General features: G+C 37.5%; 2 protein-coding genes across 2 annotated transcripts; both read left to right on the forward strand.

Moving 5' to 3' along the window:
* The first annotated feature begins 37,883 nt into the window (after positions 1-37,883).
* On the forward strand, positions 37,884-43,380 carry LOC113348366 (BRCA1-associated protein-like). Its single transcript, XM_026592090.1, has 11 exons — positions 37,884-38,251; positions 38,349-38,457; positions 38,630-38,744; positions 38,842-38,939; positions 40,022-40,128; positions 40,241-40,499; positions 41,272-41,325; positions 41,757-41,900; positions 41,976-42,040; positions 42,902-42,956; positions 43,050-43,380. The coding sequence occupies exons 1-11, from the start codon at positions 37,884-37,886 to the stop codon at positions 43,206-43,208; spliced, it is 1,533 nt and encodes a 510-aa protein (XP_026447875.1). The 3' UTR covers positions 43,209-43,380.
* Positions 43,381-45,964: 2,584 nt separating this feature from the next.
* On the forward strand, positions 45,965-55,508 carry LOC113348367 (TBC1 domain family member 15-like). The gene is made up of 15 exons (XM_026592091.1): positions 45,965-46,169; positions 46,402-46,563; positions 46,664-46,742; positions 46,832-46,939; positions 47,325-47,409; positions 48,044-48,098; positions 48,890-49,270; positions 50,362-50,421; positions 51,271-51,369; positions 51,494-51,604; positions 52,120-52,191; positions 52,306-52,422; positions 52,531-52,680; positions 53,884-53,984; positions 55,011-55,508. Exons 1-15 carry the CDS (start codon positions 46,098-46,100, stop codon positions 55,342-55,344), a joined length of 1,986 nt encoding a protein of 661 aa, XP_026447876.1. The 5' UTR covers positions 45,965-46,097; the 3' UTR covers positions 55,345-55,508.
* The last annotated feature ends 16,581 nt before the right edge of the window (positions 55,509-72,089 follow it).

Raw genomic sequence — 72,089 nt, forward strand, 5'->3', positions numbered from 1 at the left:
TTGAGGCGATAGAGGAAGCTATTTTTCCAACAAAAAGCGGTACAATCTATTTTATTTAACTTATTGCAATTATTATTATGATTATTTTCCTTGAACTACTATTGAATATGATTTTTATTTGAGTGATTGTGATCTATTTTGATGAAGGACACTTGCTATTCGGACCCCCGGTTTGGATAAGGGGCACCCCCAGGACACCTCTTAAGGCAGCTGCTAAAGGAACCCCTACTCTGGATAGGGCCCCCCCTTTTTCTTCATCGTGCAAACACAATTTTGGCGGGAAACTATATTATTACCTGCGTGAATATGGGAGCATCAGTTGGACGTGAAATAACGAGATTCGATGGTTGATTTTTGTTGGGATGGACTTCCTAGAGCATAACAGGGTCGGTATATGTGATTGGATCGAATGAATTGGGTTAGATCGATCGGGAGAAGGAAACAGAGGTGTTGTGGTCACGGGTTGTTGTCGGAATATTTTTTTCGACAATTCAGGGAGATTAAAGGCTAGAAAAGCTTCCCCAACATTCGTAGTTATCTAATAAAGAGTTTGGAAGTATTGGGAGAGGTCAAATACGCGTGAATAGAGTTTGGCAGAAAGAAAACTCTGAAACTTGCTGTGGAGATAAAACAAGATTTTGGGGGAGATTTAATCGAGTTGTGGCCTATAAAAGGAGAGGGGATAAGTCATATAGGGGGTACGAATACTTTCAGAGAAGTTTAGAACACCACAGAGATCCAGAGATCGAGTTGCAGGAAAATACCTTATTCTGCTACTGCTCCTGAAGAAGAAGAACACGAAGAACATTGACGCACAAGCTACTGTCGCAGCAAACTATCGTTGTTTCACAGCAGTACCTATGTGTCGTTCATCACAGATGTTGCATTAGGTCTTTAGCTACTATTTCTCCCTGTAACAGTGATTCTGCAACACCAGCAAACTGTTGCGAATCGTCTGTATTATCACTTTTCATCTTTTTAATCATCTTTTGAGCCATAAACAATTATTTTGAGATCATGATTAATATGAGGATCTAAACCCCATTGTTGAGGCGATAGAGGAAGCTATTTTTCCAACAAAAAGCGGTACAATCTATTTTATTTAACTTATTGCAATTATTATTATGATTATTTTCCTTGAACTATTATTGAATATGATTTTTATTTGAGTGATTGTGATCTATTTTGATGGAGTATGCTTAGTTTATAGACTCTTGATGCTTCATACTTGGTATTTACAATTATTACTTTTGAAAATCTATTAGTTTCAATATTTTAGAATCAAATTAAATGAGAAAATTGCATAAATATAAATATTTGGACCAAATCACTTTGAACTTGGAAAATAGTGGAATCTTAGCCTCAGTGTTCTTTTAATATTGATACCAACTTTGTCGGTGTTTGTTACAATTATTAGCGAGTTTTCTATTTAATTTTGAATTTAAGTCTAAAGGTATCCTTCACAAGTTCGAGAATCGAATCACTTTTTACCACTATCTACAAATCACATCAGGAAGTCCTTCAATGAAAACCATGGAGATGTCTTGCCAAGCTGCCTCAGGAATTGGAAGTGGTTGTAGAAGACCATCAGGAAAGGAAGAGCTTCCTTTGTCGCATTGACAAACTTCACATGTAGCAACAAACTGAAGAATATCTTTTTTCATTTTGGGCCAAAAAAAAATGAGTTTTAGCTCTTTGGTAGGTGCCTAACATACCTGTGTGCCCCCCAACTGCAGAAGAGTATAAGGATTGCAAAATGGAGTGTCTAACATTGTTGCTAGAGCTAATGTACAGTCTGCCTTTGAACCTTAAAATGCCTTGTATATAGGAAAATGGTGACTGTGTTGGAACAAAAAGCTGCTGGGAATTGTGTTGTTGCAAAACAGCATTAGTCTCATAACTGGAGATGATATCTGTAGCCCATTGTAGAGTACTGAGAGACAGAGCTGCAGAATAAGTGGGAAGTCTTGACAAGGCATCATTAGAAGTGTTATCTATACCTTTCTTGTATCTAATAATGTAGTCAAAGCCCATCAACTTCACCAGCCATTTTTGTTGAACAATAGTTGAAATTATTTGGTCCATTAAATACTTTAGGCTCTGGATGTCAGTGTTAATGATTAATTGGCCATGAGATAGGTAGTATCTCCATTTCTGAATAGCCATAACAATGGCTAAAAATTCCTTTTCATATGTGGATAGGGACAAGGCTTTAGGACCCATAGCTTTACTGAAAAAAGAGATTGGTATACCCTCTTGCATCGAGACATCCCCCACTCCTCCATCACAAGCATCAGTTTCTAAGGTGAACTGTTTGGAGAAGTCAGGTAAAGCCAGAACTGGAGCCTTAGTCATTGCCTCTTTAAGATCACTGAAATCTTGATGTGCCTCTTCACTCCAATGGAAAGCATCCTTTCTAAGCATATCTGTAAGAGGTTTGGAAATAGTTCCATACCCTTTGATAAACCTTCTGTAATAGCCTGTCAAGCCTAGAAATCCCCTTAATTGTTTCAATGTTACATGTAGTGGCCATGTCTTCATAGCAGCTATCTTTTCAGGATCAGCAGCTACTCCTTGAGCAGTAATGGTATATCCCAAATAATCCAATTGTGGTTGAGCAAAAACACACTTGGATAGTTTAGCAGATATGGAATGCTGCCTCAAAACTGTAAAGACTTGCTGAATATGTAAGAGATGTTCCTCTAAGGAAGAGTTGTAAATTAAAATGACATCAAAAAAGACTAAGAAAAATGTTCTTAAGTAAGGCTGAAAAATATCATTCATGAGTGACTGAAAGGTGGCAGGGCATTAGTGAGGCCAAATGGCATCACTCTAAATTCATAATGTCCATGATGAGTCTTGAAACCATTTTTATGAATATCAGGACCATAGACTCTGATTTGATAATAACCAGATCGCAAATCAATTTTAGAAAAAATGATAGCTCCCTTCAATTCATCAAGTAATTCATCAATTAGAGGAATAGTAAATTTGTCTTTCACGGTGAGGTCATTGAGTTTTCTATAATCGACACAGAATCTCCATGTGCCATCTTTTTTCTTGACCAGAAGTATAGGGGAAGCAAAGGGGCTATTGCTTTTCTGAATAAGGTCAGCATCAAGCATCTCCTGTACCATGTTCTCAACCACAGATTTGTGTATATAAGGGCATCTGTATGGTCTTTCAGAGGTAGGTTGAGAATTTGGTTAAAGAGGGATTTAATGGTTTAAGCTTCTTGATGGTGGTAATGTAGAAGGCTCAGCAAATACATCAGATAATGACTCTAAAACCTTAGTAACTTGAGGAGGTACGGGTGGAGGGGGTGTTGTGGAGATGGTAACAAATTTACCTAGTAAGGTAGGAACATTGCTCTTAATAAATTTCCTCAAGGAAGATGCATTAATAAGTCTTACAGAAGGGTTTGCAGAACTTTCCTGAAGTGTGATGTGCTTGCCTTCATGCAAAGATGAGATCCTAAGTTGGGAGAAGTTGAATGTAATGTCCCCTAACTGGTGAAGCCAATCAGCTCCTAAAACCATATCATATCCTTCCAATGGTAAGACTCTCAGATCAAAAGAAAATTGGTGACCTTGCATAGTCCATTGAGGGCCCTGAGACATGCCTTGGCTAATAGTACTGTCTCCATTTGCCACAGTAACAACCATTTGGCCTGTAGGAGAAATATGAATGCATAATTTCTTAGTAAGGTGAGAATCCAAGAAGCTGTGTGTACTCCCTGTGTCAATGAGAATCGTAATAGGTTGATTATTTAAGCTGCCAGAAATCTGAATAGTGTCATGCACAACATGACATGTTAAGGCATGAAGTGAAATTTCTATGGGAGAGTCACTAGAGCAAGGAGGGGTAACTGGAGATTCTTCAGCTGAGAATTGTTCATCAGTGATCAACATGAATAGTTGTTGAGATTTACATCGGTAACCTTGTCGATGAAATTCATCGCAATTATAACAAAGACCTTTGTCTTTTCTTTGTTGCATTTGAGCATGAGTGAGGCGTTTGATAGGTGGTAAAGAACTGTCAGGTGAAGTTTTAGTTGGGGTGGTTGGATGAGACATAATAGGTTGTGAAGAAGAGGGGCTATCTTTGGAGGTAGAAGAAGATGGTGAATAAAAAGATTTAAAGGTGTATGGTGTAAATGGTTTAGAATAAGATCTGAGGGTTTTAGGCTGATGATGCAAAGCTGCTTGTTGCATTCTGGCTAGGCAAAAGGCTTTAGAAGTAGTATCAGGGTTAAACATTTGCACAACAGTTCTGATTTTTTCTTTTAATCCACTGATAAAACTTAAAGTGTAAAAATCTCAGGTAATGTAGGATTATTGGCAACCATGCAACTCTTGTAATGTTCCCATTGGTCATAGTAATCTTCAACAGTAGTAGTTTGGGAAAGTTTATTAAAGATACCAACATAGTTATCATGTGCAACATCTTTAAATCTAGCACATAAATATTTAATAAAAACACCCCAAGGAATTAGTCCTTTACCTTGTTGATAGTTTAAAAACCATGGATCTACCTGTGAATCGAAGTGAATTGCAGCCATGTCTACAGGTTCATCATCAGGAAAATTGTGAAGATGAAAGTATCTTTTACATTTAAGATACCAACCCCTAGGATTAGTGCCATTAAATCTTGGAAAATCAACTTTAGGTGTACGAGTGAACTTACCCCAATCTTTATTACCCAATTGATGAACTATAGGTTGAAATCCATTCAAGGGTTTATCATCATCATTGGATTCTAGATTTGGTGGTCGATTGATGCCAAGGAACTAAATAATATCATGTAGATCTGTCTGCATCTCTGAAAATTCAAAATCCAAACGATGAACACAAGAAGTAAGAGTACCAACACATTCCGATTGTTGGTTAACTGTAAGAGCGAGTTGAGAAACAGTGGTGGTTAGATGGTTCAAGATGTTGTTGACCCCAGATACTATGATTTTCTCCGCTATTAGAACAGGTCCAGGAAGGGAAATCTAATACCAATTATAGGGTACTGATTTACAACTACAAGGAATTGGATGGATAAAATAGCATCAAGCTGCTTTCTCTCTGCAAGCAGAGCCTAACTTTCAATTTTGAAAGAAAAACAAAATTTTCATTGATGAAGATAAGATTACAGGGATTGGACCTTTAGTACCCAATAGCTAACAACGACTATCAACGGTTCTTATTACATCCATTAAATAAACACGGAACTCGAGAATCAGCTAGACTCTAGTTTGGACAAATTAAATACTGAACTGACTTGCCAGATTGGAGGTTCATTTAGGACTCGGTGGTTATTCATGTTATGGGTAGATGACACATGTGACCTCATTTAATTTCATTTAACGGTTACAAAAAGACTAATCTAACGAATGCCACTTCCTATTCATTGCCATTTCTTCTTCTCCCTTGAACCTGCTCCAGCCATTACAAAATTTTACCAGTAATAAATCTTGAATAAAATGGAAATAAATATATTGGTTGAGATACTTAGAACATGATGGTTTACCTGCATCAATAAACGAAGATAGTACACCAAAGGAAACCTCATTCTTGCAACAATGGAACCACAGGTAACAGTGGCATAAAACTTCCAATCCAAACAAATGATAAATAATAACATGTTAGTCAATGGACCAATTCTGAGGCCACAAAAAACATTTTGAACGAAGCTATCTCGAAGATTGCTAAAGGTCATAAGGAAAAAATCCCATTGCTCAGGTTGTCCATACATTTGAAAGTGTTGAAGAGAAACAATTCATGTACATTTCAGATGGGTTACATATGCAGATAGAAATACTTGCTCAATCTCTAATTCATCTCATTTTGTCTAGGTGTTTGAAAAAGAGGGAAAATACAGTAGCAAACATATCCATCTATCATCAAGCTCACGTCCACTAGGTGTTTGAAAAAGAGACCAAAGAAACCTCACATGTTCGGAATACCAGACCGATTGACTCATTTGAGAAACGAAGACACTATATACTCATTCCTAATTAATCATGAATAATGGGAACTCACAGGAAAATGAATTACCTGAGGTAAATTCATTACCAGATGGATTTGTTGAATGTTCTAATCAATATGAAGAATCACCACCATCAACACAATCACCTCTTGATTATAATGAAGTGATGATATACTTGATACTTCGGGTACACAGACCATAGAAAGATAATGAGAGCTCAATATCAAATAATATTTTTGTAGAGAATACAAAATATGGAATACGAGCCTTTTGAACGGAGTTTGATTGGTTTACATATGATTCGAGCAATGGGTATCAATGCGAGTTTCCAAAACTCCATGAAACGTAATTTTGTATTTGATGATTTTATATGTTCTTGGATCATGAGCACCTCCATTAATTTTGCTGAATTTATACGTAGTGCTTATAATAGCCGGGTTTTATGCTGAATCTTGAAGAGAAAAACAGTAAAGAAATGAAATTGGGTTAGCTAAAATTTACTCAGAAAGTTAAAATTAGGTGAGCCTGCTCATAAACCCAACTATTTTTAATATTCACCGGAGAAGAAGAAGAACAACATAAATTAGGTTAGCCAAAGATTGGTTTTGTGTTCAATATCAGCTCATCGTGGCCATGCAATATGACGACACATATTGGGACACGAGTTATATCTCTAACTGGATGTTAGGTGAAATCCGAGTCGTTGTTATCATTAAGGGTTATTTAACGTTTGGTACCCAGCAAATATCCAACACCTAACTTTGGTACCCAACATTTCAAATATTAAGGGATGGTACCTTGACCTATTATTGACTGTCTGGTCAAATAGTTGACTTATCCCAATAATATTACTATAACATAATATGGTTATTACATTATTAGACATATACAAATTATAACAATTACCAGATTTGTCCTAACGTCAAGTTAGAGTATGCGTGTCTCGGGATATCTCAAGGTTTTGGGTTCGGGGTCCTTGCTTTCACTATTCTGGGGGAGCTTGGTGGTGAAACTACATAGATTTTCTGAAGAGGTTGCGTAACTACTTAGCTAGTCATGATAATGCGAATATTAACGTGTGAGACTTTCTTTTCCATAGACTAGGTGTGGTCATTCAAAAAGGGGTTGTAGCACAACTTGTTGCTCGGCTCTGTTCTAACTCTCATGTATCTTTTTTTGTTGAATTGAATGATTAATAAAGAATTAAAATTAATGATAGAAAATAAAAACAAAAAATTAAGATAAAAACTGTTTATTATAATTAAAAGTAAATTACACAAAAGTTACCTCTGTATTACTTGATAGTGATCCTATAGAGTTTGGTTAAGTCAGAACCTATTATCAAGTAATCACATTTTGATTGTTGTATTGTCTCGATCTTGTATCCATAGACGATCACACAAAGTATGAACACCGATTTGTAGTATTATCTCGACTTTGTCTATAGACAATCACTTTCTGTAAGAGGACTTATAGGTGGATAATTTAAAATAAATTAAAATTAAAATTAAAAATAAAATGATGCTGGTAGTGGGTTAGGAAGTTTTATTTTTTATAGAGTAGGAGTCGCAATTCAAAAGGGTGTTGGTGCCCAGCTTATAGCTAGGTTGCCAACCCATTCATTGTACACATAATAATTTTTGTTTTCTATAAAAAGTGCCCTTTGAGGTATTTAAAAAAATAAAAATTTAATTAAGTGATAATTTAGTCATTTAGCCTTACTAGGACATCTCTTGACCCTAAACAATGGGTGACCTAATTAAATCATGGTCCTCAAAAAAAATCATGGTCCCCAAAAAGTCGTTCATTTTCTAGGCCAATCTTGCAATTAAACTCAGTTTTTTTAGAATTAAATCTATAGTCCAAACATTCATTAGCAATTAGGATGCTATAAAAAAAACTCCTACCTATAACGGAGGCATGAAGATGGTTATAGATAATCTTAAGGAGAACTTTAATCCTATCTACAAGGACTTTAAAAATTGCATTATATATGTTGTTGGTGAGGCTTGTTCGCTGCAGATCCTTTATGTGCTCTACAAATTGTTTTTTTGGCAGCAACACGATGAAAGTTGACTTAAGACGCCGGTCAATAGTATCACGAGTCTCGAAATCTAGCACCACTTTCATGATATCTTTTTTCATAAAATCTCAACATTTCAAGATTATTCTATAGCATGAAAACCATTCGGGACCGGGACTTTATCCTGTCCCAACAACTTGAGAGCAGAGAGAACTCCATCCCCCCTCAAAGATCTTATTATCCATCTAACATCATCAACAACAATAAATTTGAAAAGCATATCTTATATAGAAGTTGAATAGCCATTCACCAACTTGAATCTGGTATAAAAGTGATCGAATGTATTGCTTTTGATAATACTTTTATTTTTAAAAATCACTCCATTTATAGTCAAGGAGGGGAAAGTATTCATTTTACTTCTTCATCTAATTCTTCCAATACGATGAATAAACTTATTATTTATTTCACCTTCTTCATTCCACTACAATAACAACAGTCATGCATAAGGATACTACTTATGATTCCAACAGACATAGCAATAACAACCGTAACACAAAAACACAGTTTCAGATTCAGACCAATTCGTAGCGTTTCGGAAATCAGATACCTTTTTATCTTAGAAAGTTGCTTTAGATTAGATAGTTTTATTGTCTTACAAAACCTTGAGAAATGGTTGGATCACATGATGAACCTAACACATCTATTTCATGTAGTGCTGTTATTTTTTTTGGTTTTTTTCATAAGTAAGTAATTCGGCCATTTAAACTAGCTTGGTTACCTGGTTTTTAGTTTATTAGAATGTTAGAGTTGGATTCAATTGAAATGGTATAACTGAAGAACCTTTATAATCTTACGTAATAATTGTGAATCTTGATGTTTGTTTCAATTGCTTATGTAATGGCCTTCAAAGTTGTTGTCTTTTTAAAATAGTTGTCTTGTAATGATGCCAACCTTGACTCAATGCTATTAAAATAATTAGGATTTTCCAAAAAAAAAAAAAAAGGATTCCCGAAAGTGCCTCTACTCTAAATACAAATGAGACCTTTTAGTGCTTGTATATTTTTGGCTAAAACAAAGCCCAAGGGACCACTAAAGAATTATTAAAAAATATCCGCTATTGTTTCAAAAGATCCAATAACCACATAATATCCGCTACTGTTTCAAAAGATCCAATAACCACATACCCCGAAATCTCCAAGATGGATGACTCCAATCACTCAACTCACAAGAAAGTAAGATAAGATTATGATCATAGAAAGGTCTGCCTAAAGCCTCAACAATGATAGACGAATACCATCCCAATTAGAAGAAAAAACAGTTTAAAAAAAAAATAGACACGTTAATTTTGGTCCTATTATTTTGCCTAAAATATGTTTAATTCTCCAAGTTGTATTACGTGTAAGAGGACTTTGCAAGCTTTCATTACAACCAATTTTACGTTTCACTACAAGTAATATAAAACAAAATAAAAAAATACACATAAACAGTCAAACAAAGATTTATAATTATTTTGCAACAAAGAAAATCACTTCTGAACTTTCTTAAGGTATAACACCGCCTTCAAGTATTAATATTTTTAGGCTTGCGGTTCATGAATTAGAATTAGGATGTTATTTAGGATGCAACACCAATTTTCCAGCTATGTCAGTAGAAGAGTCTGGAATTTTTCTAAAAAGTAGAGAGACAAAACACAATGATAGATTATCTTTCAACACAAACAATGTGAGAGATCCTGGGAAAGTAATAATTGAGTGCACACAATGTCAGTATACAAAGTTAGGGCTAACAACATAAACATAATGGAACCTTATTGAATGAATCATCTCGTAGAATAATTGTGAAACAACTATGTATGCAAAGTCGCATGAAGCTAATGGTGTTCACACCCCGATTTTTTTCGCATTTTAAAGGAAAATTCATTAATTTCAGATATAGCATCAGGGCTATCATATATAGAAGGTAAAATCCAAGGACTCTTCCTCTAACACTAACAACTGCATGTAAGGGACATATAGATTGAGAAGTAGCTTCAATGTTAATTTCATTTGAATTTCAAAGAAGACCCAAATTCCATATTCAAATCAATGTTCTCTGCACGTGTTGCTCGACTTTCAGCAGTGACCTAGTTGTTCAATTACAAACCAAAATGGCAACTACTGTAAATATTGGATAACTAAATTGGGGCAAGGGAAAAACTGGGGATTAAAAGTTCTGGCTGCACTACCTAAGGAGTCTTCCCTGTCATTGAAAAGAAAGTAGTCGAGCGAATTCCCGCGAAGAAATCTCATGTTAAGCATCCGAGTTCACTCAGTGGATGCAAACCACCCTACTAACGGAGAAGAGAAAGAAGAAGGATGGACAACTACCACTACCAGCACCACCAACTCACATTTAGTCCATTTAACGAACCTTGATTTTGATATTCAACAACGTAAAGGGATTATTCATCTCTACCACAAAACAACATATCATCATCTACTCATTCGTCTCCATCTCTTTTATCAAACCCTAATAATAAGAATGAAACCAATTTTTATTAGGAATTCTAGTGAAACTTCTCATATTTTTTGTTCTCGTTGTTCCTAATCATCGATCCATCTATGATTTCATTCACTTTTGTGGATCTTATATCCACCATCTTTCAAAAATTCTCATCATCAGATGTAATAGTATACAACTGGTCATTAATTGTTACGAGGTACTCATATTTTTTAGTGAAGTTCATAAATTAGAGATGACCTAAAACCACATTCACCATAATATCCCTATATCTCTCCCCCTTCATTTTAGCATCACTGGGAAAAAAAACCTAGCAACAACATAACTTAAAATTAAAAGTATATTTTGGTCTATGGTAGCATAAAAGGCAAATGGACTTTTGTTGTTGTTGAAAGACTTAAATATAGAGAACCAGTTGTCAGTCGATTTTGAAAATATGGAAATCATATTTGCATCCAAGCATTTCAGGTAATGCCTGGAAATTGATACAAGGGTATATGCAAATAATGAAAAAAATATAGTTTAGATGTTATGTTTGTGGTAAGAATCAATATGTTATGCCTCACCTACACTTATCGAGGGTGTATGTCAGTAATCAAATTGCGTAAATAAATAACCTGGCTAAACAAATATTTTGTCTGGTCCCTAGGGTATGCTTTCATCAAGGTTATACTTTGTTTTTGCAACACATGAGACACATTTTTATTACTAAGTTAGTATTAATGCATACTTGTGTATTATTCTATTCTATTTAAAACCTCTTCTAGAAGAATATGTTAGCTATAAGTTCAGGTAACTAGACAAAGAAAGAACTAAAATCCCCCCATCCCAGTACTAACAAGCTTGGAAATTTAGTATCATCACCTTGCAAATTACCATTATAATTAATACAATGACATTAGTGTTTTTAGATAAAAGTAAAGACAATGTGCTTGAGGTGAGTTAACCTTAAGGTATTTTGGCTTCCCTATCATAGCTATCATACAATGATTAGAAGAAAATAACCAAATATATATTTATATACCAGAAAACAAGAAAAAACTAATAAAATTTTAAATAAAGTAGGAAAAGGAATCTATATAAACTTTTAAAAGGTAGGGAAAAAAGTTAGTTAAAATTAGTAAATAATTAAAATTAAAATATTACATACTAAACTATTTTGTATAACACAGTAATTAATATCATAAATATTGACCGATCCCTTCCTTCGATCATTTATGCGTGTTATTATATTTTGACAGATAAGAATGTTACCCGAAACAAATCCTCCTTGATAATCTTTTTTGTATTTGTCATATTGGTCTTGTACCACAGGAGAAGAATTTTTAGTCATAGTTGACGTCCAATCACTAGAATGAGTTGAATCATCTTGATTGAGAATCCTTCTTATTTCAAGGTCATCGATTTTAACCAATGGATTAGTATGCATGTGGTCACTAACTATTACTCAGGTTGTTAGATAAAGTTCATACATATGGGATGACTTAAAATTTCATTGGTTCTCTACAAAAAAAATCTACTTAAAAAGCCGTTTGAGAACCATCATAACAAGGAAAAAAAAGATCAAAAAAATCAATTTGATTTAGTTTTGAAATTAGAATCTTTATAAACACCCTAGTTATAGAATATGTAGTAAAGATTGAACTAAATTGTTAAATAGAAGTCAAAAGTTAACAAACAAACTTAAAGTAATCCTAATATTATGTTAGAGCATAGCTCGATTGAACCCACCAAGCATTGTTATGTCAAGTTTGGTTGTCATATTTTAGTATCAAAAATAATCTAGAGTCGCTTGATTAATTACTAGAGTCAACTTCGTTTAGGTTAGACTAGAAAGTCTATGAATGTTGAGACTAACAAGTATTACTCTAAAGACCTGAAGAATGTAAATAAGTAACGACTACAACGAAGACATCATTCTTCCACTTTGAAAACATAACATGTGAAGCTATATTTATAACACTCTAGTGATTAGACTTGGTCATAGCATTATGATCAAAGTATCAAGGAATTATATTGAATTACGAAGTATAAACGCTTATTTTTTGAACTTTGTGATCAACATAATCTATGTATTTAGTTACTTGATTATGTGTGGGATATATGGTTGATTTCATCCTAGAAAACTATGTATTATTACATTGGTTTAAGGAAGTAGATGTATGAACTTGTTTCATAATTTAAAGGGAAGTGTGTTGGTATGGTTTTCATTGAAGATTACTTGGATGACCAATGCAAGATGACAAGGTATAGCCGATCTTAACTAGTATTGGCATACAGGGTATAGCCGATCCTAACTAGTATTGGCATACATGGTATAACCGGTCATAGCATATATTGAGTGACATGGTATAACCGATCCTAACTAGTTTTGGGAAGCAAGGTATAACCGGTCATAACCTATATCTAGTGACATGGTACAACCGATCCTAACTTATTTTGGGAAGCAAGGTATAACCGATCATAATCTATATTGGGATTCATGGTATAACCAGTTATAACTTAGTTTGAGAGTCATGGTAGAACCGGTCCCAAGAGCAAAACCGAGTTTCCAAATCCACATATTAATTTCTTTATTTTGTGTGTGAATTAGGAATTAGGGTTTGCTAAGATAGGAAAATTCTGGATGTCGACATTATTTCAACATGTACATTAACGCTTATCATTTATTGTTAAAATATATTCCTTGGTGCTCAAGGTGATCCAAACCGAAATAATTGAAAAGCATTTAATTATGATTTTCGATTTTATATGTTTTAATTACCAGCATTAAAGCATATACTCTAGAAAATGATTATTAGTTAATGTGATCAACTAATAATAGAAATTTTCTATGAGAGATTTCATAAATATTGTTTGACATTAATTGGAAATAGGAGAACCGAAATTAGTACTTTATTGCATATCTTGAGAATCTTTCGGTTTTGGAATTTCCTTGTTGTCCAAACAACCTTGGTCTATAAATACTTGAGTTTGCATTTCTTACAAACTATCCTAAGATCTAGGAAAACTTCATTCTTGTTGTTTCTGGTGAAGTCGTCTATCCGGAGAGGAAAGTACCCTAATTAGGCGAAACCTCTTACGACCGCTCGTTTAAAGATTTATGTGGGATCAAGAAGCTCTACGAGTACCGTTGTTTGGAAACTAGATAATTGCATTGTTATTTTAGTTTTTGATTATTGATTTGATTGACTAAGGATTGTTGAAACTTTGATTGTACCTAGTTTGATTATTCTTGCGAACCTTCTCTTCTGAAATAAGGGTCACTCAAACTAGATCAAAGTATTAACGGGATCTTTATAACTATTGTTAAATCTAAAGATTTCTTGTGATAATCCATTGTTAACAGACTCCGCTATGTACGTGATTGATTACAAGAGGATTCAAGTTTTTTTGTGCAGGTACTTTAAAGATTAATCGAAGATTTGAAGACAAAGAAAAATTTTCTAATTAGTTTTTGTATCTTGTGAATTTTGTGCACATATCTTGATCGGCTGGGGTACGACTTAGATCTGGTTTATCTCTTGATAGACTTGATCATAAAGTTGTATAGATCTGCAACTATCATTTGGAGGTACTCTTCAGTATCCGAATCTGATAGTTGTGAATTTGAATCTAAGTTACTGATTCAGATTGATCTTACCCAACAAAGGAGTTTATTAGATTAAACGGAAGATCCTTTGTCAACAATTCAAAAAATCTTTTATTCTAAAGATAATTGGTTACGAAACAAATTTATTCCTTTACTGTTTGGAATACGAACAAAACGAGTTGGGTACATAAAGACTTTACTGGGTAAAACAACTTGAGATAATGATTTCTCTCTTGAGATTCACGTGCGTGACCATAAGGTCGAAAATGCAGGCATATTAAGGAAACTAAGTAACTAGGGGTAGTTTACTTGGTCTCAACTATACGAAGTTATCTTATGTTCTTTGTATAGCGGCTTACTTCTGAGAGTATTCAAAACTAGAGTAGGTCCCGAGGTTTTTCTGCATTTCCGGGTTCCTCGTAAACAAAATATTATGTGTGTTATTTACTTTATTCTGCATTATAATTGTCTTACTATAATAAAGTAAATTACACCTGTACGTTAATCTCAATCACTTGATATTGACCATATAGTAAATCGGTTTCGGACTACAACTATTATCAAGTGAATATCAAGTTGTCGTATTGTCTCGACTTTTTCTATAGATGATCACACTTGGTATCAGACTTATAGGTTGAAATTAAAAGATTGTATTGTTATTAGAGCATAGATCGGTTGAACCTATCAAGCATTGATATGTCAAGTTTGGTTGTCATATTTTAGTATCAAAACTCATCTAAAGTCGCTTGACTATTTACTAGAGTCAACTTCGTTTAGGTTAGACTAGAAAGTCTTGGAATATTGAGATATACAAGTATTACTCTGAAGACCCAAATAATGTGAAGAAGTAACAACTACAACGAAGATATCATCCTTCCACTTGAGGTTAGTAATACTGACTTGACTTGTTTCTATTCCCAACGTATCTTTCAAATCGTATTATATTGAAAACATAACATGCAAAGCTGTATATATATATGTATAATACTCTAGTGATTAGACTTGGTCACAACATTATGATCAAAGTGTCAAGGAAATGTATTACGAAGTATAACGCTTATCTTTTGAACTTCGTAAATACGACATCGACATAATCTATGTATTTAGTTACTTGATTATGTATAAGATATATGTGTTGATTTAATCCTAGGAAACTATGTTTTATAACATTTGTTTAAAGGAAGTACATATACGAATTTTTTTCGTAATCGGAAGGAAATCAATAAGTGTGTTGGTCCGTGTAACACATTGTGTTTTTAGCATGGCGCATGCTCAAAGATGCGTCATGGCATGAGATGGAGCTTCATCTCAAGTTTAATTGCATGTTAATAGGAACATTAGACTAGGCCGATACGTTTTCAAAATGGCGTATTATGTTGGGCATATTGGTCAAGGCCAATATGGCACCAAGAGGGTGTAAGTTGTAAGCTATATTGGCCAAAGGCCAATCTCACATGAAAGGATGCATTAGGAAAGTTGGGTAGATGGCATTGAGCAAAGCTAGTGCTAACATAGCACATTACCATGTCATTGGCCTAAGGCTAATATCTTACTGTGTTGCATCAAGCCAGAGCAGGCTGGCTTAGGAAATGTTCAGCCATCATAGCCAGACATTGGAACTGACCTGTGAGTCATTACTGAATGTACAACCATTATGGTCGTGTTTTGCAAGATGGCTGAGCATAATGAAGCTTCATTTGGGAAAGGCCTCTGCAATATTCGGCCTTGGGACTTGATGAATTATTTTTCCTCCCCTAATCTAAGTTGTAAAAATGTCTTTAAAACATATATAGGGAGGGGTAGTTGGTTGAAGGTGCATATGACCAAATAAGCTTCATAGCTTAGCCGAAAGAGTATAAATGATGCTTAAGCCTCATTTATAGCTGCGTAGCCTTGCCAATGGGCCATAGGATGCTTAGACATCACTATTCCATGTCGCGGACTAAATATGCATCACTTGGATGTATTTTGACGGAACGGCCTATACAGTTGCAAATGAGTTGGATTAAGTTGTTTGTCCCTTCGAGGATGAACTACGGTATGTGCTGTCGGTCCGGCACTTTGTCACTCTTATCACCTAATTAAGAGATGATTGCGGCACATTGGCTTCTCATACCATCTGGATCGGTATCTTGATGCAAGAGATGATTGTGGCCACACTTGATGAGGCTAGTTGCATTCCGTTCACTGGATATGCACAATTATGAGTTGGGCAAGTCCAAGAAAGTAAGCTACATCAATATGCAAGTTAGAGGATCTTGCATAAGCCTAAGAAGTGTATGACATGAGCCTGATTGATGCACCCTTGGCACGATCAAGACAAGTGCATGCTTTCAGCAATGCCTAAGCAGGTGAAGAGGGGGTATTAGGATTTAAATGGCCTATGCGTAAGTTCAAGGCATGCCTTATGCCTGGACAAGACTAGGAAGCCACTGATGCACATAAGGTGCATCGGCCATTGCCTTCAAGGATTTATACCCTTTGCAGAACAATGGTAAGTTGGTATCCTATGGAAGCTAAATTAGATTCATCATTCTCCACGGGCATGCTTGTAGGGGGAAAATGGACGTGAATTTTCCTAGTATTAAGGCCCGGTTAGTAGCATCGAAGTGGCGCATCGGGAAAGTTATGGCCTGCGCAGCGTTAGGCGTAATTACCGGTGCGTCACAATTCGGTTCTTCATTGTTGTTTGAGGGTGAAAACTGTTTCTGCTGATTTTGGTAATTTCGGGTGTGTGGGTGAGAAACGAATTTAAACTCTAAACAATGTACTGCAAGGGAGTACTTTAGATTCGAGAGATCAATCTATACAAATCCGGCCTAAACCAAGAAATAGACGTTCCATACTTGCTTCGGTCACAAAGTGAAGGAGAAGGGTTGGTTTTGGAGAGGGAAGCGAAGAAAGTGTTGAGACCATAATAGTTTATTCTAGAAGAGTAGTTGTTTCACGACTTGTATTAGAAAGTGGGAAGCTAACAGATGGAAAGCTAGCAAATGTTTTCTGAGTGTTGTATCCTCCTGACCTGAACTTGTTGTTAGGTGGAAAAAGGTAATGCCTATTTATACAAGTCGAAGTGAAACGTACTCTGGTCTCATTAAGAAATGGAAAACGGGTGAGTAAATGGGAGGAGGTGGTAACCGGTAACGCTTGGAATTGATGTTCCATAAAAGAAAGCATTTCACCATCACTCCCTGTATTTACTAACCGCCTCATCCTTATGACACTTTCTTGTAACGAGCATAGTGTACGTCGCACGCTGTAAACCGCCAAACCAATACCCAATGAGCATCCCCCAGTTTGTGACATGTGTTGATGTCTCGAGTATTTTCGTGGAAAACATGTAGTATGTTGTTGTTTTCTTGAAAAATGAGTGTGGGAGACTTGCCAGCTCGGTGGTGACCTTCAACGGTCGAAATTTTGCATCTTAAGAGGAAGGTAGTCGTTGATTATTGAAACCTTTCGTTTGGTATCCAGTGGCATGAAAGTATGATCAGTATGGCTTTAATATGTCCCAGTTTATGCGAGGCCAAAAGTTAGGGTTTTCGCTTTGTTTAGGCGCGACCAAACTAGGGCCAAAGGTTGCCATGTGTTAGCTGGTAACCTTGGACGTCTAAGATCTGCATCTTAGATGAAAAAGTGGACGTTGATTGTAGCAGGCCTTCGTTTCGGTACCCGCATAGGGAAGGCCGGCATGGTATGGCGCGACAAGGTGGTTGGCATGCCATTGGCATGCCTTGGCGCAGTTTGGCGTGGCCAAAACTAGGGTTTTGGGACAAAGGTTACCATGAGTTATTTGGCGACCTTGGACGTCTAGGATTTGCATCTAGGATGTAAGGGTGGTCGTTGATTGTCGCACGCCTTCGTTTTGGTAGCCGCATGGGGAAGGCCGGGATGGTATGGCGCGACAAGGTGGTTGGCATGCCATTGGCACATGTGGCATGGCATGCCTTGGCGCGGTTTGGCGTGGCCAAAACTAGGGTTTTGGGCCAAAGGTTACAATGCCTTGTTTGGGAACCTTGGACGGCTAGGATTTCATCCAGGATGGAAGGGTGTATGATGATAGTCGCACGCCTTCGTTTTGGTAGCCGCATGGGGAAGGCCGGCATGGTATGGCGCGGCAAGGTGGTTGGCATGCCATTGGCACATGTGGCATGGCATGCCTTGGCGCGGTTTGGCGTGGCAAAAACTAGGATTTTGGGCCAAAGGTTACCATACGTTGTTTGGCGACCTTGGGCGGCTAGGATTTGCATCTAGGATGGAAGGGTGGCCGTTGATCGTCGCACGCCTTCGTTTTGGTAGCCGCATGGGGAAGGACGGCATGGTATGGCGCGACAAGGTGGTTGGCACGCCATTGGCACATGTGGCATGGCATGCCTTGGCCCGGTTTGGCGTGGCCAAAACTAGGGTTTTGGGCCAAAGGTTACCATGCCTTGTTTGGGGACCTTGGACGGCTAGGATTTCATCCAGGATGGAAGGGTGTCCGTTGATAGTCGCACGCCTTCGTTTTGGTAGCCGCATGGAGAAGGTCGGCATGGTATGTCGCGGCAAGGTGGTTGGCATGCCATTGGCACATGTGGCATGGCATGCCTTGGCGCGGTTTGGCGTGGCAAAAACTAGGGTTTTGGGCCAAAGGTTACCATACGTTGTTTTGCGACCTTGGGCGGCTAGGATTTGCATCTAGGATGGAAGGGTGGCCGTTGATCGTTGATGAGTGCTAAAAAGTGCATATTTCTATATATTTTTCTTGGCATTTAACTCATCTTTTGTGCATTAATTCTACATTTTATCCCATATTCTGTATTTTCATTGTTTTCAAGAATAAATATTTTTATTAATTAATTTTGCATTTTTAGGTAATAAATAAAGTTTGGATGAATAGCGGAGCGAAAAGAGCAGAGAAGTAGTGAAAAGCCGGGAGGAATTACACAAGGAAGCCGCGAAGAATGTTGTGCACAAGACCAAAAGGCTAGAAGTGGGATTGAAGAGGAAGAATTGTTCTTAAATAAGATATGGGCTTGGCATACCCAAGGCCCAAAACCCTCACCCAAACCCATTTCCAATATCCATACCCGCCTTCATATTCAGCCGTCGGATTGGATCATCGAAATCCAATGGTCGCTTCAGTAGAGTGCATCAAAATCCGAGGTTCTTGTCAAACACCGTAGTGCTTAATTTCCAAGCCTTCAGATTAGATTGCATTTGAATCCTACGGTCGCTCCTATGCATGTGCATCAAATATCGATACTTCCGCTAAACACTACAGCACCTAACCTCGATCTTCGCCGTTAACTTCGTTGTATCAAGACATCCGACGGTCGCTACCAGCCTCTTCAGGGGTAGCCATCCGATTCACCTACAGCTTCGGATCCAGTGACTCAGATTCGCCAATATAGAACTTTGATACCCCGCCTCACACACTAGCAACCTATACCTATTAACCTAAAAACATCGACCATTCTTCTGTTCTCTTCTCTTTCTTCTTCTCTCTTTCTCTCTCTCTTTCTCCCCCTACCCCGACAGTTGCAGAACCACACCACTCCCTGGAACTGCGCGCCCACCTCTACCTGTCTCACACATCCCTAAACTACCAACCCATCATCACCCCCTAACTATCTAGCCCCTTATTCCCTCAATCTCTCACGTTTCTTCCCTGAAACCCTAAGCGTGAGAGTTTGATGAAGTAGGTGACCTAGAGATGAAATTGAAGCATGGGAATTACGCAAGGGAAGCAGAAGAAGTATGGGTCGAAGATGGAATTGTCTCATCACAGTTGGTGAGGTAAAAATCCTAAACCCTAGTTCACAGTCAATTTGGGGAAAATCATAAAAACCCTGATTATTGTTGAGAAGAGTATAGAGAAGATAGAGTGGGTGAAATAGGGTAGGTAATTAAACCCAATTACTGTTTAATTTGGGAATTTGTGTGATTTTGGAAAACCCTAATTTTTGGGGAATTTGGGGATTGTCTGTAAGCTATAAATAGAGCTGGGTGTTGTGTGTTGCAAAACTTATGCCTGGATTAGCCAGTGTGTCTAGAACTGTGAGTTCTGTAAAAAATTCCATTTTATGCTTTGTTTTTATCTTTTGTTCTTCACTGTTTTTCTATCCATGTTTTTCCATGTTCTGTGTATTGTTCAGTTTCTCCATTTGATGTAATGTTCTGTACTGTTTCTGTTATGTATGTTCTGAATCCCAAATGCTAGGACTAGATGAAATTATGAACCAGCTGAGATAGTCTTCATCATGTGCAGCTCATGTTCAGTGTTGCTAAGCCCTTAGACTAGTTGTGCTTTAATCAGACAATTAGCACTTTGGTAATTATCTTAGCTGTGAGTAGAATATCCCTTAGGTTAATGGTGGATTCAACATCCTAGTGTTCTTTCATCACTCTTGTTTACTGTCTCCCATCATTGCTGTTTTCTCAATAGTTCACTGTTAGTTCACTGTTATGTTTAGTGTTTAATGTTTAGTTCCTCAAATGTTAAGTTTGTTCACTGTTAGTGGTGGAAGTTTAGGTTAGAATTCATGTAAATTGAGTTGATTGAGAAATGGAGGAATTTAGTGTCCACTGTTGCTTGTGATTGATTGTGCTGTTAAAAGACAGTCAATGCTAGGAGTAAAACAGTTGGACAAGCTTCTTCTCCTTCCATTCCATTTATGTATGCCCTGGAACATAAGCAGGCTAGAACCTCCACCTAGCTCCATTAGGGACAAGGATTTAACCAAAAACAGCCACTGCCTAGCATCTTTCATGTTCTTCTTTGTTATCTATCTGTTTTTGTGGCTTCTTATCACTGTTTTTATAGCTGTTTTTATAACTGTTTTGTGCCCTGTTCTTCCTTTACCTTTGGCCCTTGGCAATTGTCTTTGATTTATCACTGCCATGCCATTGTAAATTCGCATCCTTTTTCCCTGTGTTGCTTCCATGTATATGCCATTGTCACCTTCACCATCATCATTGTTGTTTGCTGTTTGCTTTTGCCATTGTAAATATCCATGTTTTACCTTGGCCTAGTGCTCTGCTGCCTTGTTTATCTCCAGCTGCACTAGGTCTTTTTGGATTTTCTGCCCTTTTCCTTCCCTGGCCTTGCTGCCAGTTCTCCCCCAGCTGCTACTACTTGCTGTTGCTGTTGCTGCTGCTGTGCACTGCTTCTGCTGCTGCTGAAGCCACCACTGCTGCTGCTCCAGGTCCAGTTCAATTCTGGGCTACAAGTCCAGTCATTACAAAAGCCCACTGTATAATCTAGAAGCCCATTGACACTCAAAGCCCAGTGCACTTCAAAGGCCAAGCCTAGTGCACTTCAAGACCAACTGAGCCCAAGCTCAGTTCACTTCATTGTCAAACAAGCCTATAATCCAAAGGTACCCTAAGCCCAAAGCCCAAAAGGCTTCATAGTTAACCAACAACAGTTTAGGAGCCCAAAATAGCTAGAAAACTCCAAAACACTCCCAGTCTCTGTGGATCGACCCGTACTTGCACGAGCTACAACTGACGACCGTGCACTTGCGGTATTACTGTAGGCCCGTTTTTATTGCGCTTAATTTTCAAACATCTCCGGGCCCACCAATCGTCGCACGCCTTCGTTTTGGTAGCCGCATGGGGAAGGCCGGCATGGTATGGCGCGACAAGGTGGTTGGCACGCCATTGGCACATGTGGCATGTCATGCCTTGGCGCGGTTTGGCGTGGCCAAAACTAGGGTTTTGGGCCAAAATTTACTATGTGTTGTTTGGAGACCTTGGACGGCTAGGATTTGCATCCAGGATGGAATGGTGTCCGTTGATCGTCGCACGCCTTCGTTTTGGTAGCCGCATAGGGAAGGTCGGCATGGTAGGACCAAGGCCAATGGCGCGGATGGCTTGGCATAGTGGGGCCAAGGGTTTGGTACGTTGGCATGGTGGGTCCAAGGCAAGGTGTGGTTGGCTTGTGATGGTGGGGTCAAGGGTTTGGCATGCCATTGGCGCATGGTGCGGCTGGCATGGTTGGGGCCAAGGAAAGGTGCGGTTGGCTTGGCATGGTGGGGCCAATGGTTTGGGATACCATTGGCGTATGGTACGGCTAGTATGGTTGGCATGCCTTGGCGCGGTAGACGTGGCTGCAATGGTTTGCCATTGGCACAGTGGTGCGGCTGCATGGTTTGCATGCCTTGGCACGGAGATGTGGCTGGCATGGTTTGCCATTGGCACAGTGTTCGGTTGGCATGGTTGGCATGGCTTAGCGCGGAGATGTGGCTGGCATGGTTTGCCATTGGCACAGTGGTGCGGGTGGCATGGTTGGCATGCCTTGGCGCGGAGATGTGGCTGGCATGGTTTTACATTGGCACAATGGTGCGGCTGGCATGGTTGGCATGACTTGGCGCGGAGATGTGGCTGGCATGGTTTTCCATTGGCACAGTGGTGCGCTGGCATGGTTGGCATGACTTGGCGCGGAGATGTGGCTGGTATGGTTTGCCATTGGCACAGTGGTACGGCTGGCATGGTTGGCATGCCTTGGTGCGGAGATGTGGATGGCATGGTTTTCCATTGGCACAGTGGTGCGGCTGGCATGGTTGGCATGCCTTGGCGCAGAGATGTGGATGGCATGGTTTTCCATTGGCACAGTGGTGCGACTGGCATGGTTGGCATGCCTTGGAGCGGAGATGTGGCTGGCATGGTTCGCCATTGGCACAGTGGTGCGGATGGCATGGTTGGCATGCCTTGGCGCGGAGATGTGGGTGGCATGGTTTGCCATTGGCATAGTGGTGCGGCTGGCATGGTTGGCATGCCTTGGCGCGGTAGCATGAGAATTAGGGTTTGGCATAGATGATGTCGGTCAATGTTAAGGGTTCAGTCGTGGAACATGACACATAAAAAAAAGGTATCTTGGTAATTCTTACGTAGGCATGCTGATCGATTCAATAAATGTGCTAATGGTCATAGTGACGTCATGTCAGTTGTACGGTTTTACGATTTTAACCCTAAGCTAAAAACCACCATCAACATTAAGTCCCCTGCTTATCTCGGAACAAGAGCATTGTTATGAGGTAAGCATAAGATGATGACGGGCAAGGACAAAAATCGAAATGACAAGTCGTGGAAAGATGGTCAGGAAGGTCCGATTAACCTTTTTGAGAGGTAAGGAGAGTCCATGATCCTTGTGTTTGGCGGACTTGCGTAGATTCTATTCGTGGTGTAGACCGTGAAGTGGTGAGATGAATATCTTCGGCTTAGTCTGGCTATGCATCACCTTGGATGGGTTAGGGAACATCATGACGCTGGCTTGGCGAGTTGTCGGTGTTGGTGCGGCAAGTCATAGCGAGAACGGCTTGGCATGGTGGGGCCAAGGAAATGGCACAGTTTGGTGAGGCAAAGCATGCGCGGACGGCTTGGCATGTGGGGCCAAGGCATGGCGCGGTCCTGGCGAGGTAAGCATGGCGGATGGAGCGGACAGTCTTGGCATGGTGATTGGTCTTCGCGGGCCCGATTGCCTCTTTTCCTTACTTGACTCAAATAGGAAGTCCTTTCCTTATTCAATCTCCCAAGTATCACGCCTATAAAAGGAAGGCCGGCCTATTCTTTTACTTGACACCTATATTTTTTTTATTTTGGTCGTGTGGTAACAGTAAAATGGACGATCGAATCTCAGGTATGTCTTCCAACACTTCCTCTTTAACTTGCTTTTCTTGTTTGTTTTTTTTGTTAGTGCAAACCCTAGATGTAGGCGTACCTTTTCATGAACTTGTAGAAATGTTGTCCTTCTGCGTTGGTATGAATCCTAGTGATAGGATTCCGGAAGAACCCTATATGTGATAACCGCAATCGCGCGGTGTCTAACTAGTAGACAGAGGCAAGTACTGGTCGTTCCCACGAGGAGCGGTGGAAATACTGTAATCAATATCTCTAATCAACCAACAATGATGTTTTTGAGATTTTTATAATTAAAAATGAAAACAAATAATAATAATAATAAATTAAAGAGAACTCGCAGTGAGAGAGCCGGTAACCAGGGTTTATAGTTTCAACTACTATTTATATTCAATTACTGAAATGAAACATAACTCATGAAAATATGTTTAATGTTCGTTCTATCGACATCACCTATTATATGTATTAGTGTCGCAAATACCACTGGTATACCCTAAGCATAGCACATCAAAAGACTAAATCCAAGCATGCACCATCAAATTGCATCAGCGAAAAAGTTATACGAAACTCAATTTAGTTCACAAATATTATTCGGCTTTTCTAAGCATAATTCATCAAGGAATTAATCGAAGCATAAATTATCAAATAATAAGAAGAAACATATTTGTAAAACTCATTCATTATGCACATAGGTTTTATAAAACCGGCGAAGCGACAACTAATTTTCAATAAATCAATAAACAATATTCAAGATTAATTTATTCATATCATAATGGTCTTTTGCTAAATTCATCAATTCAAATAGCCTAATACCCCCAAATAGTTTCAACCATAAACCCTAGTTACAAAAATATCTAGACAAACATGGCTTCCCCAAAAGCCATTAACATATTAAAGAGATTCAGTAGCTAATCAATATGGAAAATGAAAACACAAGAATCACAAACCCTTGTCTTCCCCTGTTGATGTTGGATATTTTCAACGTTTTCAAGGTTTACCGCTACGCAGAGTTATACGGTGATCGACCTGAGTTTGGAATTAACCGTCCAGTTCTCGGAAATTCACCCGAGTTGCCTTACCCTCGGCAAGGAAAGACAGGACGGAAACCAACAAAGAAAGGTCTCACATTTTATCCCTTGTTTCTAATGTGTAGATTTCAGTGAATGTTAATGTGAATCCCAACTGATTACCATTTTATTGATTTGAATTACAGATCCTGACTACGAAACTCGAATGTTCCTACTGAACCTGAACATTTATGTTCCAAGAGATGAAAAGTTTAGTCAGTTGAAGTTCTCGGATTTTCTGGCATATGCGGTGAAGGCAGTGGGTCAGGTCATTCGTCCAGAAATAAAAGCAATCTTTGACAAAACACCCAATGAATTCGATGTTGGATATTTTCAATGTTTTCAAGGTTTGTCGTTACGCAGAGTTATACGGTGATCGACCTGACCGGTCAGGTCGTGGGGGTCTAGGGGGAAACGCTCCCTAACTGTCTCGTGGAAATTTTTTCTGGTTTTACTTTGTAAAACCTAGAAGTTTCCATTCAAAATTGAACAGACGCGTCTCTTCCCATAAGACACCATTAATTGCTTTTGGAAGCGTCTGTTGGTGATGAAACGACACTACCAACAGGCATGAATATCACTATAAGTAGCGAAGATGTTCTCCCATTCCAATACATCAAGAAAAAAACAATATGTTTTCTTCTTCTCTAAAAAGCATCATCAGAACCTTATACAGTGTGTTTCTTGGTCGGGTTAAGGAAGTACAATCCTTAAATTCGATTACGGCGTTAGGGCTTCATTGAATCCTGAAGGCATAATTCGAGAGACCGTTTGTACTCGCCAAATTTATTGGGAAAGGTCGAATTATTGTCTAAAAGAATCGAAAGAGCCTTGAAGTCAAGAGTACACCATTTTCTGTTTCTGTTTTCATCCTCTTGTTTAACCCAAAATTTCCAACAGTTGATAGATTCTAGCGGCGCCTCTTTTTCTTCTCCATCTCTCGGCTATGTAGCCGCAGCTTTCCGTTGTCCGAACTCCCCCCTTCTGTTCTTCTCGTTTCCTTCTTATAGTATTGAAAACAAATCTGACTAGGACCTAGTAAAATGCCTAGGCCCAGTCCACCAAAGTCCAGCCCATATTTCTTCTTGCACTCAACCACGTCTCCTGCAAACAGTTCTTATGAGAACCACTACTGACTGATGGAAACGCAAATCATTGCTGCCAAGTACCATTCCCTGATTGGCTAAGCACCAACTTCCTCCACCGTCCATCTACATCGGCGCTTCATAATCTCTCGAACTCAGTCAACCTCGATCACAACAATAACTCCAACTTTTATCCCCATACGACTTTCCAGAATCAGGCAATTGCCAAAGTCCGGCGAACCACCAGCTCCCAAAGTCCTGGCCTTCTAAATCTCGTCACATTTCGGTTAACAACAAACCAGCACCAACTGTTGCTGGACTAAGATGAAGAACTTGTACGTCATCGTCGGCAGATAGATAGACACGATGCCAAGAATCACTACGTTGTAGTACTTGTTCTCTTATTACTGTCATCTCTTCTTTCTTTGTTTGCTTCATTCAAACACAACATTCGGAATCCTTACTCGAGCTAATACCCCTCTCCGTTAATTCCTGTTCAGATCCAAATCCGACTGCAACCATCTCAGCTCAATCGAACTTGCACTCGATGAGCCAACACGCATAGCATTATACATTCACGTCTGCACTACTCAGCTCATAACCAACACCATCTTCTTCTTCTTTTCTGAGATCGATCCATCTCCAAAATCACACTAAATCATCACAAACAGCAAACACACAAGGATACCCATCGTTGCTGTTAAGAGAGCTTCTTCCCTTCTTTCGTGGGTCCAACTACAGCTCCATTCTGTCCGTCTGGCTTCAGCTACCTAATTCGATCACAGCATAAAATTCCCAAGCTCCAGATTCATCTTCCGTGCACAGTACCCATCCTCCATTCGATCAAACAACACATTTCAAGTAGCTTCTTAGTTTCCAGCCAATGAGGCATCACAACAGTCGTCTCAGTTCTCACAACCAATCCAAACCAATTTAACTTCAGCCATCGGTAACCACCAACTCCATTTACGTCTCAGCTTTCCATGCAAATTATTCCATCTCGTTTCAGCTGAAGACTTCGAATCACTGCCAGCAAAATCGACTTCGAATCAGACCCAAATTCAGAGCGCAACAAAACCCTTACAACTCGCAGCTGAAACGAAGGTTCACTCCATCCATATTTACGATTGCTCTCCGACCATCTCACCACCATGGAACAATGTAGAACTTCAATAACTTTGTCTAAAACACGGCAGCAATCATTATCCCCAGCAACCATCACATTTCCCTTTCGGCCACTTCATTAATCATATCAGTCACCATTGACTCAATTTAGTCGAATACAGTGACCCTGAAGCTGTTGCGATTTATTCTTTTTTTTTCCAAGACCAATAGTTCACAGTAAGAAGCAACGACTTAAATCCAACCTGAACAGCATCAACTACCAAAAGGAATCTCCATCGGTGCTGTGGATGAACCATCAATTGGCTTCACAGTCCCAACACTCATTCAGCACCATTAACCCACACCGAGAACTCAAATTACTCCAGCAAAGAGATAAGGAAGAGAAAGGCAATTAAGAACATCATCCTTCTTTCCCTGTTCGTCTACCAAATATACTACTCCGTAACATTTCAATCTCGCACCCGGTTATACTGCAGCTGCTTGGAATTTCAACACCATTTTGCTTAAGAAATGAAAATGAGAATTTCTTTCATATTGAAACCCTTGGTGGACGGTTCGCCACGCCTTAGCCTCCAACAGCACCATGTGCCACTCGTTACTCCTAGTGGACTTGACGTGCTTGCATAAGAGCACTGTTTCACCGATGCTTTCTAACCTTGAGATGTAGCCACGCAGGTGCTGCTATATAAATAAATTGTGGGCAGCCAATAAATTTGCATCTCTCCGAAGCAAATGTCATTTTTGCTTTCCTTTAGCCATTTGTTCTTTCGGAAATCGAATTTGGTTCTACTTCCTATAAAAGCACTAAAATAATATCATTAGCTAAAATATCGACTCCTAAATAATATAAATATGGGTATAAAATGTAGCACCTACATGCTTTTCACCTAGTCGTAAGTATGCTTTGCACGAACTTGTAGTAACATTTAGGCGTGAATGTCGTAGTGATGCTGGCCGCCTCAATTACCGTGCAAAGTAGGCATGCATGAGCTGGTAATTGTCATTCCCTTCCCGCGAAAACCTAGCTTCTAGGGTTTACTCCTTTTTCCTGGTGTGACCGTGTGTATGGTTCCCGTGGTGAGGCGCGCCTCCTCGGTCGGGCACAAATTTCCCGCTGCAGGGTATGGTCTTGGCACGAGGTGGTGATGCAGGGTCTATCAGTCCCCATTTCTTTGTCTATGCGCATTATGGCTTCGAAACAAATTGGCTTGCGTCCAGGATGGATCTCCTGTGTCTGATAAAATAATTTCCATGCACTTTCCGTAATAATTTCTCTTCGTATTCTTCCATTGTAGTTATTTCGAAGATGGAAGTAGCGTGAGAGAATTTTCGTTAGGATGTCATTTGAGAAAAGTTCTTCCGTACCGAAAGATGTTGGAAATTCCAAGACGAACATAGATGATGAGTTCTTTAAAACATCCGCCACGATTAGGAGAAATCATCCCAAGTATGTGTCGATTCTTCTGACTGGTCCGGAAAATGAAGGAGAGGCCCGGTCGGTTCGGCCAGGAGGTGTAATAAGGTTTTGTCTTCAGAGGAAAGAGTATCATGCTTCTCCTATTGACTTTAAAATCTCTGTGAGTCCGTTGCGTTCCTTTTGAGAAATGGATGTGATTCATGATGAGCCAGGAATGTGTAAAAGCCAGTTTGACCAAGGCGCAGATCATTGATGTTTTCGCGGCTTCCACAGTGCTTCAAATTAGGAAAAATATTCCAGGCTTGGTTGCTTTTATTTCCAGATGGTGTCCGGACACTCACACGGCCATATGTAGGTGGGGTGAAATGACTATCTCCTTAGTGAGCGTGGCCGTGTTGCTGAACCTTCCTGTAATAGGAAACCTCGATGTCAAATTTTCTGCAGATGAAGAAGAAATGCGCGCCGCTCTGGTTGCGAAATCAAAAGGATTTGTTCGGAAAGAAAACGAGACGAGGTGCTTCTATGGCTGGTGGGTTTCTCAGTGGTTTCCCGATGAGTGGGAGCCGAATCAGAAGAATAGTACGCTTCATGTCGCGGCGTTCTTGGCTCTTTGGTTATCCAGAGATATTTTCGATGACGGCTCGGGTAAGAAGGAGATAAGACAGGAACTTATCAAGTTTGCCATAAAATTGGCAAAAGGTGTCGTTCTCCCTATTGGCGGGTTGTTTCTTGGTTCTCTGTACACACACTTGGATTAGCTGGTCGCGGACATGTGCGCTTCAAATGGTTACATGAAAGTGGATTCGTATATTCATGCCGCCTTTCTCCAAGCGTGGCTGTGGTAGCACTTCGAAAGGTATGCTCCAAAACCGTTGGCCGTACTTACCGAGTCTTGGGGTGGCTCTAGGATACTGCGCTGGTCGAATAGGCGCCCAAAGATTGGTTCGAATCTGGTTGGATTCCTTGACAACTCGCACACGGTCAATTTTCATCCATGGGCTCCGGTGCATGCATCCATAGCTTAGATCAGTACCTTTGCTCCTGCTCCGAGCATGCATTTGTCTTCTTATAAAGAGGATATGAGTGTTGGAGAGATGGTGTTCATGCGAAGCTGCACGTCCGGTTATGTGTCGTCTTTCTTTCAAGGATCTTGCAAAGCAGTCTCTTACAATATCGATAGGGCGTCGCGGTATATGGGTTTTGACCAAGAGGTCCCACTTATTCGTCAGCCGGTTGTTCCAGAAGTCTCGTTGCCAACTGTTCTCGATAATACTGTTCTTGTGTCGGTTAAAAGTCTCCCTTTCCTGCTTGTGGAACGAAATCCATCAACAACCTCCAAATATAACATATTTTTGCAGGATGAGTTTCTCGTTTTCCATGGATTCGTGAATGATGTGGTAGAAAACCGTCATGGTAAGCCTTCTCCTGCGGTTTTAGCGGAGCATCCGCTGCTGAGGATCCTTCTTCGCCCAAGCAAAAATCTGTTAGCTAAAATGCAGGTAGTTCCCAAGTGAAGGAGCGAAGATTTAAAAGCCGTGCAGATGATTCCCAGTCAGTTTCGACAGCCCTACCGACTTTCAGTTTGTCCAATATGCGGGTACGTGTGATTTTCCTCTTGACTTTAGTTGGATCGTGTATATCCTTATTTCTTTCCTGAGTATCCGTCTTTGTATCTTGTCCAGGGTCTCAGCAGCGTGAACGCCTTTACCAAACTTGCAAGTAGACAGAAAACATCGCTTCTCGAGACAGAAGGTGGCAGTGTTGATCCTATCCGTGGCGATGGGGAACCCGAGAAGGATGAAAGCTCAGAGTTCAGTGATGGCGAGAGTAGTTTTTCCGACAGCAGTACTGAATCTTCCTCTAGCCAGTCTGAAAGCGAATCAGTGAGTCTCCCGCATGTTTTTTTTCTCTTTCTCTTTGGAAAATATCTAATCCGTGATGTCATAGGGGGAAACCGTTTCTGAAGATGGCCCTGAGACGGAGACTGGTGGTGATACAGTTTTGTCTCCAATTGTGGCAGCCGCACCAGGCGACCTTGGAATGGATGTTGATCGAGATGAAAACGTCTTTGTGACTCAGACAATGGAGAGTACTCCAGTGGCCGCAGGTGCAATTGTCGTTAGGAATCCCTTGTTGGTTGTTGATGTAGACGCGGGCCCCACTTTCAACGTACCATACCTAGTTCCTTATCCGGATCATGTGTTGATCGGGGGATTTAGCGTGCCAGCCAAATATGCGGCGCTATACACCAAGATATGGGAAAGCTACGGACATATCGTCACGACCAGTAAGGTTACTAGTCGATTTGCGTTGGTTAAGCGTGTGGAGGAAGCTTTGTCTTTGATTGACGACATGTGCAACGTGATCGGTAATACTGTTTCTGAGGATGTAATCTCAAGATGGAGATTCCATCGTGACATGTGTGTAAACTTCGAGTTCAATGTTCCTTGGTTCGTTGAAGGTTTTTCTGAGGTTGAAAAGTTGCTGGTCGAAACAGTCGAAGGTCCTTTTGCGGATATGGTGAAGAAGCAGGAAGCGGAAGTCGAAAAATTGCCCAGGAAGCTGAAGTTGAAGAGGGCGGCTCTCCAAAGCACGAAGGAGGCTCCTGCTAAGAAGAGCAATCCATTGTTGAAAAACTTTCCTTGAATGTATTTCTGTCTTCTGAACTTATTATTTTTAGGTTTTTTTTTTTTAAAAAGGCAAATAAAACGCCTAGTTTATGGTTTTGATTTCCTGGATTTTTGGGTTGATAGACAAATGTTACCTTGAGGGTTTTGGATTATTCTTTTGGAATGAATTATTTTGGAATGTATTGTTTGGAGAATGATATTGTCTTGATTATTATTGCAAGTGACGCAAACATCCCAGGAAAACCATGGAACCGTGAGCGCTGCGTGTCGGTAGATGACATGGAACATGGCCATCGGTTTTATCATTCCCGTGAAAACTTGAAATAGTAAACCATGTATTTTTTTCTAGGTAAGACTTACTCGGTTTTTCAGGATCCTGATGAAAAGGGAATCTTCCGGGTGTAAGACCAAGTTTTACGGGAGGCACCGCCGTGATTGTGGAAAGTCCCCAGTCGTCTAATCTGATAGTTGTCGATCACTGGTTGGATCGTTCGCTTTTAACCTCTAGGCAGTCCCCAGTCATCTCTCGCCGTGTCAAGACTGATAATCAGGTCATCTGGTAACTGAGTCGTCGATCCCTGAGCGGATCGCCTGCTTCTACCGTCTTGATGTCTGGGTCGAAGCATGAGATCGATGGTCGAAAATTGACATTGTAACTGAAAGATCAATCTCCCACTGTGGTCGCCAATCGTTTGAGGGTGAAACGGTTTGTGCTGATTTTGGTAATTTCGGGTGTGTGGGTGAGAAACGAATTTAAACCCTAAACAATGTACTGCAAGGGAGTACTTTAGATTCGAGAGATCAATCTGTACAAATACGTCTTAAACCAAGAAATGGTCGTTCCAGACTTGCTTCGGTCACAAAGTGAAGGAGAAGGGTTGGTTTTGGGGAGGGAAGCGAAGAAAGTGTTCAGACCAGAATAGTTAATTCTGGAAGAGTAGTTGTTTCACGACTTGTATCAGAAAGTGGGAAGCTAACAGATGGAAAGCTAGCAAATGTTTTCTGAGTGTTGTATCCTCCTTACCTGAACTTGTTGTTCGGTGGAAATAGGTAATGCCTATTTATACAAGTCGAAGTGAAACGTACTCTGGTCTCATTAAGAAATGGAAAACAGGTGAGTAAATGGGAGGAGGTGGTAACCGGTAACGCTTGGAATTGATGTTTCAGAAAAGAAAGAGTTTCACCATCACTCCCTGTATTTACTAACCGCCTCATCCTTATGACATTTTCTTATAACGAGCGTAGTGTACGCCGCATGCTGTAAACCGCCAAACCAATACCCAATGAGCATCCCCCAGTTTGTGACATGTGTTGATGTCTCGAGTGTTTTCGTGGAAAACATGTAGCATGTTGTTGTTTTCTGGAAAGTTGAGCTTGGGAGACTTGCCTGCTCGGTGGTGACCTTCAACGGTCGAGATTTTGCATCTTAAGAGGAAGGTAGCCGTTGATTATTGCAACCTTTCATTGGTATCCAGTGGCATGAAAGTATGATCAGTATGGCTTTAATATGGACCAGTTTAGGCGCGGCCAAAAGTTAGGGTTTTGGCTTTGTTTAGGCGCGACCAAACTAGGGCCAAAGGTTTCCATGTGTTAGATGGTAACCTTGGACGGCGAAGATCTGCATCTTAGATGAAAAAGTGGTCGTTGATTGTTGCAGGCCTTCGTTTTGGTAGCCGCATAGGGAAGACCATCATGGTATGGCGCGACAAGGTGGTTGGCATGTCATTGGCACATGTGGCATGGCATGCCTTGGCGCGGTTTGGCGTGGCCAAAACTAGGGTTTTGGGCCAAAGGTTACCATGTGTTGTTTGGCGACCTTGGACGGCTAGGATTTGCATCTAGGATGGAAGGGTGGCCGTTGATCATCGCACGCCTTTGTTTTGGTAGCCGCATGGGGAAGGCCGGCATGGTATGGCGCGGCAAGGCGGTTGGCATCCCATTGGCGCGGTTTGGCGTGGCCAAAACTAGGGTTTTGGGCTAAAGGTTACCACACGTTGTTTGGCGACCTTGGACGGCTAGGATTTGCATATAGGATGGAAGGGTGGCCGTTGATCGTCGCACGCCTTCGTTTTGGTAGTGGCATGGGGAAGGTCAGCATGGTATGACGCGACAAGGTGGTTGGCATGCCATTGGCACATGTGGCATGGCATGCCTTGGCGCGGTTTGGCGTGGCCAAAACTAGGGTTTTGGGCCAAAGGTTACCATGCGTTGTTTGGCGACCTTGGACGGCTAGGATTTGCATCTAGGATGGAAGGGTGGTCGTTGATCGTCGCACGCCTTCGTTTTGGTAGCCGCATGGGGAAGGCCGGCATGGTATGGCGGCAAGGTGGTTGGCATGCCATTGGCACATGTGGCATGGCATGCCTTGGCGCGGTTTGGCGTGGCCAAAACTAGGGTTTTGGGCCAAAGGTTACCATGCGTTGTTTGGCGACCTTGGACGGCTAGGATTTGCATCCAGGATGGAAGGGTGGCCGTTGATCGTCGCACGCCTTCGTTTTAGTAGCCGCATAGGGAAGGCCGGGATGGTGGGTCCTAAGCCAATGGCGCGGATTGCTTGGCATAGTGTGGCCAAGGGTTTGGTACGGACGGCTTGGCAAGGTGGGGCCAAGGCAAGGTGCGGTTGGCTTGGCATGGTGGGGCCAAGGGTTTGGCATGCCATTGGCGCATGGTGCGGCTAGCATGGTTGGGGCCAAGGCAAGGTGCGGTTGGCTTGGCATGGTGGGGCCAAGGGTTTGGCATGCCATTGGCGTATGGTACAGTTAGTATGGTTGGCATGCCTTGGCGCGGTAGACGTGGCTGGCATGGTTTGTCATTGGCACAGTGGTGCGGCTGGCATGGTTGGCATGCCTTGGCACGAAGATGTGGCTGGCATGGTTTGCCATTGGCATAGTGGTGCGGTTGGCATGGTTGGCATGCCTTGGCGCAGAGATGTGGCTGGCATGGTTTGTCATTGGCACAATGGTGCGGCTGGCATGGTTGGCATTCCTTGGCGGAGAGATGTGGCTGGCATGGTTTGCCATTGGCACAATGGTGCGGCTGGCATGGTTGGCATGCCTTGGCGGAGATGTGGCTGACATGGTTTGTCGTTGGCACAGTGGTGCGGCTGGCATGGTTGGCATGCCTTTGCGTGGTAGCATGAGAATTAGGGTTTGGCATAGATGATGTCGGTCAATGTTAAGGGTTCTGCCGTGGAACATGACACATAAAAAAAAGGTACCATGGTAATTCTTACGTAGGCATGATGATCGATTCAATAAATGTGCTAATGGTCATAGTGACGTCATGTCAGTTGTACAGTTTTACGATTTTAACCCTAAGCTAAAAACCACCATCAACAATTGGATATATGTTTGGATGAACAATACAAGATGACAAGGTCTAACCTATCTTAACTTATGTTATCATAGCCTATAATGTGTAGCAAGTTGTAATCGGTCACAAGCGAAGAAAGGTGTAACCGGTCACAAGATACATTGAGAAGTTAGTTGTAATTGGTCAAAAGCTACTTTAGGAAGCAAAGTGTAACTGGTCACAAGCTAATTTGGGAAGTAAGGTGTAACCGATCACAAGCTACATTGGGAAGCATGGTATAACCGGTCATAACCTGTCTTTGGGAGCATGGTATAATCGGTCACAACTTATATTGTGAGTCATGGTAGAACCGATCCCAAGAGCAAAACCGAGTTTCCAATATTCACATATTTCTTTATGACTTGTATGACTTTGGAATTAGGGTTTGTTAAGAGAAACTTCTATATGTCGACATCATTTGAATATGTACATAATTGTTATCATTTATTGTTTAAAGATATTCCTTGATGCTCAAGGTAATCCCAAATCGAAATATTCAAAAAAAATTAATTATGATTTTCGACTTTATATGGTTTGATTTCCAGAAATTAAAGCATATTCTCTAGAAAATGATTTTTAGTAAATGTGCTATGCTAAAAATTAATTATGATTTTCGACCGCTCGTTTAAAGACTTATGTGGGATCAAGAAGCTTTACGAGTACCGTTGGTGGGAAACTAGATAATTGCATTTTTATTTAGTTTTCGATTATTGATTTGATTGGCTAACGGTTGTTGAAACTTTGATTGCACCTAGTTTGATTATTCTTGAGAGTCTTATCTTCTGACATAAAGGTCACTCAAACTAGATCAAAGTATTTACGGGATCTTTAAGACCATTTACGGATCTAAAGACATCTTGTGATAATCCATTGTTAACAGATTTCGTTCTGTGCATGATTGATCACAAGAGAATTCAAGTTTGTGTTGTGTAGGTTATTAAGAAGGCAATTGAAAATTTGAAGATGAAGATGAAGAAGATTTTCTTATTAGTTTTTATATCTTGTGAATTTGTGCACACACCTTGATCGGCTAGGATCCGACTCAGATTGGATTTATCTTTGATAGATTTGATCAAAAAGTCGTATTGATTGGCAACTATGATTTGGTGGCATTCTTCAGTGTCCAAATATGATAGTTGTGAATCTGAATATAAGTTACTGATTCGGATTGGTCTTACCTGACAAAAGAGTTTATTAGATTCAAGAAAAGAGCCTTTGTCGACTACTCAAACAGTCTTTTTATGTAAAAGATAATTGAAGTGGTTACCAAACAGTTTATTCATTTACTGTTTGGAATACGATCCAAAGGAGTTGAGTACATTAAGAGTTTATTGGGTAAGGCAACTTGAGATAATTTTTATCTTGAGATTCACGTGTGTGACTCTAGAAGTCAAAGACGCAGGGGTACTGAGGGAACTAAGTAGCTAGGGGTAGTCTACTTGGTCTCAACTATACGAAGTTGGCATTAGATTTTGTATAACGGCTTAATTTTAAGAGTATTCAAAACTGGAGTAGGTTCCGGGATTTTTCTGCTTTGCAGTTTCCTTGTTAACAAAATCTTGATGTGTCATTTACTTTATTATTCTGTAATTATAGCTTTTTTATTATGATTTAAAGTAAATTACACTTGCACGTTAATTTTTATTCACTTGATACTAATCCTATTGTGTTTCAATTCAACACCATACTTATTATCAAGTGAACACTTTGGTTTTGCATTGTCTCGATTTCATATCATAGACGATCACACAAAGTGAATACCATAGTTTTTGTATTGTCTCAACTTTGTCTATATACGATCACACTTGGTATAATACTTATAGGTTGATATTTAAAAGATTTTGGTGCATATGGGTACCCTCATCTTTTAAATTGGTACCAAAGCAGGCAAACACGAAAAGATCTAACAATCCGTGTTTGGTGCGATCCAACCTATAATAATGTATCACCAATATTTGAATGAACTAACTATCTGTGGTGGAAATCTTTTCTTCAATCGGGCGATTTTAATACTTGGTTATTAGTCGTTTATGGATATAATCGTCCGAAAATAGAAGGATCAAAACTGAGTTTAAACACTTAGTTGATTATGCAAGTGAAGAAAAGATTTTTACGAAGCAGAATTCAGATGGTTTGAATGCTATCATACATGTTGTAAGTCGAGATCTGCAACATCATGTATCCACATGCCAAACTTCAAAGGAAGCTTGGGATAATCTTCTGATCGTATTCGAAGGTAATACATCAAAAAAGAAAGCCAGACTTCAAACCCTCACTTCTGATTGAGAAAACCTTCGTATGGATGATAATGATACTTTTGAAGAGTCTCACTTTAAACTCTCTGGGATAGTTAATGTCTCTTTGTCTCTTGGAAATACTATTTCTGAAAAAGATATAGTTCATGGATTCCCAGCCGTGATTGGACCTGGCGGCTGGAAACCTAGGGTTTTCGGAAGGAAAAAAAATCGAAACTTTTTGCAACTCTGAGCTTTGAAACTGAAATTGGAGTTAGATTAGAGGTATACCTGGTAATCTTGAGCATTTGTTTCTTCGGTTAGTCCTTCAAAATCATAGTAAGGTTCATAACGGTATTGTTGAGTTTGAAAAAAATTTTCATGATTTTCTAAAAAATCAGCAAAGAACTAATCGTTGTTAATGGGTATTAATATGTTATCATATTTTGAAGATGAGGATTCACCTAAATTAAAAGTCTTGGTTGAATCACTCATTTCCAAATTTTTCCCAATTTTTTTTTCTTTTCTTCTCCTCTTCCTTCTGATTTTTCTTGTTGTTTTGATGTTCATCTTCATCACTTAACTTAAAGGAATGAATTAGTCTTAAACCATGATTAGTGATGTTAATCAAGTTATTATCTTAAATCAAATGGGGGCAAATTAGTCATTATGTAAATTATTGGGGATAAAGGGTGATTAGTATTACTATTTCATGACCCTATGCAACTCAAAAAAAAAAAACCCAAGCCTTTTCAAGCCCTAATAATAGGATTCTACTTCTCGACTAACAGCCTTGCTCAGACACCAACCATGTGAATGGAGCTAGGATATGTATACTATTCTCCACAAATTTTTCAACATGAGGTTTTTGAAGAATAACTTTTAAGCCGGCACTTGTGCCCCATACTGCGTTTTACGCCATGATCATCCAACAGAACGTCCTGAGCAAAATCCATCAGGCATAAACACTCTGATAAACCCTATATATGACACTTGCTTCAAAGTTTCCGTTTGTGAAGAGGGAAAGAAAATGAAGCCTAATTTAACACCCCCGTTTCACCGGTCAGGAGCATAAGATTTTACAGTTGCGGGTCACCAGTGCGGTCTGGCAAGGGGCGGATCCAATTGGGGTGTGTTCAATAGTTTTTAGTTTTTCAGACCGCTTGGCGAGTAATATAAATATCACAACAAATCCCAAATTTTCAACATCGAAAATTCCAAATTAAATCTCCACCGAAAGAAATCGAGAAAATTCCCGCGAAGATGTTTAGTATCCGAGTTCACTCCGTCGATTCAAACCACCCTCTCGGCGGAGAAGAAGAAGGATGGACAACCACCACTACCAGCACCACCCATTCACGCTCAGTCCAGTTTACAAACCCTAATTTTGATATTCAACAACGTAAAGGGATTATTCATCTCTACCGCAATAACAACATATCATCATCTACTCATTCTTCTTCATCTCTTTCATCAAACCCTAATAATAGTCGTGGAATTAGTAATATTAGGAATTCCAGTGAAACTACTCTTCTTTTTGTTCTCGCTGTTCCGATTCATCTCTCCATCTATGATTTCATTCACTTTTGTGGATCTTATATCCATCATCTTTCAGAAATTCTAATCATCAGGTATGTATATTATCTTTTCAAACGGAATTTTATGATCAATAATTCATAGATTTCAATTATACATTGTTTTTATTGATTTTTTGATGGGATTTTGTAGAAATGATGTATTGGAAGATCGGTACAGTTTGTTGATTAAGCTTGTTGATCAGGAAAAAACTGATAGTTTCTTTCGGAATTTCAATGGAAGGCCGTTTTCATCCACTGAGGTTAGAGTGTGTTCTGATTTTTATTAAGTTTCAGATTACTCAAAAGTGAATCTGATTTGCAGCTAAAAATATGTGAATTTGTACTTCTGCAAGCAATTTTGAAGCACTCACAGCTGAATTTGATTGAAACTGATGAGATTTTGTTTGATTCTAATATGCTTGACTTTTACAGGCTGAGATTTGTCATATACTCTCTATAGTGTCTGTGGAATATACTGAATTAACTGAGATTGCCAATGCACCTCCACCTGGATTTACAGAATTGCCAACTTGTCCTGTTTGTCTCGGTCAGTTATGTACTCCATGATTTGGGTTTTCTCTAGGGTTTATCTTCTCATGTTTTTGGGTTATATTAAGTTATTTTGTTTGAATTTGATTGTTCAGAGAGACTAGACCAAGATACAAGTGGGATTCTAACGACAGTTTGTGACCATTCGTTCCAATGCCCATGCATTTCAAGATGGGCTGATTCATCTTGTCCTGTAAGTACATTATCGAAAAACTTGTGCTTCTTTCCGACTAGAACTGGAATTAAATTCTTCATTTTCTAAAGACAAACTCCTGCACGAGGAGTTAAGTTACAAAGATGAACATTGAGGTCGCTTCTGAGTTGTATGATTTGATACTGTAGTTTTGTAAATATGAGTTTACTTAATTCCTTATATCGCATGGTGCGATTATATTTAAAGGAAACTTAGTATTTTCAAAATTGGAGCAGTATGAGTTCGCATAAGTGTATTCTTGTGCTTGAGTTCGCATAGATATACATAAGTAGTCCTTTATTACGCTCTCGTGAGAGCCATAATCACAAGCATGTGTGCTTATTTCCTGGATTACTCACTCACATTTTGCATTTTGATGCAATACAATATCGGTTTACATATTTTTACATCTTGTGCCAATTCTCTTCCAATTAGCGTAAAGTAGATCAAATCATCAAAATGTAGGCTCAACCTACATCAAAGAAAATGTCAAATCTAGAAGTGTTCTAGATTGTTTATACTGATCAAATAAAAAAAAAAAAAAAAAAAAGCGAAAAACCCGACGTACCAACCGGTAAACCGCATTGCCAAACTTAAAATCAGTTGCTTAACATTAGGTGCTAGCTAACCTTGGGAATGTGCTCGAGTCTACAAGGCAGATATATTCATGTATGAGACGGCCACTCCCAAGTCAGTTTTCTGAAGCAAATAATGCTTTTTGTATTCCCGGATTGATTATCTTTTTTTTTCTTCTTGTTACCAGGAAATTTATATTGGATAACTAGACTTTTAGACCCATACCGATCATAATATCCCATATTTTTGGGTCAATTGATTGTAGAAGATTGAATCAGAAAAAGTTTTGTTTCAGACTTTTTCTTTTTTCTTTTTTTGGTCTTAGACTTTTGGCACATCAGTAATCCAGTTGGTGTATTAGTTGCAACGATGAACGAAGGTGCAGATATTTTAACAAAAACACAACCGTCATAGGATAATTTGATGTGACACTCTACGTGATATTGTTAGAGATGATACAATGATATTTCTAGGTAGAAACATCTATAACATACTGTGTTCTGTAGGTTTGCCGTTTTTGTCAGCAGCAGACTGTGAAACCGACATGTGCTGTTTGTGCAACTCAGGAGGACCTATGGATCTGTCTAATTTGTGGTTTTGTAGGATGTGGAAGGTGGGCATTAATAATTCTAAATTTCTCTTCTACTATAAGGAGTAGTATTAAAGTAATTGGGTTATCTTCTTCTATCTTCTTAATTTGATAAGATGTATTTTAATGATGTAAGGTATAAAGGGCGTCATGCTATCAGGCACTGGGAAGATACCAAACATTGTTATTCACTCGACGTAGAAGCACAGCGAGTCTGGGATTATGTTGGTGATACCTATGTCCACCGTTTAAATCAGTCAAAAACAGATGGTAAGATGGCAGATTTGAACTCCAGATGTTGGTCTGTTGATGGAGATTGTGGACCTTGTTCGACTTGCGAATGTAGCGAAGATTCTGGAGCTAGTGGTGCTGTCTTCGGTGATAGAGTTGAAACGGTAACTTCACTTCTTATTCTTGGAAATGATTGTTGGTGAGATTTTGTTTCTGAACTACTAACAAAGAATTAAATTCTAGATTATGAACAAATACCGTATAGGAACAGTTAAATTTCTTATAGTTACATGTTATTCGGTGTAAAATAAATGCATGAAGAAATATATAGGTTAATGAGAAGGTATTAAAAAGATCATGGTCACTAAGAGAGATGATTTCTTAAGTTTTAACCAACTCACTGCAAGAGTAACTAGAAAGAGATTCGGTAGTACTAGCTTTGGTAATTCTCGTCTCCCAACCTGTTGTTCCAAAGAGATACCCAACCTGCGAAACCTTAAAGTTAAAACATGATTCACAGTTTTTATTTGAAAGGAAAGGATAGAAGTATAACTGTCAATGACAAGGAATATTCAAACTTGTCACCAACAATACCCTCTCCAGAAGTTGAAAAGCATTTTCCTAACAGTGCACTGTCGTTATTACAGCCTTTTTTAAACCAATCTAACTATTTTTAGTATGTTTCGAGGCTCCTGCCAACGTAATGTAAAGGTGCCGTCTTTTTGAGTAGATTTTGTCCTAGAAGGTGCCTAATTGTCAGTGTATACTGAGATACAATGCACATCAGCGAATCATACTGATTGTAGAGCCTTAGGTTAATATAGTGTGGTACGTAAATGTTTCAGTCTTTAATATTCAACGAAGTACTGTTAATGATATACCTGTATAATTTACCTGCCAATAATAATATGATAATGTGTTTTTATGTCTCAACAGATTGTCGATGAGTACAACCATCTGCTCGCAAGCCGGCTTGAGAAACAGAGAGAGGTAAAAATGCTTAAAATTTCCTTAGTGGTTGGTGGATGATTGAATGTGTCCGTCTAAGACTCAAGACAGTCTGCTTTTGTCATCTTCATTTCTATGATATAGTCATAAATAATTTTTAGCCATAATAGTAGTAGCAGTGTACTGAATATCTTCACGGAGACGCATGGGAATGATCCACTTTTCATCATCACTGATTTACTATCTATTAGATCTATCAAAATAAAGCCTTGTTTACCGTAGATGCAAGATATCCAAAGTGGGACCAGCTTGGTGGTTCCACTCCTAGTATCTTGAAGTGGAATTGCACACTCTACTATTGTACACGTTTTCTGTATTATGTTTTGGTACCTTGCATTTCCCCATTAGCGTTAATATAAGATTTGTAGTACTCTTATGAATGTTGTTTCTAAGTCATTTGTTTCGATTATTAGGACTATGAAACACTACTTGCTGAAAACAAAGAAAAAAGGGGGAAGTTTGTTTTAGATGAAGTGGAGAAGGCTGTGAATTTGAAGCTGCAGGAAACTCAACACAAGATTGAAAAATGTTTGGAGGAAAAGACTGCCATTGCCAGTGTAAGTAATTAGAACTTCAGTGGCTGAATTTTTTTATTTTACAAAGGTTCCTAAACTTTTTATTGCTGTGTTTAGAGAAATGAGAATCTGATGAAGAACCAAGATAAATGGCGGAAGACAATTATGGAACTGGAAGAAAGGTACATTTCTTTCTTTTCATAGATATGCAGTGGGGTCAGGATCCACTTGCACTATTTTTTCTATATCAATTTTAGTGCTCCATGTGGCCCACATGAGATGGTTGTTCAGTGAGAATGTTCTCTCATCAGGTGGATCATCTTCATTGGAAATCACCCATTATAGAACAAGTAACGCATCCGTTTGAAAAATGATGGTAAACACATACCCTGCATACCCCTGAAATTTGACCACAGGTCATGATGTTAAATGGTCCCAATGTAGTTACGTGGGCATAATGGAGCAGGGTATGAGGATCAAATTCAGTCTTGTACTCTGGTTAATGGTTTTATATCTTGCAGTTTGAGCTTTTCATCATATTTTTAGGCTTGTGATACCCCATGCCTAAACTAGTAAGGTACACATTGGAATATTCCTTGGTGGAGATGTTGGGCCCCTGGTAGGCTGGTACCAAATTAAGGACCGTCTTTCTGTGAGAATGTTCAGCGCATAACAATGATTATCCTTGGGGAGAATCAGCTCATTATATAATTTGTATTTCCAACATCCAATCATTGGATGATTTGGTGACTGAATATCATCTGATCATTGGAAGGGTTATTGACTTTGGAATGTGTAGAATATCTTCACCAGATAGTGGATCTTGAAATGGTTCAAGTTAAACCCACATGTTTATTAGTAAAACATCAGTAGCATGTGGCCCTTAGGTATGCAATAGGATTAAGCTGCTGATAGGGCATGAAAATTGCTTTTTCTCTGACCTTGGGATATGTTATGTCAATGGAAAAGGGTGGGTATAAATAATACTTCCAAATTTTGAACTATGCAAATCTGAACTTCCTCATTTTCACTATTTGTTTCAGAGAAAGATCATCAATTGCTCTGAGGGATGAGAAGATATTGGATCTGGAAGAACAGGTAATTGTTATCATTTGTAGCTTCATTCATGATTTGTCTTTCAGTTGTCATTACACTCGTAGTTGAAGTAATGTTTTTCATTGGTATTTCCAGATAAGAGATCTTACGGTGTATGTTGAAGCTCAGAAAACACTAGCTAAACTGACAGACTCCGATGGCATTAAAGGAGGAACCGTCTTGCCAGTTCCTTTACAGCAACAATCTTCTTTACCCAATACGAAAAGACGCTCAAAGACCAATAAAAGGCGATAAAGAGTAAATACTTGTGGATCGTTATCCTACACAGGTTAATGTTCATGTATAGGTAGTATATTTTTATAATCAGCAAATTACCAGATAAGGATTCTGTAAAATTTTATTGTGGAAAACAAGTAAGTTCCGACTTGCTTGTGAATGCAGAATTCTTGAAGCCTTGTCCAACCAACTCACTTTGTTCTTCAGTTTTTCTCTTAAAAATAGGTAGTCATGACAAGGCAACATTGGCCTTTTCTGCAACTTGCTCCTCAAAATAATAGATAATCCATTTCCAATGCTTTCTGGAATTTGCCAGAGCTTCCACAATGGACGCCAGCCAAACATTCGTTTATTTTCAAGCACATTGCTACACTAGAATAAGTTCAGTCCAAAAGGTGCCAAATCTGCCAATTTAGCTCTGTTTCATTATTACTCGTTCGATTTAAAATCACGTGAATTGACAAGGCGACTTCTAAACTCCGTACCCCAGGGGTGGAGCTGGAAAATAAAGCAGGGGTGGCTTGAAAATTAATTGGATTTGTGGAGGTGGCTTAAGCCTATGTTTTAGGCCTGATTTTTTTTTTTGCCGAACTTAAAATCATGGTAAAAAAACGAGTTTTTCTGGACTTCGGGAGCCCAAGTCACTAGGTAGTTTCGCGGCTGCCGTTCCTTGCCATTGCCAAGTGCTCCTTTAATGTGTACTTGGCTAAATGTATCATTCCGCTACGGGTGTGTGATATGCCTAAGTAGTAAAGCCAATGGTGGCTTAGGTATTAAGAGCCCCTGTAAATTTAATCTTACCCTGCTTACTAAATTTGTCTGGAGACTAATTAAAAATCCTGAAAAACTTTGGTGCATAATTCTTAAGCATAAATATTTTTCCAACTCTGATCCTCTTAATTACAAGAAAAAGTTTGTTAAGTCTTGGGTTTGGACTAGCATATGTAAAGGCCTAGACATTATAAAAGAAAACCATTGTTGGCAGTTAGGAAGTGGTAGAGAAATAGAAATTTGGACTGAGAGATGGCTTCCTAAAGGTGATAATCCTAAATCAAAAAACAACAGTTGCATTCAGTTAGTTTCTAAAGTGGCTGACATAGTTGATAATGAAGGTAGATGGAATATCAATTTTATTAATAAAGTGTTTGATAATGATACTATTAGGAAGATTAGAATGCTTGAACCTAACTGTGCCCCTGGAAAAAAAAAGATAATTTGATTTGGATAGGTTCTAAAAATGCCAATGTTTCTGTTAAGTCTGCCTATAACTTTTTATGTGATAGAAATCATGTTAACACTCATGTTGAATGGAAAGGAATATGAAATCTTAATACACTTCCCAGGGTCAAAATTTTTCTATGGAAAACTTTAAGTGGTTGCTTGCTTGTTAGGGAAGTCCTAGGTAAATATACTCCCAAAGTCCTAGGTAAATATACTCCCATTGATGTTAACTGTCCTCTCTGCAATAGCTATGTGATTGAATCTATTGATCATCTTTTTACAGCTTGTGTGTTTTTTGAGGCTATCTGGAGAGGCCTATCTTTCTCCCGGGATTTCTATTCTGCTGCTAATACTTCTTACAAAAATTGGTGTCTTATGTGGTTAAAAGATTGCACTAACATAAATTTCTTTGCTTATATTATGTGGTATATTTGGAAATATAGGTGTAAGGTCGTTTTTGATAAGGTTACACCTAACCCAAATGATCTGATAGAATTTATTAGGAAAGACAGCCCACAATATCTGAAAAAAATTGGGGTGGAGATGGTAAACCAAAGTCTCCATCTGTGTGTGATATTTCTCACCCAAGCTGTATACATAATTGCTGCAATAACCTGAATGATGTTGCTTATATCTACTTTGACGCTGCTTTTCAAAGCAGTTCCAATAAATTTGCTTATGGATTTGTGGAAGTTAATGATGAAGGCTCAATTATTGATTTCACAGGAGGGACATGTTGGTGCTCAAGTGCTGAAGAGGCAGAGCTCAGAGCCTGTCGAGAAGCTACAAGATGGGGACAATATAGTGGAAAGGAAAGACTGATTTTCCTAAATGATAATCAAAATGTGATTAATAGTATAAAGAAGAACAATTTTGCTGTCAACTGGAGATCTAAGACGATTCTTTTGCAAGCTTTAGAGCTCAAGACTTTTCTTGCTAGTTCTTCTTATGTTTATATTAAGAGGTCATGTAATAGTTTAGCGGATAATTTAGCAAAATTCCTTAATAGACATGCGGATGTGCATTTATTCTAGATGTCGGGAGAAATCTAGAAAGGAAGAATGGTTAGATATTCTATGTAAACAAAACAATGTACGTTCTTTAAGTTAGTTGTTATAAAATTTCCCTTATCAAAAAAATAAATAAAAAATACACGTACGGAAGTATCTTTTCGACTTATAGAAGTGAAAAAGTAAGAATTTGGCCCGTTCGTGCGCATTTGGATTACCAAAAGCATAGAAGTCGTTTGAAAAGTCTTTTTTTTTTGTTTCTAGAAATCGTTTTGAAATTCGACATCCAAACTGACTTCTTACTTTTTAACTTTTGGAAATCGAAAACTTCTAAAAGTAAGAAGGTCAATTTTTTGTTTTGCTTTTGACTTCTACTTCCTCTCTCCAAAAAGGCAAAAGAGAGGCAACAGCCAACAGGATTACCACTGGGGTACGAATTGGACCCTAGTGAGTTTGATTACTCTGTCGACTCTTCTTCAAATCTCACTTTGCTATCTTTCTAATGAAAAAATAAAAATAGTCAATGAATATTCCCGCGCACGCATCTAACTACCGTGTGGAGTGCTAGTCAGACCCTCTCTCTATTTCCTTCGTCCAGAAGAAAACCAGAACTAGAAGTTCGATCTGTCATCTCATCTTACACACACATACTCTCTCTCCCTAATTATCAGTAACGATGCAAGAAGCAGAACTCCAAGATTTGGCTGATGATGCCGATTACGCTGTAGCTATCGCATCTGAGAAACCGGTAATCTATCCTCCTCAATTCCGATCTTAATATTGTAATCTTGTTTCGAAAATTTGTTTTCTTGGAACCCTAGTCGCATTAAATTCCCCAATCCAATATGGTGTAATTTTGTTTTGGAAACCCTAATTTACCCGATTATTAATTCACTAAACCTAAATTTATTACTAGACTAGAATAGTTGATTCATTAGGGGAATGAATTTTTTTACACTTTTCTTCTTTGTTTTCCTAAGGCACCCAAAAGTATTACTCGAATGGATAGCAAAAAGAGCGAACCAGATGGAGCTGAACTTGTTTATTTGAAGGATAATGTGACGATTCATCCAACTCAGTATGCATCTGAAAGGATAAGTGGTCGGTTACGGCTAACTAAACAAGGGGCTTCTGTATTTTTGGTAATTATGTTATGTCTTCTTAGTTTTTGTTAATTACTAGGCAATGTTTTTAGTGATTTATAATTTGCTGATGTGGAATTTTTTTTATCATTGATAACAGACATGGATACCTTACAAAGCTAGCCCTAGTGGTGCTGATTCAATGTTTCAGAGTTCGAACCCGAATTTACTAGACAGAGGTTAGGTTTTGCTGCACAATTTGGTAGTTTAAATGTATTCTTGTATGTTTGTTATGGTTCTTGGTTTTAATTGAGTGTTACCTGTACAGATAGAAGTTTATACACTATTAGGGCAGTTCCTTTTACTGATGTGCGATCTATTCGTCGGCATACTCCTACTCTTGGCTGGCAGTATATAATCGTTGTCTTGTCATCTGGTAAGTGAAGTATGTCATTCCAAAACTTTTAGTCATTTCTATGTTTTTACACCTTTGATGAATGCTTGTTAAGGGTTGGTCAGCATATTTTTTCATTTTTGTTGAGTGAGGTTTATACTGATATATAAGGGGGGTGATAGATGATCCCACTTAGTTGTACGTCATCATGTCATATATGTACTACATAACACTATGTAACAGGGGTATGGGTAGCCACCAGTCTGAGGAAATTTTTATATGCAACTTTGAAACTGTTTATGAACCTTTGGTAGGTGAATTAGAATCCTGTCTGTGATTTATTATTACCATACATGATAAATGACACTAACTTCTATTGTAGTCCTTTAGATTATGCATCAAAGATGTAATTGAGAGCTTTGTGCAGGACTTGCATTTCCACCGCTTTACTTTTATAATGGAGGTGTTCGGGAGTTCCTTGCTACACTAAAACAACATGTTTCCCTTATCAGGTTGGTTTTCTTTGTTTTCTTTCTGGGCGTTTCTATTTACTATAAGGCTTATGGTCTAACACAGCGTAAAACACATGCACAATGAACACAGACACTTTTTTCGGTGTCAAACAGTGCGATGTAGTTACATCCTTATTGAGCCTAAAATCCAACATAATCTAAGCATGGTTCTAGTAAGTAGTAACCTATGTACAATTGGTGCAATACTTCCATCAGCTGTGTGCACTGGTACGGTGGTTTAGACGTAATAGCCAATAGACTGATTGAGTGATGCATATAAATTATATGTGCAACTGTCTGCAGATACTTACTTAAGTACTTAATGGTGTAGAACTTCCGCGTAGGGCACAGAAAATGGATTTGTATATGAACTCTGCATGTCTCATAGATCTTAATAGTTAATACCAATGAATGTATGTAGTGCGTAGTATATCTTTCATTTCTCTATCGTATCAATACCAACTGCTCTGAATCTCGATGAACCTATAGTCTAAAAGTCGTGTGATGGCTCTTCCAAAACTGTGCTTGATGGTAGTGCCGTTATGATTAACTTTCCTTGAGTGCAATAGCCAAGTCATTTGGTGTCAGCAATTACCCATGTTCGTTTTACCAATTTGTTTGTATTGATTTCTAGGTCCGCAGATGATGCCAATGTGTTCCTCGTGAATGATTTTCAAGATCCTCTTCAGGTATTTATACTTCTGAAACACTGAGAACTTAATGTTAGCAAATTACTTTTTATTATTAATGTATTCAAGGAGTGCTGCTTATGCTTACATGTGGGGTGTGGTAGTAGGAACAATATCTTTGCTTCTGAATTATTAGTGACTTTTCCCTAGGATTTCGATCGGATGTATCTTTGGGTATTTTTCAAACTATTAGTTTACTGTATGAGTGTACTTTTATTAAGACAAGACGATAACAGTTATGGTGCTATATTTGGTGTGTGTTAGGTCACCCATTTTTGTGCTCAAGTAATTTGTTTTGGGTTGTTGGGGTGAAAATGCTAGACTGAGCTGTGGGTTTGTTGGTACTAGACAGGCTGGATGCCTGGATCTAACCTGTAACATTGAAATTTCTTGTTGTTGGATCTATACTTGAACCATGATGTAAGAGTCAGCGTGAAAGAATGTGATTGGAAACAGGAAATTCTCGGTAATAATGAATGTCTGATTGAAGTATCTTCATGGAGTGTCTGGAGTTACCAGTATCTAGTCTACTTCTCAAAACACGGTGAATCTACTACATGCTAGTCGACACACTTGAGTTACATATGCCCCAGGTGTCAGTAAGTTGTATTTTATGTTAAGGTCTGGTGAAATTTCAAATGTGAGCTAGTTTATTTCCTTCATTCAATGTTAACTGTTGTTTAATTAAGAATACCAGAAATTTGCTTGTATAGACTATAATTTATCATATTGATTGGGTTACTTATTTTTGAGTAGTCCAGTAGTGTAATGTCAAGCTGCTTTCACTGCAGAGAAGCTTGTCTTCGTTGGAGCTTCCTAGAGCTCTTTCAATTGCAAATAGTGCATCTACCTCAGTAATTCCGGCCCCTTCTGGTGAAACCTCTGCTAGGACGGATGATGGTCTCAGTATTATTCAGCATACGGGGAGGAGACAAAAGGTTAACGATCCTGCACGTGATATTTCAATTCAAGTGCTGGAGAAATTTTCACTTGTGACCAAGTTTGCTCGGGATACTACCTCTCAACTTCTCCGGGAAATTCAAAGTGACACTTTCAGTGCGAATGACAGAAAGAACCGTATCCCGGCTCCTCTCTCAAATAATATTACTGAACCAGAGAATAGCATTGCAAGCGTTTCAGATGAAATACCGGTGGCTGCAGATCCTCATGAGGTGACTTTTTAATCTACTATGAAAATTTTAGATTGTTGCAAAATTCCTATGAAAGTTAAAATCTTACGTAAGCTAATATTTCATTAAGATAACCTAGCAGGGCTAAACATTCTAGCATTGGTAGTAGGTCTATGATCTTTCATTAACTAATCTTTCATTAATTTTAGTGTTTGATCTGAGATATAACTGTATATGATGAGAGTTATATTGATCATCAATATTCCTGAAGCATCTTTTGAATTTTTATTTCTCGACGTGAGTTTCTTTCGCGTGAAGCATGTGGTTGGTTTCATAATTTTTTTAGTATTCAAGGTTTCAAACTCTGCTGTGCCAAATGTCTTGGTTAGAAAGCAATACACTTTGACCAGAACTTGGTGGAACTATTTTGATACATTCTGACAGAATATAGATTGTTTGATAACTCAAGTAACTAAGACATGTAACTTTAAACTGTGAGCTATGGATTCTGAAGCTACTCTAGTATTGTTTTGACAATATGAAGAAAAAGTGACAAATATTAAGGTCTTGTCCCTCCAATCACCACTATAACTGAAATGAAATATCACAATCACTCTTCAGCATTAAAACTTTGAAAATGCATGCAACTCTTAATGGACTTTCCTGGCAGAATTTCTTGAGGCATAGTGGCAACCCATTACAAATTCCTCTTACAATATATTCATAGGCATACGAAAGCATTCAAAACTTTGAACCATGCTTGTAAATGTCAGTGAAGTTCGCTTGAAGAATTTCTGGAGACAGTTCACTTCTCTTGTTATATCTGCTTTAGATAATGTTATAGAGATCAGATTGTGGTATTACATAGTGTTGCTTGTTTCTAATCTCTTAGTTGCTGGAGAATATATTATTTATTGCAATCACATCTTAGGAATTTTGGTAAGGTAGTAGCTTCACACATGTATGTTACATGTCTCTATTGCTTTGAGAAATGATCACTTTTTTAAGACCCTATCATTTTTGTAGACAAGCCCATCAAGACCTATTTTTATAATTTTTCCTGTTTCTTACGAATAAATTATGCTTTCGGCATTTCCTTTCATCTCAAATTTATAATATGCCCTTTTTTACAGGTTGATAAGATCTCGCTGGTTTGGGGTAAACCACGGCAAACTCCTTTAGGAGCTGGAGAGGTGTGTTTTTCTGTCTCTAGAATATCTTCATTTTGAATATGGACTCTTGAACATTTAATATCTAGAAATATATTGTAGTTCTATAGTTTCAACCTGCAAGATTAATGTCGTAATGCTAAATAAGCGGCTGTAAAAGTCTGATCAACTAGGTATCTACTCTCTTTTCATGAGAACAACCTTCTGTTGAGGAAGAAGCTGAATCACCATTTTTAGCAAAGAATAAAAATAGAGAAAGAAGCTGAATCACCATTTATTTTTTTTGCCTAATTTATTGTAAACTGAATGATTCTTTCTACATGTGTGGATGTTGTGGGTCCCAGACATACTTTCAGCATTAGGCTAGTAGAATAACTCCTTCCTTTATCAGCATTTGGTTCTTTAGCATCTGGTATTATTATACTGTCACTTCCTTCGGAGATTTCACATTAATTTTTTTTTTACTATCCGATTTGTGCCATCAATTTTTATTCTTCTTAATATGTTGCTGATCTTTGTGTGCAAGTCAAAAGTCGTTATCCTCTTTGTGTAATGATGATCGAAAATGTCTCTTCGGCTTATTTTGAGTTCATTAATGTAACTTATTAGATATATGGGATACTAACAGTTTTCAAGATTTCTTAATATGAGTTGAAATGTTTTTGCCTTGTACAATTCATCAAACTAGTTGCTATTATTAAATATGATGTCTTACCTTCGTGTTAATGGTGCTGAGTTTGCTTTTATTAATATGCATTTGACTGTTTTTGAACTCATGACCACATAGAATGGTTGCCACATGGAATAGTTTTTTAGGCAAATGAGAAATTGTGTTATTATTTTTTTTCCTTACGAACATAGTTATCTTTCCAGTGGGCTACTTTCTTAGATGCTGAAGGAAGAATCTTGGATTCAACAGGGTTAAGAAAGAGAATATTTTATGGAGGAGTCGAGCATAGACTGCGAAAAGAGGTTTGTAGGTTAAAGTTTTATACTTAACTAGTCGAAAATGGAAGCATGATATTGATTTTTCTTCTCTGATCGTTTCATCGTTGGTATGTATATATGATCAATCTGATGTGTGTAATGGATGCAGGCCTGGAAATTCTTGTTGGGCTACTATGGTTATGATTCGACATTTGCTGAGAGGGAATATCTAGCTTCAGTTAAAAAAGAAGAATATGAAACAATGAAGCGCCAGTGGCAGGTTCTAATCACTTCTCTCAGAATATGTTTTTTTTGGTTTGGTTCCTTGACTTCATACTTCATTTACAATACCAAATTTGAAGATATGAATTTTCATTACATTTCATGATTACCTTCTCCCGTGGATACATATGTGAGTTTGCATTAGTTCCAATTAGCAATTAATGCCCGTGACTCCGGGTGCATCAAATTGATGAAGAACAATTCTAATAGTTCAGCCTGGAGTGCAGGAAATTCCACTTAAAATTTATATAGAGCAACTAATCACACCCAAATTTCATATTTGAAAGTATGAGGCATTAGAAGATGCCGTACTTCGATTCTTGTATTTTTATCATCGTCATAAAGAAGTAAGATGGAGATTATTACATGAAATCTTCAAGTTCATTTGCCTTCTATTCCTCTTTCAACAGAAATAGTTATTTGAACAATTGGATATAGTTCAGTTTTTCTTATTTCGTCTTTCTCCTGATTAAAAAATTATGGAATCTTATGCTTGAATGTTTCTATCTACAGAGTATTACGCCAGCACAGGCAAAAAGATTTACAAAGTTCAGGGAGAGAAAAGGCCTCATTGATAAGGATGTGGTATTACACCGTGTAGCCATTTTAAAGAAAACCAGTGTTACTAGTCTTTACACTTTATAATACTAATCGTATTATAATCCTAATTGTGTTACTTGCGTTGTTTTTGGTTTCAAGGTGAGAACTGACAGAACTGTCTCATTCTATGATGGAGATGACAATCCCAATGTGAGAATTCTACGAGACATACTGTTGACTTACTCGTTCTACAACTTTGATCTTGGTTACTGCCAGGTAAATACTTTTGTGTCATTTTGTTTTCATGTCTAATGAATTTATATTTCATCATATTTTGTGTTGAAGCTGCTAATCTTGAAACAACCTTTCCTGTTCTTTTCGTAGGGTATGAGTGATCTCTTATCTCCGATATTGTTCGTAATGAAAGATGAGCAAGAATCATTTTGGTGTTTTGTTGCACTGATGGAAAGGCTTGGACCTAATTTTAATCGTGACCAAGCTGGCATGCATTCACAGTTGTTTGCATTGTCAAAGGTATGTACAAGGAAATTCTTTATAAATTTACAAGTATTACACATAAACGCAGGTTAATAACATACTCTCAATTCAAAATCCAACCTAATTGGCTAAATATAGGGGAGAGTTTTGGCTTTATAATATATTTTGGTTTATTTGTTTAATTTTTTTTTCTGGTAAATGTAAAAAAAAAAAAAAAAATCCCCAACACAAATATAGGAGAAAAAATAGCGAGAAAACTAGTGCTGGTAGTGGTCCTAACCCCAAAACAAATGAGGAACATAGTGCAGATATGCTTTTAACATCTGTGGTAACTTGTCTTGTCACATACTACGGGAAATATTGCATGTGAGCAGTTACCTTGGCCACGATCTCCATGCATGCTTATTTATCAAATAGTGCATTAGCTACAAAAATATGTATTTTAGATGAAAACTGAAAAGAGAATTGTCAGAAAGAAACCTTTTCCGACTATTTGGAAATTCCATCCGATTGTATGTAGAAGCAACTTGGTCACGAGTAAATTAATTGCAACAGAGGATGGAAAAGTTACTGCCCTCCCAAACTACAAAAGGTATAAAGAAGACCAAAAAAAGTGATGACCACTGTGTAATATACAGGTTGTGCAAACCATTTGGAATTCTCAAGCTGCTTGAGTGAGCTAGTGAGGTAGTTGATTTATGTAAAGAAAATCTGGGTGCATTTGGGATCCCCAACCATGTAGAATTAGTCTCAGAATTGAACAGATCTCTCATCTCTCTAGTGACTATTTTCAAGGAGCCTTGAATATGATGCTGAGATTGATACTGTTCTCCTTAGTTTCTATTCACCGTTAAATTATCCATTTATTCCACCTAAGAATATTATGGTTGATATGAAACTAAGAAATCACCTCCTCTTTTCTTGAAGAAATGTTGGGCTCTAAACTTAGAGCTACCCCACATTAATTGTACCTGGTTAATCATGCCAAAAAGTTCACTTTTAAAAGCTACATTTAGATCCCCTAACTGATAGCAATGCATCTAAGGTATTGTATACACTGGCTGGTGGTGTGAGACTACTGAGTGCCACTTAGCCGTTCGTCATTTTTCTCTTTGGTCGATGTTCTCTCATACTAGCGAATTACAGGTTTTCTCCTTAATTATTGTATTCTTGTTGTTTTTTGATAAAAAATCGTAATAACTGTCTACATTCTAATGAACTTATCTTGAATTGTGCCAGTTGGTAGAGTTGCTAGACAGTCCGTTGCACAACTATTTCAAGCAGAATGATTGCTTAAACTACTTCTTTTGTTTCCGCTGGGTGCTTATACAATTTAAGAGGTAAGGTTTTCAGTAATTAATGGATGGAAACCCTATATCACATATCCTGTTAATTATATGAGTTTGCATTAACAGTGAAATTTTATTCATGTATCATTTAATTGCCCGTCCTAGATTTATTACCATATATGAATACATGTGGTCGGACAAATGATAGAAGTAAAGTTTAATTTTGTGGGGGTTCAATAGAGAAGAATCTTGGTGCAAGATATGTTGACGCATTACAATCTTGGATAGTAACTTCATATGTTAGCGGGAAAAAAAACAAACAAGAACTGCTTACTTTGTTCTAATTGCTGAGCCCATCTTCAAGTAGATAGTAACTTCATATGTTATTTTTTCACATTTAAGTTTCTGGCATCTTAATCGCTTATGTGAGTGGTGTTGCACTAGAAGCTCCTTAGAATTTTGTTGCACATGGTAATGTTGGCAAAGCAGAAGTGTTTATGACAGTATAATTGACCAAGGATGTCATGGTTATCTATGTTGCAATTTTGTACAAGTTTTTCTCTCTGGTTTTGCTCTGTTGTTTTATCCAGTTTCATCTTTTGTTTTTAATTTTATAATTGATTTGATGAGTAGTTTTGGCACTAAAAATTTGATGATTTAGCTAATAATATTTTGAAGTTTCCGGGATTCACACTAAAGAAGGGTCAGAGTAGCCTTAAACAGTGCTTTAGACTGGTGTCGCTTGTAGTTAAGGTGACAGCAAAACAAGTTTATAAGTTACTTATTTAGTTACAAAAGCCGTCATTGAACTTATTCATTGTCGGTTGAGGGTTCTTGTTTCAGCTAATTGAATCCATTAGATTTCAATGCCTGGATTTGATATTGTTGATTTTGATCATGGATGATTATTCTTTTGCTTGTCTTATAGGATTTGAACTTTGTTTTACATTGTGCTTGTTGAATATTCTTAATTTATGCGAATAATGAACATGCTTATTCTCTATCCTTTGTTTCACAAGCATTTGCCGCCATCGAAAAACATTATGATAATTGGTTTTCATCTTTATTGATTCTAAGGGAGCTTGAATATGAGGAAACAATGCTTTTGTGGGAGGTGTTATGGACGCATCATCTATCCGAGCATCTTCACTTGTACTTGTGTGTAGCAATTCTGAAGAGGCATCGAAAAAAGATAATGGGTGAGCAGATGGATTTCGATACATTATTGAAATTCATCAACGAGCTAAGTGGTCACATTGATTTAAATGCAGCCCTAAGGGACGCAGAGGCATTGTTCTTCTGTGCAGGTGAGAATGGTGAAGCATGCATTCCCCCCGGCACGCCCCCATCCTTGCCTGCTGAGGACACGTCTCTGATGTACTCTCAACAGGATGCCGATGAAATACTGTAGGTATTTAAGAAGAGAGATCATTAGTACTTACTTCCAGTAAGATCTGTAATTATACTGTGACTAATTTTATACCAGTATTTCATCGAGCCTCTGGTTATCACTGCAATTCTTTCAGTTACCAAGTGTATATCTTAATAATATAATTGCACGTTTTTCATGTTGTATATCTTTTTTTATTTTTAGCAACGACCTTCAAAAAAGACTAATATGCTTCTCAACAATTGGCCTAAGCCAAAACGGAGATATGGACCAGCAAATAGAGGAATTGTTTGTTTTAATCCATTGTGCCAAGGCATGAGCAACATAATTACATAGTAAAAAAACAAGCAACTAAACAGAAAGAGTAACACTGAATGTCTTTAAAGATAACATTTGTTCTTGGATCATCATCAAACCTCCCAGCCCAAAATTGGTCGTTGAGATCGTTTGTGTCACTTTTAATGGCGATATGAGTAAGCTTTTGTTCAACAACTTCTTTTTGAACTGCCCAAATAGCCACCGCCTCAGCTTCAGTGGCAGAATTACATAAAAAACAATTGATGCACAAAAGAAAACTTTATTTGAAAAGTTTTTCATCACATAGCCTGCACCTAGGAGCGTGCAACGGACGATGCGGATTAGGGATCACCGGTGTCCATTCCGTCAAAATTACGGATTTGGAAAATTCAACCGTGTCCGGTCTAATCACCCGCAGATTTGACATCAACGGGTGATACTGACCGGATGCGGATTAACTGTGAATTTAATTAAAAAATAAATAATTACTGCATACAATTCAAAGACCCTTGGACTGGAAATAAGTACTGCAAACTTCTTAAGCTATTGCACTAACCAAAATCACCCAAGCATCCAACTGAAGACTAATACCCTGCAATATGATACAAATACCTTAATTTGCGGGTCCGAGAACTTACTGCGGTCCAATTCAAATGCCCTTGACCCGAAAATAAGTACTACAATCCACTATTAATCGGTATCTAAAACACTTCCCTAAGACCTAATATAGTAATATGGTATCATGCTCATGTACCTGAACGATAGGTAGGTAAGACCATCTTAGGTTATAAACACACAGATCCATTGGAATTCTACCGTCTAACTCCACTAAGTTTGCATATTACCATAATCAATAAGTTCAATCCGACGTTAAAAAATCGGTATCTAAAACACTTCCCTAAGACCTAATATAGTTCCATGGTATCATGCTCAATTGCTCATGTACCTAAACGATAGGTAGGTAAGACCATCTTAAGTTATAAACACACAGATCCATATGAATTCTACCGTCTAACTCCACTAAGTTTGCATATTACTATAATCAATAAGTTCAATCCGATGTTAAAAAAAGTTACATCTATCTAACGCACTAGTAACAGTTATCAAACTATCACTTTCATCTGGAAATTATAAGGTCAGTTCTCTAGTACTCCTATTTTTATTTGTTTTTCTAAGATTAAGCAGAAGGATCATTACACGCCATACGGTGCGGGTGAACCCGCGATTTTCAAAATCCAACCGTGATCGAACCGTTTAAAAGTGCGGATTTGAAAATCCCACCTATATCTGCCCATAAATCTTGCGGATTGGGTTTCACCCGCAATTTTACGGACGGATACCCACAATTCCGGATTTTTTGCTCACCCCTACCTGCACCATTATCCAGGGAAGCTTTAGAGAGTTGGGCCCTAAGGTTTGGACTGTTAAGGAGAACTCCAAACCAGGCTTTGGATCTATGATTACTGTAAGAGTGAAACTTAACTTGAAGAAACCACTTTGTATAGTAGGACGGTGGAATACGGTTGCTGGAGGAGTTACCTGAGTTAGATTTCATTGGGAGAGACAACCTCTGAACCTTTGTCAAAATTGTTATTATAGATCATGATAATGCAGAATGTCATAATGTTGATGATGATTTAAGAGTAAGAAGACTCACCAATATTGATGAGTACATTAATTATTGTCATGAACTTGCAGGAGCCGATGGAGTAGAAATTTATGACGATTTAGACGTGATGCTGTAAAAAATTTGTGGAGCTAGTCAAAGACAGAGTAATGAGGAAATAGAAGGCCAAGAGGAGATAAGAAAAACCAAAAGGTCCAGAAGAACCGAAAGAGACTACAAAATAAATACTAGAATCGTTAATAAACATGTGCTTCAAAGTCACGACTTACAAAAAAAAAATATCATTGATCATATTACGGGAAAATTTTCAATCATTACTGAGTTTGATAGTATGCAACACGATTTGATTGACGAAGGAGATACAAATGCAAATGAGTACTTTCATGAGATGAAGGAGGTTGCTGCTGTTTTGGTAACTACTTTCTCTTTCTCTAAATCTCATTATTTTTTTATTTACTCGATCTTCTATAATTCTTTAAATTCTGACTTAAGTGGTAGCTTTGTCTATTCTGAATTTGAATGTTACTCCCTTACTCATTTAAGATGCACTATGAAAGTCTTAAATTGGAACTGCCGAGGTTTCATAGGAAAGGAAACTAGAGATCATTTTCATCATCTGAATTCTTTACATGCTCCAGATATAATTTTTATTTCAGAAACTAAGATTAATAATGACAAAATACTAAAACTCATAAGTTTTCTTTGCATGCCTAACAGAGTTTATGTATCCTCAGTGGGTGCAGCTGGTGGTCTTACTCTCTTATAGAAGGATGGCTTTTCACTAGAAATTGTTGACAGTACAAATAAAATGATACATGCTTTAATTACTAACCCTAGCAAAGGAGAGTAATTTCGCTCTCTTGTGTCGATGGAACTCTTTATAGGGTTGATCAATACAATCAGTGGAGCCATATTAAAGATCTTAGCAACATAGTTAATATACCTTGCGTACTCATTTGTGACTTAAACATTACCATCACTACACGAAATCAGGGAATTTGTAACGTTGAAAAAAATACTAGCATCTATATATTGTAACGTCAAAAAAACGTTGGAATGCCATTATTATTAGTGTTAAAATATTTTATCAACGGTTCATTTCGTTACAATAAATTTTTATTAAATAACGGTTCCACTCGATGGAATAAATACACTAACGGTTATCTAGTCAGCACAAGATTTATCTGATATCATTTCGTTGTAACAGATAGCCGTTATTGTGCAGATCATAACAGTTAGCCTGTAACAGTTCGGTGTAACAGATACTGTAACAGCGACTTTGTGTGTAACGGTTGACTTATTGACACATGTCCTTCCTTGTAACATCTACAACAACGATTTTTATCGTTGTTTAGTTAATTGTAACAGATTGGATTTAACAGTTATTGTAACGATTCACAACCGTGATAGCTCAGTGTAACGGCTGCCGTACGACACGTGCCAATCGTTTCTAACGTTTAAAGTAACGACTTCAAACGTTGATGATTGATTGTAACATTTTTGATATAACAGCTTGTTGTAACGATTCGATTCTTAACAGTTGACTGTAACGTTTGCCGTCTGCCACATGTCTGTAGCGTGTAACATATAAACTAACGACTTTATACGTTGACAATTCATTATAACAATAATGATTTTTCCAGGTGTGCTAATTACTAACCTATTTTATAACGTTGATTCGACGTTGGTAAAAAAAATAGGTTTCAAAAAAAAAAACGTTTTTACTGTTATAAATAAGTTCCCATAATTGGACCCTGCAATGCAATGCAATCCATTTCTTAAGCTGCAATACAATTAGTTTCTGAAGCTGCATTGCAATTCATTTCTGAACCTGCAACACTGAATCTGAAACCCATCATTCAATCTCATTCCACAGTACATACATTATCATTCTAGCAGCACAAGAAATTCATTTATTCAATTATTCTGGACTTCAAACTCATTCCACAATACATACATTCTCATTCTAGCAGTATAAGGAATTCATTCATTCAACTATTCTGGAATACATACTCCTAAATCATTCACATACGTAAAGTATATATGAGTATCATCTTTACATTGGAAGAACTGCTTAAGCCTAAAAAAATACATGGTTCCCTATATGGTTATAATAAAATGAGAAGGGTTGTGTTTTTCAACAATTTCTAAATATAAGCAAGTGTTGTTCTGCATTATATATAGATAAATCTGTCTCTCACAGAAATACCTACGAGTTTTTGTTCTGTTTTTTGATAAATCAAGGTGAACAGGAACCTGATAACCCAGACTTATATTCCTTAAGAACAACCTAGTATTATCAATCACCTCACAATAATCTTAATCGACTAGCAAAAGAAGATATTGCGGAATCACAAACAATGTGACGAAGGTGTTTGTGACTTCTTTTAATCTTGCCTATCGGAGAAATCAATCTCAAGCCAATCTTACGATTGTACTTAGTACGATAGAAACAACAAGATCAGATCACGCAACTACAAAGAAAATAGTTGGGTTTGGCTTCACAATCCCAATGAAGTCTTCAAGTCGTTAACCTACAGGGTCTCGATAGAAACCTAAGGTTAAAGGAGAATCGACTCTAGGCCTCTAGCTAATACAACTAGTATCACACAGGAGGTGTGGGGATTAGGTATCCCAGTTGCTAGAGTTTTCCTTTATATAGTCTTTCAAATCAGGGTTAGCAATCTAAGTTACCTTGGTAACAAAGCATTCAATATTCACCGTTAGATGAAAACCTGATTAGATTCAAGATAATATCTTTCAACTGTTAGATCGAAACTTAACTTGTTACACATAAATGAAATGCACATTTATTTAGGTTTGTGTAACCGTACCCAAACATGTACACTTAGCTGGTTCAACAGTAGTTAACCAAATGGTTAGCCATATGAGCACTTTCATATCAACATTATTCTTCTTTGTCATAACTGGTTCAAATGACTCAAATGAACTAGTTAGAGAGTTGTTCAATTGCTTAGATCTTATAGAAGTATACAAGACACAATCGAAGCAAAAACGATTTGATTCACTCGAATCGATTCATGAACTTTATAGCCACGGTTTGCACACATGCATTCCTTATTTTATATAAGTTGAAGTTCACGGATAATCGTTTTTAGAAAATAACCAACTTAAGTACGCATACTGGTACGCAGACTTAAGTACCCGGAATAAGTTTGTTTTCAGTTCACAAACTCCAGCAGAAATTCACGGGATGTGAACTTCCGACAGTACGCGAACTTTAGTTCCGGTGTTCCTGAGCAGCAAAGTACGCATACTTTGGTTCAAGAAATAAGGACTTACACATATATGAGTTATCACACAATGTTTATATCTAACAATGGTTATATAATATAAAATCTCATTTCAATCATTGAAACATTCTTAGAGGACGTTATATAGTTGTTATTCACAAGCTATTTTTCGTCAAAGCAATTTTCACGTAATTGAAACTTAATATGACTTTCGTCACTAGTAAAGATGAACTTGTCCAAAGCGGAAGCATACCAATACATATTTCGAGAAATAGATAGACGAGTTAAACTCGGCCCGAAATAACAAATGTGTATAATCATAGTCTATATAGCAATACGACTTTTGTCTCAAGATAGGAGATAGAGTAGATAGACTTTTGAGTGATAGATAAGTTCAAGTCTTCACATACCTTTTAGTCGATGAATTTCCACCAGTTCCTTGAGTATTTCTTCGTCTTTGTATGATGTTCTCCATGAATTCTAGAGCTCAACTACACTTTATATCCTACTCCGAGACTTAGCTATAAGTATACTAGAAATCAAGATTTCTAGTTTTGGCAACTAAACTTGACAACAAGCTTGAGATAGCAAAGCTTGCGAGTTAGACCAAGCAGTGCTCTAACACTTCTATATAGTTGTACGATCTGATCCTGTTGTTTTTATCATATTTGAGTACAATCGTAAGGATTGGATTGAGATTAATTTCTCCGATAGGCAAGATAGAAAAGTAGTCAAGTCTCATCGTTTGTGATTCCGCAATATCTTGTTTCGCTAGTCGATTAAGATTATTGTGAGGTGATTGATATTTCTAGGCTGTTCTTCGGGAATATAAGTCCGGTATATTAACTGGTTCCTGTTCACCTTGATTTATCAAAATACGGAACGAAACTCGTAGGAATTTCTCTGGGAGACATATTTATTTATTCCTGTAGACTTTTCTGTGTGATATAGATTTGTTTATTAAAGACTTCGACTTTGGGTCGTACCAACTCTTAGTTGTGGGTGAGATCAGCTAAGGGAATCAAGTGCTTAGTATCCTACTGGGATCAAAGACACAAGGAGCGCAACTGTACCTTGGATCAGTGTGAGATTGATTTGGGTTCAACTGCAGTCCAAACCGAAGTTAGTTTATAGTAGGATAATGTTTGTAGCGGCTTAATACAATGTGTGTTCAATTTGGACTAGGTCCCGGGGTTTTTCTGCATTTGCGGGTGTCTGTGTTATTTCTTTTCCGAATTATATTTTGTTATATAATTGAAATATCACAGGTTGTGCGTTGAATCGATCAATTGAGAAATCCAACCTTTGGTTGTAGATTGAAATTGATTGATCCTTGAACATTGGTCTTTGGTACTATTCAAGTGATTTATCTTGTATTCAATTAAACTCGAAGATTTCTATTTGCTTGAGTAAGTATTGAATCGAGAAATTGTGATATATAACTCTTCGATATACTTTTTATTAAGATTGAGTCTGATTGTCTAGTTGATTCTCTTAAAAGTACATTGGAGTTAGACCATACAAATTGCTAAGCTAAATATTGGGTATGGTTGTTAGACCCACGCTTTTTTAATTGGTATCAGAGTAGGCAAACACTATAAACCTGGTAAGATTGTGTTTGACTGATCCTTAAAGTCTGCCCTTATGGGAAATTTCTTTGGAAAACTTGCTCTCAGCATCTGTAACGCATGCCAGAACTCCTTAAAGATCGTTCAAGGATTATTATTAACCAGACCTCGGTTTCTCATGATAATCTTATTTCATCTAAGACCTTGAAAAGTTAGATGACGAGAAACAATCTAAAGGAAAAATGAAAAAGAAAGGAAGACGGAAAAACCGTTCGTTACGCTCAGAGATATGGAATTTCACTAGATTAACTCTTAATCTTTATGAGAAATACTATCATGAAGGATCAATTGACAAAGATATTTTTAGAATGTTTGAAAACGTTTTTAGATTCTTAGAAAAGATTAAATCTCTTAAGAATAAGAATCAATCCGATAAAAGTTCTGTACATGAAAAATCATGCGATCATGATGTACGAACTAAACTCCTTGTCAACATAAGTAAGACCAATAAACCGGGGTCTTGTGTTATTGACACAAGGTTAAGGCTTCGGAAAAAAATTCTTTCTGATCATGTGAGTGGAAAGTTAGAAAACTCTTTTAACCCTTATTATCATCACTATTATGATTATATCACTAGCACTGTTTACAAATATCAACCGAAAATATTGCATGAGGATATCACTGCACATCTCGCCACTTGGTAACTTGTTGGCATTACCCCATTTGTAAATATCTTGAGATGGGTAAAGAAACGGTTTGATTTGTTTGTACCTAGGTTAATTCTTGTTTGTTTTCAACTGCAAGGTCGTTCCGCAAGCATGCGTACTTTCGCAAGTTGCGTTCCCTTGGTGATTTATCACCTTAGAAATACCACATTCTTTTTGTGGGTCACGGTTCATAAACAGGACCAAGCCCATTCATGGGTTTATAAAAGAAGTACACGTACCTTCTTCCTTCCCAAATCTGTCCGTGTTTGTGAACACTCTAGGGTTCATGAATTTCCTCCATTAAAACTTCTTTGGAGAAAAATTAAAAGGAAGGGTTCTCAAATTTCATTCCAAGTAAGTGTCTCCTTCCTCATTCCTTTCCAATTTCTAGATGTCATGATGAATTTCAAGGTTTCAAAAAGAATTCAAAGTTTGAGTTCTTCTAGCATGAATCTTCCTTTAGACCAAAATTCTCTTAGGATTAGGTTTGTCAATGATTCTTGTGCTAATGTTTTTAAAAGAATTTCATATAATGAATTTATTTTATAAAAGAAATTGGATTCCTCTAGTGGACATAAAGTGTATTTAATTTGCTTTGAAAAATTCAATCTTGGAAACATCTTTGTTGGTCTTGGTCAAGGATTTGATACTCTCACAAGAATTTTCTATGCTAACATTCATGATGTTGATCTCGAACAAGTGGAATTCAAAACCATGACAAATAGAGAAAGGTTTCTTGTTAATAGAGAGTTGATTTCGAACATTACCAAAATTACATTGGGCAATATTCTTCTACCTAGGACAAATGATGAATGACCATCGTATGAAAACATCTCTCATGGTATTTGTGGTAAGAAAGTTGTTTGGAATGAAGGGAAGTTTCCTACTAATTTTCTTAGTGTTGCCTTGATGGCTTTCAGAAAACTTGGTATTTCTAATCTTTGTCCCTCCACAATTGAGAATTCTCGGTGGAGTCGCGAATTTGCGGAATTGGTATATTTCCTTGAATTGGGTATTCCGAGTCTCGATATTTATGGTTTCATCATTTTTCAAATGATTTCGATGACTTCACCCAACAAGAAGTTAGGTTTCCCTTGCTTGATTAGTCAAATTTGTCATGAACGTGGTTTTGATCCAATTGGCAATTCCATTGGAGCGCCCAAACCTATTCGTCCCTGTACCTTCAAGCATATAAGGGAGAATGTGTGCAAAAGACAAAGAGATGATTCCCTTGACGGTTCTTGTGATCCTACCACCTTGAGTCTTCTTCAAAAAATTCACAAGGGCGTGTGTAAGGTCAATTTAAGGGTGAAATGCATGCAAGAACAATTGTTGTTGGTTGCAACTAAGTTTCCCAAGATCAAGGAAGATTTGAACATGATTCAAGCATCTTGGATTGTTTCCGATGAGGAAGATGATAAGTAAGTCTTGTTGCCACTGGTTCTGTTATCAATTTGTTTTGATCTAGGAAACTTCTTATGAGAATTTTATTCTTGTATTTTTTAGAAGGATTACTAGGGTTTGGAATAGCCATTATTGTGATTACACATAGCTATGTCCAACGGTTTCATCTTCATTGTTTTTAGATTTATTTATTTAAATTCTAAAGTTGTTTGGAAGATGATTTTTGCAGTATTAATATTTATGGTTTTATATATTGCAATTTTTTATGGGATATGTGTGTTTGCGTCCGTGAAATATGATTGTCCTATACGTGGTCAAAAGTTAAGTCTTTCGTATATCGATATGCAAGTATTGATAAAGAATTGAATGGACTTTTGACCAAACAAAACATAAGCCTATTATATATCATTATGCAAATATTGATGGAAGATAGGATGAGCTTTTGTTTACAAAAATTATGTCTATTACATGTCATTGTGCAAATAGTGATGAGAAATAGAATGAATCTTAGTCTATTCCGCAATATTTTTCTTCCGTGATCCATTTTTTTATGTATATACTGTGTAGCTCCGTAAGTTCTCTTATTTTGAGAATTTCCGATTGAATTAATCATGCGTTCTCTTATGGATAATTTGATTGAGATTTTGGATACAAATTCATATTCATATATGATTTGTTAATGTCCAAAGAAATCCTTCTTTTCTTGTGAAAGTAAGGTCGCTCTTGTTGTTCTTTCGAGAATGACATTATATGGGGGAGAGTTCTTAATAGAACTTGTGCTTAATTGCTAAATCTTTATGGGGAGTGCGGATATTGAATATTTTAAGGGTTATCTTGTATCTTTATAAACTCGTTGATGAATGTATTTAGCTTCAACTATATGATTGCATCTAAAAAAGTTGATATGTACTTTCTTTTGGTCATGAAGTGTCTCTATGGAAATTTCATGAGGATCCCACTAGTTTTCGTACCTTTGCCAATTTTATTGACAAAAAGGGGAGAATTAATATGTAGTTTGCACTACAAATACATATGGTTTTCGGATCATTATGTAAGGGGGAGTGGTTTTCATGTGATATGAAGTATTGATTAAAAGAGAGTGATACATATCACCATAGTATTGTTGTCGAAGTTGTGATGCAATTAAACTTTGATGCTGTGTAATAATAGTATGACACTGTGTAACAATGATCGAGAGATTTTGTTTTATCATTGTTACGGCTAGCGATTTTCAGCAACGATGATGATGCATTGAATATCTTTGGAATCATTGGAGTACTTGGAAGTGACGAATATTTCGAGTAATGTTGAAGAACCAAGAAGATCATGCATGTGGAAGAGAAGCTGCAAAGTTTATTTATTTTGTATTCCATATGTATTGATAGTTTTGTCACTAAAATTGACAAGGGGGAGATTGTTAGAGCACTGCTCGGTCGAACTCGCAAGCGTTGCTATCTCAAGATTGTTTGTCAAGTTTAGTCGCCAAAACTATAAGTCTTGATTTCTAGTCTACTAATAGCTAAGTCTCGGACTAGGATAGAAAATGTAGTTGAGCTCTAGACTCCACGACGTTCATCATGCAAAGAAGAAGAACTACTCAAGGAACTGGTGGAACTTCATCGACAAAAAGGTATGTGGAGACTTGAACTTATCTATCACTCAAAAGTCTACTTTATCTCCTATCTTGAGACAAAAGTCGTATTGCTATACAGACTATGATTATACACACGTACTATTTCGAGTTGAGTTTATCTCGCTTATCTATTTCTCAAAATATGTGTTGGTAAGCTTTCGCTTTGGCCAAGTTCATCTTTACTAGTGACGAAGTCATATTAGTTTCAATTACTTGAAAATCGCTTCGACGGAAAATAGTTTGTGAACAACAACTATATAACGTCCTCTAAGAATGTTTCAATGATTGAAATGAGAGTTAGAATACATAACCATGGTTGGATATAAACATTGTGTGACAACTCATATGTGTGTAAGTCCAATAATCCTTGAACCAAAGTATGCATATTTTGCTGCTCAGGATAACCGGAACTAAAGTCCGCGTACTAGTACGCGCATTGCCGGAAGTTCACGCCCCTTGAATTTTTGCTGGAGTTTGTGAACTGAAGACAAAGTTAGTCCGAGTACTTAAGCCCGCGAATCAGTATGCGTACTTAAGTAGTTTATTTTCTAAAAACGATTTAATTCGTGAACTAATACATTTATATATTAAGGAATGCAATATTTGCAAACCGTGGCTATAATGTTCATGAATTGATTCGAGTGAATCAAAACTGTTTTTGTTTGAATTGTGTCTTGTATACTTCTATGAAATCTAAGAAATTGAACAACTCTCTAACTAGTTCATTTGAGTCACTTGAACTAGTTGTAGTAAAGAAGAATAAGGTTGATATGAATGTGCTCATATGGCTAACCTATGGTTAACTACTATTGAACCAACGACTTGTACACCTTTAGGTACGGTTACTCAAACCTAAATGAAGTTACATTTCATGCGTGTATAACAAGCTAAGTTCGATCTAACGGTTGAAATATATTATCTTGAATCTAATCAAGTTTTCATCTAACAGTGAATATTGAATGCTTTGTTGCCAAGGTAATTTAGATTGCAAACCCTGATTTGAAGACTATATAAAGGAGAATTCTAACAACTGGGAAACCTAATCCCCACACCTTCTGTGTGATACTAGTTTTATGCTAGAGTCGATTCTCCTTTAACCTTATGTTTCTATCGAGACCCTGTAGGTTAACGAATTGAAGACTTCATTGGGATTGTGAATCCAGACCTGACTATCTTCTATATAGTTGTGTGATTCTTGCTGTTTCTATCGTATTTTAGTACAATCGTAAGGATTGGCTTGAGATTAATTTCTCCGATAGGCAAGATAAAAAATAGTCACAAACATCTTCGTCTCATCATTTGTGATTCCGCAATATCTTGTTTCTCTAGTCGATTAAGATTATTGTGAGGTGATTGATATTTCTAGGTTGTTCTTCGAGAATATAAGTCAGGTATATAATTTGGTTCATGTCACATTGATTTATCAAAAGACGGAGCAAAACTCTTAGGTATTTCTGTGGGAGACATATTTATCTATTCCTGTAGACTTTTCTGTGTGATACAGATTTGTTTATTAAAATCTTCGACTTTGGGTTGTAGAAACTCTTAGTTGTGGGTGAGATCAGCTAAGAGAATCAAGTGCGTAGTATCCTGCTGGTATCATAGACGTAGGGAGCGCAACTGTACCTTGGATCAGTGTGAGATTGATTGGGGTTCAACTACAGTCCATACCGAAGTTAGTTTGTAGTAGGCTAGTGTCTGTAGCGGCTTAATAAAGTGTGTGTTCAATCTGGACTAGGTCCCAGGGTTATCTACATTTGCGGGTGTCTGTGTTATTTCTTTTCCGCATTATATTTTGTTATATAATTGAAACATCACAGGTTGTGCGTTGATTCGATCAATTGGGAAATCCAACCTTTGGTTGTAGATCGAAATTGATTGATCCTTGAACATTGGTCTTTGGTACCGTTCAAGTGATTTCTCTTGTAGTCAATCAGACTCGCAAACTTCTATTTGCTTGAGTAAGTATTGAATTGAGAAATTGAGATATAACTCTTTGATATACTTTTTATTAAGATTGAGTCCGTCTGTTTAGTTGATTCTCTTAAAAGTATATTGGAATTAGTCCATACAGATTGCTAAGCGAAATATTGGGTGTGGTTGTTAGACCCACACTTTTTCAAATTGGATGCAAGATTGTTATCTACTGCTGCATAAAATGAGTTAGTGAAAATAATCATTAAGTCATCATAAAAAGTATATGAACATGGATGGATATATTCTATGACAGAGTATATATATACCGATTACATTTTTTGAAGGTATTGGTTCTCTATGTTGAGATTGTCGAATGAATGTTGGACTTGTACGCAAAGGTAATTGGGCGGCCCGGTGAATGAATCTTTGAATTCTGCGTAATGGAAATTGGGTGGCCTAAATACCTTTACCGTGATATGGCAGACTTACTTGATGTCTGGCAGAAACTCATTCATTTGCTGCTGACATAGACATTAAATATTACGAGCATGGATATATTTCAGAAATTAGTATCAGTTTCATGAACGAACGCAAATGTTGAAGTATTGTTAAATGCCAAAAATTAGCCCAATTTCATGACTAAATCCAATATTCAGAAACACAAGTGATGATTTGAGCATATTTTGTAACTGAACAACTTCCACAAACTTGCATTTGAAGGTTTGGTTAGGAATTCTAAATATCATTCACCGATAATAAATTAGGTCCGTTTAGTATTATTGAGCACTCACAGTCCAGTCCATAAAAATATCTACTCTACATATAGTAAGTCTATATATAGTAAGATAAGATGGGAAGATGCACAAATCATATAACTTGTTACCTCCAACTGCTTGTTGCCGGAAAAGAGCGGACATTAAGTGGACATCACCTGTGCAATAGTTGGATTCAAAAAGTCCTTGATTTGGGGCTTCTACTGGGTCTCGACGTTGGGACCTGATTACCCTTCGTTGTTACAGAAGTTCAAAACACAAAAATTAGTTCCCTAGTAAAAGATAAAAAAGTTGACAAAATGCGAATTGGGCTTGTTGCAGATATTTAACCCGTTTATAAAGTATGGTGAATGTTTATGTTTATTATTAAGACTAAAATTAAAACCTTTGTCAAACTGAAATCTCTTTAGCGTCTGACTTCTTCTCCACATTTCAAATTTTTATATTTGTATCGTCTATCTCATTTTACTTCCTCCTAACAAACCCGAAAAATGGATACGTCACGTAAAAAATTATTGGGTACAATGGTTTTCGAGCTCCTTATAATATACAATTGATAGTAGCCTTAGACGCTAATCACAATTTTTATTGAATTAAAGATTTACACAGTAAGTACAAAAATGTCGACTACTTAAAAGATCAACATAAAAAATTCAGAAAGTATCACTTTATACACACCTAATCTACTTGTTCATCTTACCACTACTTGTTCCTGCGTCCTGGTCATTGTTGCATCCAATTCTTACTCTTTTTCCCTTGTCCTTAATACGATACTCCAGTAATTGATCTATTTCAAGAGGACATTTGGTGTTTCTTTTATTATCTGTGCCAATAGCTTCTAGTTCCCGAGATTGATATTTAATAGAATATAATGAATAATGTTAGTCTTTCTATGTTAATAATATAGTTTAACAAAGTAACTACAACAATATCGACAGTGAAAATGGTTATGACTATTAAATTAAAGCAAACTGAAAACGTGAATATGAAACCAATCTATCGTTGTGAAAAATTACTTGTAACTAAAATATATAAATATGTGTTTCTTACCACTATCTATACCTGCTTCCCGGTCATTCCCAACTGCATTTCAAATACTTTTCATACTTATGTTGTAGGCGACGTGGTGCTCATCACAAATTTGTTCGTCTTCAATATCAGTCACTGATTTTCCTATTGCACTTTCCTTAATAAGACGCTGATCTAATTGTAGTTCCTGAGTTTTCTGTAGGAACCTTGAGCTACGACAAAGTTCGAAAGATTGATTTGTCGTAGAAACTTGATTATTTGTTATTGTTTAATCACATGCAACAAAAGAAAGTGTTAGTCAAGTAGTTAGGGAGAAGGTTCCCATATCATATGACATCCCCATGTCATAACTCATACAATCTGTTGATGGTCTTGCTCTAAAATATGTATGTCCATGAATTAACATGTCACTGATCTCATGAATAGAAGAAAAACAAAACATAAAAATAGGACAAAAAAAACATTTTAGAAATACATATCTGCATCCGTAAAAAAAAATACAAAAACTTAACATTACCTGTTCCCGCTCGGAGTTCATTGTTAGTTGCATTACCTACTCTTGTTATTTTCATTTGATAAATTGTAATCCGTCTTTCAAGGATCCTCTCTCTTTCATTATCGTTCATTAAACTTTGTCTTGATCTATACGCAGCACGCCGCATCTCTAATCATTTTATCTTCTTGTTACTTTCGTTATCTGAATCCACTAATTCATGGCAGCATTTCTTTTTTTTTTCTTCCTCAATATCCATTAATTCTCGATGCTGAAATTGCTTAACAACTCAAGGGTTATGGTGGGGAACGAATATTGTATTACCCTGAGAGCTATTGCTTTCATCGCCATATTGACCTGGTTCAACAACATCAAGTTTGGATGCAAATTGTTCGTTTGCTGCATAAGAAAAAAAGTATTTGAAAAATACATCCATCCAGCATGGAGAAAGATTATATTCACATAAGAAAAAAAATCTTTGAACAATACAACCGTCCAGCATGGATAAAGAATATTCAGTAAGATATGCAGTGTAATTTGTTTTCACATAGAATTACTTGATTTTGCTTTATGGTCTCTAGCAGAGTTATAACTTTCTACACTGGCTAGATATGATATAACAATGATATAATAAGCTTATGAATTGTTGAATCCTTATAAGATGAAATGACTAGATACTTGCAAAACATATCAACTTTGAATAATCAATTTGATGAGATTCTAAAATAATCTATCTAACTTATATTAGGCCAAGTCATAAATAAAACTCAAAGTTGTTGTCTTACCACAACTTGTTCCTGCTCCATTATTTATTTTTGCAGCATCTCTTATTCTCTGCATATGATAAGCACTCCTACGACTTTCTAGATGTGCTTCCCTTACATTTTGATTCATTGAATTACACTTTGCTTTAGCCCAAATTTGGCGAAGCTCTAGTTGAGCAGTTGTTTGTTGTTCATAAAGCTTACTATGGCATTGCCTGTCTTCAAAGTTTTCTGTTGTACCCAATTCTCGAAGACGCGCTAGCTCTATAAGTCTAGGACTTCGACGTAGATTAGGGAACTTATCCCCCATTATATAATTCTGCATTGAAAACCCAACATGGTAAATAACCTTCTTTACCCTTAATATTTTCCAACTTTTAACTACAAATACACAAAATCCCAAACCCTTTTTTAGTGAATAATCATATTTTGTTACTAATAATAACTTGGATCGCCTGAATTCTAGAGAATAATAACTTGGATGCTTGAAAATCAAAATGTAACCTAGTCTTTGGTAAAACAAACAAGAATAGTGCAGATATTAATTTATGTGTATTTAAGTGTTCATAGATGTTATATTTGAATGTCAGAGAAAAATTTACCTTATGTTAGCTCCCAAGGAAGAGACAATCACTAGAAGAATATATAACAATTACCTTATGTTAGCTCTCAAGGAAGAGACAATCACTAGAAGAATATATATTCTTATTTCCTTTTATTTTTCGATTTTTTTTGTTGCTATACTCACCACAAATTATACGTTGAACATGTCTTTCGCACATTTGTCTTTTTAGTTCCTAAAATACACTATCGTAACTAATACAGTTGTATTATATGTATTTCTTATCAAGTGTTAGTGATATTTCTTGAAAATATAATGTTGATCATTATTTATTATTTAACAAAAAAATAAATAATGGAGCATGCGGTATATATAAAACCTACAAAAATTGTTAATATTTTATGTTAATAAATCACTGAAAGTTTACTTTAAGACATACTTTATAGTTGTTCTTGTACTTGTTAGAGTTCTGTAAACTGACAAAATTTTAATTTTATTCTTCAGTGCATCATCCTAGGACATTTCCTTTTCTACAAAAACATTTGAGACTTATTTCTAGCATTCTCAAAATTGTTACATGGAATATACAACATGCTACCAAGAAAAAGGTAGAAGTCTTAGGGCGATGCTCTGATTAGCAGTAAGATAGACATATATTTTATTCAAGAGACGAAAGTACCCAATATTCAGTGGACTGGCAATGCAATTATGAGACCGAAATTTGTTTTAGGGTAGGAT

Source organism: Papaver somniferum, chromosome 2 (assembly GCF_003573695.1).
Source record: "Papaver somniferum cultivar HN1 chromosome 2, ASM357369v1, whole genome shotgun sequence".
NCBI classification, from domain to species: Eukaryota; Viridiplantae; Streptophyta; class Magnoliopsida; order Ranunculales; family Papaveraceae; genus Papaver; species Papaver somniferum.

Bases quoted from the DNA above. Each gene is read 5' to 3' on its own strand.
- LOC113348366 (XM_026592090.1), top strand. From the start codon at position 37,884: ATGTTTAGTATCCGAGTTCACTCCGTCGATTCAAACCACCCTCTCGGC. The intron at 38,745-38,841 runs GTCAGTTATGTA...TTGATTGTTCAG, and splicing joins AACTTGTCCTGTTTGTCTCG to AGAGACTAGACCAAGATACA. The intron at 42,041-42,901 runs GTACATTTCTTT...TATTTGTTTCAG, and splicing joins ATTATGGAACTGGAAGAAAG to AGAAAGATCATCAATTGCTC.
- LOC113348367 (XM_026592091.1), top strand. From the start codon at position 46,098: ATGCAAGAAGCAGAACTCCAAGATTTGGCTGATGATGCCGATTACGCT. The intron at 51,370-51,493 runs GTTTGTAGGTTA...TAATGGATGCAG, and splicing joins AGCATAGACTGCGAAAAGAG to GCCTGGAAATTCTTGTTGGG. The intron at 53,985-55,010 runs GTAAGGTTTTCA...ATTGATTCTAAG, and splicing joins GTGCTTATACAATTTAAGAG to GGAGCTTGAATATGAGGAAA.